Below are 72,089 nucleotides of genomic sequence, written 5' to 3'. Positions count from 1 at the left end.
TCCTTTTGCAACCAACCTAGCTTTTAACTTATCTATACTTCCATCTGCTTTAATTTTGGGTTTAAACAGCCATTTACTACCTATAGGTGTTTTGTTTTTAGGCAGCTCTACTAATTCCAAAGTATTATTTCTAAGAATTGATTCCATCTCCTCATTCATTGCAGCTCTCCATTCCTCAAATTGACTAGCTTCTTTATAATTAGAGGGCTCTATAATGTTCAAAAACTTTGACATCAACGCATAGTTTCTCAACTTCAATGGTAATTGAGTCTTCCTACCTGACCTCCTTCGTAGGGGACTTACCTCAAATTTGTTTTCCTCTGCAATAACTGAGCCTGCTTTTTCATCTTCTTGTTGTTCTTCTTCATTCTCTTCTTTCTGCTCCTGTTCCTGCTCCCTTTCATCCTCGCTGCTTTCCTCCAACAGCAATGGAATGTGCCAATCATCTCCAACATCAGCTTTCCTTTCTTGTACCTGTTCATGAAAGACTACATCTCTACTTGCAAATGTCTTACGAGACTCAGGATTGAATAGTTTGTATGCTTTAAACTCTGTACCATAACCAACAAAGATGCATTTCACTGCCTTAGGGTCTAGTTTCTTTCTATCAGCTTTGGGTACATGTGCAAATGCCTTTGACCCAAAGACTCTTAAATGGTTTACTGCTGGTTTAAATCCATATAAGGCTTCAAAAGGGGTTTTGAAGCCAAGAAACCTAGTAGGACTTCTATTTTTCAAATATACAACAGTATTTATCGCTTCTGCCCAAAAAATATTAGATAGACCTTTACCTTGCAGCATGCTCCTTGCGCATTCCACCAAGGTTCTGTTTTTACGCTCTGCAACACCGTTTTGCTGTGGTGTGTGCGGTATTGTATACTGCTGAACAATCCTGTGAGATTTGCAGTATTTCATGAATTCCTTTAATTTGTATTCTCCTCCTTGATCAGATCGAAGAATTTTAATACTTTTTCCAAACTGTTTTTCCACTGGGGTTTTGAAATCTATAAAACATTGGAAAGTCAGGCTTTTCTTGTTTAAAAAATAAACCCATGAATACCTAGTGCAGTCATCAATAAACAACAAAAAATAGTATGCTCCCCCTAGCGACCATGTCTGCATGGGACCACATACATCAGTGTGCACTAGCTCTAAGATTTCTGTTTGCCTCCTCCTATCATGCATAGAGAACTGTTCTCTGTGCATCTTTCCTAAGGCACAACAATCACAGTTTAACTGAATGTTACGAAAGATGGGGAGACCTTCGACCATACCTTTCTTTTGTAACAACATGAGATCCTGCAGATTCAGATGACCAAACCTCTGATGCCAGAGTTGTTGAGCTGTCGACTCTCCTGCAACCATGGCTTGCTTTGATATACTTTTTGCATCCAATCTGTATAGGCTTCCAACTCGCATGCCTGTTGCAACAATTTCATTCCTGCAATCCTTTATCACACAGTGAGTCTTGAAGAATTCGACATGCATATCTTGATCAGCCATCATGGATACAGATATCAGGTTTTTCTTTATTCCAGGTACATATAAAACATTTGAAAGGTGACTAATATTTCCATTTGGTAACTTAACTGAAATCACCCCATGACCTTTAATCTGATATCCATTATCATCCCCTAGATATATTTTTGATCCATTTATAATTTCTTCAAGACTATCAAAAAATTCCTTATTACTTGTCATGTGAGAGGATGATCCGGAATCGACATACCAGATGTCATCTTCATTTGATACTGAAAGGGCACAGTCGACTGTGAACAGTCGAAATTCATGACTGAAGTCTTCTTCTTCAACAAAATATCCTCTGTGTTTTGGATTTACCTGTCTCCTCCTTGCCTCATCAGCCTGCTTCTTATAATAACAATCTCTCTGTATATGACCCTTCTTTCCACAATAAAATCATTTCTTTTCAGAATGATTTGCAAGCATACCTTTATGACAGTGACGTTTATGTGTTGTTCCTCCTTTCTGGACTGATTGCTGCTGTGACTGCTTCCCTTTAGATAGTCGTCGTTTTGCCATCAGCGCAAGATCATCACTTTGGGGGTTCAGATTCAGGTTCTGCCGTAGCTCTTCCTCTTGCTGCAAGATCGCGGTGAGATCATCAAATGTGGGTGTTTTCTCCCTTGCCGAGACTCCAGTGATGAAGGTTTGGAAATCATCACGCATCCCATTCATTGTAATTGCAACAAGATCTTCATCAGCCACCGCCACTCCAATGGCCCCCAATCCGTCTTTAACATCCTTAATTCATGCGACAAATGCAGTAGCAGATTCCCTTTCGTCCATCCTCATTGAAAATAACTTGCTTTTCAGAGCCAAAACTCTGTTTGCATTCTGGGTCTCATACAGACTTTTGATTTTTGTCCAAATCTCTGCGGACGTTTTACAGTCTCTGATGTGTGCAATGACATTGTCTTTCACAGACATCTTCATCAAGACTTTGGCCTTGTTTTCTCGTTTTTCGCAGTCTTCCTTCTGTGTGGTTGCAGTCGGCTTCTTCTCATTGCCTGTCACTATAGTCCAAGCATTCGCACCTTCGAGCAGAGTCTGGATCTTAAACTTCCAATTCGTGAAGTTAGACCCGTTGAGTTTACCAGATTCATTAAGGTAAGATTCCATCGTATTACTCATTGTGAATCTACTTAACAACAACAAAATACAATACCTGACAGATGGATCTGTCACCTCTGCCACCGATCTACAGTGTCTGGCACTCCCGCTCCAATGAGCAAATTCGGCGTTTTCAACATAGCCGAAACAATGATCTGATCACAATTGATCCGATCCACCTCTCCCGGATTGATCTGCCACTTCGCCGATCCTGCTCTCCCTGCAGATCGCCAAACGAAGTCGAGGTTTCCCGCAGATCTCCTCTGGCGCTTTCCCGATCTGTCTCTCCCGGACGGATCTGTAACTCCGCCGATCTGCACCGTTTGCAAACCGCCAAACGAAGTTCACACTATCACAGATCCCCTTGGCGCAACCCCGAGCGAAAAATCCGCGCTAATTAAAAATCGGTGTAAGTATCTTAATTGGCGCGACTTTCCCGGTAAAATCCCGCGCTAATCGGGTTTTCTGGCGCTTTGGCGCGATTTATCCCTTAAAATCCGCGCTAATCGGGCTTCTGGCGCGACTGTTAGCGCAAAATCCACACTAATCGACCTTTCCACTCAGAAAAAAAAAGTTTCCGAGTCTGAGCCAGGTGTTCTGCAGTCCACCTGCTCAATTGAGCACAGAGCTCTCGTGTACACACAACCACAAAGGCACTTCAAGCCACACAAGCTATTCCAGCCACACAGGCAATTCCACCACACAGGTGACAAAAGATCAGGCTCACTCAAGCTGAGCTCTGATACCAAGATAAAATGTGAACAGAATTGAAAAAAAAGAGATGTAGCTCTCAGGTGTGGCCTGCACCTGGGGACTACACTCACAAAACTTGAGAGATCACTCTCGTCCACTCTATTCACCAATCAATCAAAAATTACATCATTAAGTACAATACTAGGAAATAGGAAGTTGCACCCAAATCCCATAACTATAGGAACTAATCCTAAACTAGGGAGAAAGTTACAACAATGTAACTATTTTCTCCATTAATATCAAAATAATATTAATTATTCTCAACTTTTCTTACAAAGACTAGTGAAACAACAATTAAACATTAAAATCTATTATAGCCAAATCCAATCTCAAATTTATATGTAAATAACTTATTACAACTGTTACGAGCCACAAGTGAGTACTAGCATGATCAATTTTTTTTTTTGTATTTTATGAATTATATGATTTTTATTTTTATTTATTTAACCACAAACGAAAAAATAAAATAATAAACAAAGTACAACCACAAGTGAGTGCTAGCATGATCAATTTTTTTTTTGTATTTTATGAATTATATGATTTTTATTTTTATTTATTTAACCATAAACGAAACAAAAAGAAACAAATAAAATAATAAAAAGTTAAATGACTGAACAAAAACTAAAAGAAAGGAAAGTTGAAATTATAACCACTAAAGCTAAAGGAAGATTAAAAGAATTGGGCCCATAAAACTAAAACCTAAAAATTAAATCTAGAGAAACAGTAAAAGAAAATGTACATTAAAAAGAATATTTAAGGAGCACATGTTTAGTAAAAAAATTTAATAAAGAAAACAAACATGATGATATTATTGAATATATTATTTCCTCCGTCGATTTCTTCTTTGGTAGCCCAAACATGATGTCATTTTTAAATGAAATAATCTTTACGAAATTGGACTGATATTATTTCCATGGCTGGTTTGAATTCCGTGTGCAACAATTATTTATATATTTATTTAAAAATGCTCGTTTTGCTTGGATAAAGAGAAGAGGTTGTATGATGTTTTAACTTTCTTTAACATTGAACAATATCTTCCTGGTATAAAACCCTTTTTATATAATTGAAATCATGCATCTATATAAATGGAGGGTACGTAGAATAAGTTCCATATACGTTGGGTCCATTGTTCCTTTTATCCGATGAACCCAAAGTCGTCCAATGTCGTCCAAAGATTAAAGGCCTTTTCGGCAATAAGTGGTATATGGGTATGCATAGTCCTGTGCCCTTTTGAATATATATATATATATATATATATCAAAATAGTGGGAAAGAAGTTTGAATTGGCCAAGGACTAAGATAGAGACAATATGTTTACACATCAACACATTTTATGACAAGTAACAAATATACAGAAACAAATTGTTAAGGGATTTGATGGTCAATTTATGGACTTTCTTTTAAATAAATAACCTTATAGGTTTTTTTAAAATAATAGTTAAGCTTTACTTCTCCTGTGTATTTTACAACAAGGAGAGGGTGCCAAATTTCTTCTTTATTTTGGACAAAGTTAAGGGAGACTAAGGCATAAATATTCTATGATAAACTCATTTGATGTTTGACTTATGATAGGTCGCGAAGCATGTTCTCTAATAGGAGTATGGAGAAATTTTTCCTCAGAGGAAGGAAGAGGATATTTTATTTTTATTTTCGCGAAGAATACTAAAGCTCATGGTGGGAAAATCAAGTGACATACCTAAGAATGGAGTTGGAGGTAGGAAGACACCCACAATGGGTTGCGAAATTTTTGAAATTGTTGGTATGTGTCAATATTAGAGATTTGAAAGGGAGGTTCGTATAGCGCGAAGGATAACTCAAAAGACTATGGAGATAATGAAATTGAGAAAGAGGAAAAGCTAAGAGGGAAAGGGGAATGAAGAAAGTAGGACAAGGTAGGAAATATCAGGGATAAGGATATAAAGTCATTAGTGCAGTTAAAGACAAATCTCCAGAGGGACCAAACAGGGTAGATCGATGCACTCAAGAAAGAAATAAGAGGGAGGCAAAATATCCAAGGGCGTTATGAGGATTTCCTTCAGAAAAGGACCTCCAGATGGATGAATCAATGTTTGGTCACACGAGCTCTTTTTAAATATGGGTGAGGAAAATATTTAAAAGTTTCTTGCATCTCTTACTCTTACCAAAACACAAGCATGTTCATGACAGATAATGCATGAGTACATCCCTTCTAACCATTGATCCATAAAAAATTGACTTAAGTCCCCCTTTACTTCATAATGACAAAGTTAAAGATTGCAGAGTTGAAATATGACTGAAGCATAAAAAGAACAATGTGAGAAGGAATTTCATAAATAAAATGAAAACTAAAGAAAAATTGAAAGAAGGAAAAGTTAAAAGCGACATTGATACAAAAGTGAAACAAAGATTGAAATCATGGAAAACAAAGCAATTTTTTTAAAAACTTATTTATGTACATGAGGAAATATATGAATGTTGATCCTCATACTTGATGAAATTGTGCACAAAGAAATGTGTCATGAATCAAGAATGTAGACTTCATGACTTTTTGGATGGAAGTTGGGAAAGTGTGATTACCCTGCGAACCAACAAAAGTGTGTGGTTGCGAAAATGGCTTAACGAAAAGCCAAAAATATTGTTGGCCATCATGCATGACGTGCCAACCAACAAGTGTGTGCTAGTAATCACATACCATAACAAGTAAACAAGGGGATTCATAAGCATAATTCCCAAAATTTACATTCATAAAATAATCATTGACAATGTCGGCATTGCAAAACACATTAAGTATTTCAAGTTTATATCTTTCAAATTCAATAAGAATAGTAGCCATGGCATTCGTAGGGTTGAAAACAATGGATTTCTTTTCGAGTTCATCAAGGAAGGTCTCATCATCTATTTTAAGGATGTGAGAGGCTTTCCCAAGACCAAAAGGTGATCCAAGTGGATATTGGTGGCCACCCACCTATTCCACCTAGATCCCCCCCCAGCCAGTTTCATCTGTTTCCTTGTTCATTTCAGCATTTACTATTTTTAGCAGTTTTTCGAGTCCTGAACTTCCAAAGCAGTTTTGAACCCCTAAGTGACTTTTTTTTGGGGTTCGCAGCAAGCCAATAATCATAGGTAGGGGCCTATGACGAAACCTGTAGTACTTAGACAGACCTTTCCAACAAGGTATTGTACACACCAAATAGAGATAATATGACCAAGTTATGACCCTGAGAAGTTGACTACTCAACTAACCCCAATGGGGCCCACAAACTCTTGGTGTTACATCTCCTGGGGTTAGGGTTTTGGTTGTTTAGGGTTTTCTCATGATTTCCAATAATAAATAGACCCTTGAGCCTCATTGTAATACCGTTCAGAGGCATGTAGCTGCCACATCTCTTCTCAAAGATAAGCTATCATCGCCTAAGCTATCTTACTTCCATTTTGTTTGTAAGCATAATTTAGTATTTTTCTATTAATGAATTGAAGTGTTTTTTTACTACATCTTTGTGTTTATGATTATATCTGTAAGTGGTTGCGTTCCTATTTAAGTTTAGATCAATGGTATTAGAGTGGTATGTTCCTTCTCTGTTTTTCTTTGCATGTCCCCAACAAGGTCAAGGTATAAGGAGTTAGGGCTTGATCTGGTTGAACCATTGCAAGATCAACCTTGCAAAACTCAACGAACTCACATGGCAAAAGAAAATAAAGATGAGGGGGCATGAGATCCTTTCAAAATGTTGTTCGAGGAAGCCCTTGAGTGACAGAGGGATGCAATGATGGATAAATTTTCCCAGATCCTTCGACGACTACCCACAGGTGATGCATCTTCATCCAGTAGCCATTCTGGAGGCGCCACTCCTTTTAAGGTACAAGTTAACTTTGACATTCCCATATTCAAAGGCCTGATAGATGCAGACGTTGTAGATAAATGGTTAAATCTATTGGAAAGATATTTTTCAGTTCATGGCTTTTCCAATTAGGAAAAGCACTTCTTAAAGCCGCCCCACACGTCAAGGATTGGTGGGAAACCTTATGTGAACAAAAGGACGAGAGTGAACCCTTGTTTTTTTTTCAGTCGCACCCACTTCGAATTATTTCCAAGAAGCCATCAAGGAATAATATCACCCTATCGGGAGCTATGAAGACAAATACATAAAGTGGACCACGCTATGACAGGGAAGGGACCAAGATCTGCCAGATTTCACAAATGCTTTCCATACCCTTCGCACGAAGTCGGCTATCAAGGATACTGAGTGACATTTGGTGCTCAAGTAAAGAGGTTGTCTACACAAGTAAATCTAGGATGAGATGGAGTTCCTGGACATTTCCTCGCTCAGCATGGCATATCGGTACGCTATCAAAATTGAGTAGAAGTTTAAAGAAAAGAAGCGAGACTTTGGATCTACAAATCCAAAGCAAGGAAAAGGTGCCCCCAAACCACAAAACAAAGGACCAAGCCAAGGTGGCACTACCTAAGATAGCCCGCTAGAGCTATAAGCAAAGAACAACACCCCAAAGATGAAGAAGGACACGGGAAAATGGTGTGAGTTCCATAAGAGCTCCACTCACAATACAAGTGAGTGTCAAGCCAAGCAATCACTCGTGGCCGAACTGAAGGCTTCTAATCAGACACAGGTCCCAACTCTAAATCAGAACTCGATAATGGAACTGACAAAGGGAAGCAAATCATTGATGCGGAGCCCAGTGCCACCATGGACACCACCAAGATCCAGAAGATTGAGCTTCAAAATCTAGAGGAGGGGGAATTCCTCTTCCACTCACAAATGTGGGTGACGGGTTCTCTGTTGCAGTTCATTTTCGACAATGGGAGAAGAAAAAACCTCATTTCAACAGAGGTCGTGAAGCGGTTGGACCTAAAGACTATAGCGCATCCACAGTTGTACACCATGTGGTGGCTTCAATAAGGACGAGATCTTTGTCTCAACCGGTTGTGCCACATTCCCTACAACATTAAGTCCTTCACGGATGAGGTACTATGTGACGTTGCTCCTCTTGAAGTTTGTGATGTATTGTTAGGACAACCAACCTTGTGGAAGCGACATGTTGTATATGAGTCTCGACCTCACTCTGTGATTGTTACTTTGGCTAATAAGTTGTACAGGATACCAGAGGTAGCCCCGCCTACCACCATCTCTTTGATCATTGCAAAGCAATGCAGTAAGATCATTTCCCAGACCAGGAAAATTATTTTCCTTATGATTTGCCCCTAGGGAAAGAAGAAGGTTGTCGCCAAGACTTCCAGGCAAGGTTCCTTTGGGTAGCAACAGTAGGAGGAGTACAGGAATATTTTTGCCTCACCTACAAGGGTACCTTTGCACTTTCAGGTCAAGCACTCCATTGATCTAACCCAGGGCTCACCGCTTCCCAATGAATTGATCTATTAACGCTTTGTTCTGGAGAACGATGAGATCAAGAGGCAGATTCAAGAAATATTGCAGAAAGGGCACGGCCCATCAGGCCAAGATCATCGCCATGTGGGAGCCTAATTGTATTGGTACAAAAGAAGGATGGGACTTGGAGGCTTTCTATTAACTATCGAGCGTTGAACAAGATCATTGTATGGAATAGGTACCCAATCCCGTAGATTGATGACCTTCTCGACCAGATCAAGGGGGTCAAATATTTCAGTAAGATTGACTTGAAGTTAGGTTATCACCAGGTGCCTATGAACCCTTCAATGTGTGGAAGACTACTTTCAAATCCAAGGAGGGCATTTTCGAAGGGTTGGTAATGCCGTTCGGATTGACAAATGCCCCCGCAACCTTCATGAGACTGATGGACGACATCTTGTGACCGTAATCAATGCATTCATGGTGGTGTATTTACATGACATATTGATCTTCAACCAGAGTTGGGAAGAGCACCTCCACCATATTCAACAGGTCCTTCAAACCTTGCGCCAACATAAGTTGTGTGCTAACATGGAGAAATGCATCTTTGGCCTGACCCAGGTTTAATATCTGGGGTACATCATTGATGAGAAGGGTGTACATGTGGACCCATCCAAGATACAAATAATACAGGAATTGCCAACCCTAACCACTCTAACATAGCTTCGCAGCTTTTTGGGTCTTGCCAATTTCTACCATAGTTTCATGTTGGGGTTCTCTCATATCGCTTGGCCTTTAAGTCAAGTCACCAAGGGCAGAGAGAAAGAAAAGTTTTTTTGGCCGAAAATCCAACAACAAGCATTCTTTGAGTTGAAGAATCGCCTTTGTTATGCAACAATGCTCACATTTCCAAACCTGCAACAACCATTTGAGAATGAGACAAATGCCTTCAACTATGCTATTGGTGCAATTCTTACTCAACATGGGCATCCAGTGGCTTACCACAGTGAGACACTTTCAGACATAGTCTGTAAGTACCCCACTTATGACAAAGAAATGTATTCCATTTTTCAAGCCTGTCGTCAATGGAAGCATTACATTCTAGGGAAGGAAATAGTCATCCAAATAGACCACTAACCTCTAAAGTTCATATAAACACAAGGGAAGTTGTAGAATGATTTCCATCAGAAATGGTCCACCTATTTGCAACAGTTCCTTTTGAACATTAAGTATAAGAACAAAAACACCAATAATGTTGTTGATTGCCTCAGCTGACCACCGGTCATGGCGCTGATCACTATGCTCGACTCCTGTGGGCACGATACATCAGGGTGGCTGCATCTTTACAAGGGAGATCAAGAATTAGACAACATATACCGAACACTCCTAGAAGGGAAGAAAGTTCCAAATTTTCACCTTCAAGATGCACTGTTATGCCACCTGGGACACATTTGTGTTCCTTCAAGTGAGCATGCCAAGATGATTTGGGAGGAGCACTACACTCGGGTCGCTGCACATTTCAGAGTAGAGAAAATAGTGGCGATATTGCAAAAATACTTTTATTGGCTGAAACTTTGTCAGGATGTAGGAAGTACATTAGATCTTGCACCGCCTATGTCATTGTCAAACCAACCATCAAGAAGAAACACCTATATACTGCTCTACCTATGCCTACCCACCCTTGGGAGTTTATCTCCATGGATTACATGTCAGACCTTCCTTCTACTAAGCATGGAAATGATTGCATTTTCGTGGTCAATGACAGATTCTCTAAGATGAACAACATAGTGGTCTGCAAGAAGAGCATCACAATAGAGGCCACTACTAAGCTCTTCTTTGAGCGAGTATGGGTACACTTTGGGATCCCACAGTCCATTGTCTCATATCAGGGCATCATATTCTTGAGTTCATTTTGGTCAAGTCTTTGGTCAATGTTGGATATAAAACTTACTAAGTCCACAGATTTCCATCCCCAAACTAATGGCCAAACAGAGGTTGTCAAAAAGATGATCGTACACATTTTGGGAATGTACAACTCGAACCATCCACGCACATGGGATGGAAATATCCCCTATGTCCAACACATCTACAACAAAGCTCTCCAAAACTCAACAGGCCAAAAGCCCTTTCAGGTAGGGCTGGGATTTTAGTCATTATGCCCCATTGATGTGGCCATACCATTTGCAGCCACTCAAGCAATTCGACTCACGTTCAATTCGAAGCTGAAAGGGCTAACAACTTCATTGAGTGCATTCAACACATCCGCCACTAGTTGCATGATATATTGGACATAGCCAATGCTAAGTATAAGCAACGCCATGATCAGCATCGAGTGTCACACAAGTTCCAGGTGGGCGAAAAAGTTTGGCTACATTTGCAGAATGATCACCTTGTCGGACCCCACCACAAGCTTTACCCACTCCGATATGGGCCATATACCTTCGCCAAGGCCATAAGTGACAATGCCTTCGAGCTAAGCATCCCACCGTTTCTTGGTCTGCACCCAATGTTTGATATAGATCGCCTTTGGTCATACTTTCCACCATTGTTGGACACATATGACATTGCGGAACAACTCACACCAACAGAGCTCAAACCAGACTACATGGAACATGCCACAACTGATCAGATCATGGAAACATAGATCAAGAACACTCACCAATAGAGGATATGGCTATATCGAGTTGTCAAAGCAGGCCAACTCCTTCACTAGGGTAAGTGGTTCACCAGGGACTGAGTTCAACAGAAATTTCCTCACCTCATGGAGGCTCTCCATGCAATAGGGACCATTGCTTCCTAAGGGGGGAGGAATGATCCAAGTGGATATTCGTGGCCACCCACCTATTCCGCCTAGACCCCCCAGTTAGTTTCATATGTTTCCTTGTTTATTCAGCATTTACTATTTTTAGAAGTTTTTTGGGTCCTGAACTTCCAGAGCAATTTTGACCCCCTAAACGGAATTTTTTTGGGGTCGAAGAAGCCCATAGCCATAGGAAAGGGCTTGCGATGAAAACTTTAGTACTCATAGATACCTTTCCAACAAGGTATCATACACACCAAACATAGATAATATGACCAAGTTACAACCCCAGGAAGTTGGCTTCCCAACTAACCCCAATGGGGCCCACAAACTCTTGGTGTTACTTCTCCTAGGGTTAGAGTTTTGGTTGTTTAGGGTTTTATCACGTTTTTCGATAATAAATAGGCCCTTGAGCCTCATTGTGACACAATTAACAGGCATGTAGCCGCCACATCGCTCGAGCTATCTTACTTCCATTTTGTTTGTAAGCATAGTTCAGTATTTTTCTATTAATGAATGAATTGTTTTTATGATGCATCTCTATGTTTATGATTATATCTATAATTTTTTGCGTTCCTTTTTAAGTTCAGATCAAAAGGAGAGAGTTATTTTTCAAGTTGATTACAAAATGACTCATACTCGTTCATGTCAAGAGAAGGGTTTTCATATTCAAGACTCTTTTCTTCACAAGGACTTCATCAGGGAGGGGTTCATTCAAGGATGAAGTGTATTTTATAGCATGGAAACACCCTTGGTAATCAGATTTCAACTCATCTTCATCTACATATCATATGTAACACCTCAACTAGGATAAAGAAGGTTGAACCTAACCTTAGGACCAAGGTCTTTATCATATATGGGAGATTAATCCTTTAATGAATCTTCAATCATATCATGAAAGAATTCTTGATGAATAAGGTTAGACTTGTCTTCATTAGGATCATCAAAAATTATGTGGTCATCATCATTGATATCCAAGAAATGAGGGGTGTTCTCAAGATCAGGAGGGGGAACCTCTTCATCAAAACGTGAGAAAAACGATTGGTCATGCAAATCAAGAAGGGTATCCTTATCATAAAGATTCAACACTTATTGATCGAAGTCATCACAGATAACATCATATTTAGGTCAAAGAAGTTCGAGATTGGCTTGAGGTTCGGTTTTCATTGTATACATGAAATTCAAGATTTTCCTAGAAGAAAGAGTCATCAAATGGGAAAATATTACATAAGGTTCTTGAGCCACCCAGGAAAGGATCAAGAGAAACCTCTTTGCAAATAGTAGGAGACGTAGATTCAATATCTACGTACTAGAACCCATAGGAAAATTTTTCAAAATCTGCATGTTGGAACCCATAAGAAGATGAGGTTTCAGAATATGCATATTTGAATCCATAAAAAGCGACAAGATTGTCTCTTTCTAGTTTGTATTGCCTCTTACCCTTGATGAGAATTTGGCAAGTTAAAGGATCACGGGGACTATCACATAAATTACACCATAAACGGGGTTGGGGAGGCTCAAGTGAAGGGGGGAAATCATGGATAAATATGTCAAAGTGGGTTGGCATGAAAATATTAGGGTACTAGTCTTTTGCCTCTCTGAAAAGAGTGAGAGAAAATAAGCAGGAACTAGTATGAAGGTCATGAACACTTGTAGAATGAAAAAAATTAAGAACTTAATGACATGATCATGAGAGGATTCGTTAGGAGAAACAGTGAAATTTGGGAAAATATGCCAAGGAAAACTATCAATCAGAACTAGAAAAGAAGCACGCATACTTAACAAAGTAAAAAACAGATGAGTGAAATTAATCTCGCTCCCCAATATGATCACCAAAATATGTTGATGTCCACAATGGAGTGCTCCATATGCCAACACTTTCAACCTCTTAGTGGCTTGGAGGACGTAATATGAGCAGTCTCCCTATTTCTTTAAGTCGCACAATCAAGGTAGGGTCAACACCAAGACTAATGCAACCCAAACCTGTCACCACTGAGAAGAGAGTTGTCATTCGCAAGGAAGAGTCCTAGAGTACTACCTCTTTTGTAAAATAAAGAACAACTCACTAAGTTAACCCTAACCTTATCCTTAAGCGCATTGTATACAAGGCATCAAACCAGTCATCTTTCCAAGCTTTGGACCTTGGAACATTATAGGGCCTAAGTTGCTATAAATACAATAAGGCAGTGAGCTAGTCCAGCAATATTTATTAGCTCAGAAAGATCAAATGCAAGAAATAAGAGAAAGGAACAATAAAAATGGAAGCCTCACAACTCCATACAATACCCTTACTCACTAATATGGCAGCGTGTAGGTATATAGATATTCAAAATCCTTTGTTTGATGTTGCTGTTGCCTTTTATAAATTATCTTTCGTTAATGAGTAGTATTTATCTTCTTGCATTCACTGTTGGATGGATGCTAGCTACTACATATTTTAATCTTCATTTTGTTGGGCTTGTAATCTTAATGTTTTCCTTCAATACATACTTGAGGGATTTTTATTCATTTAAATATACATATTTTCTTCCCTTCATTCGTTATTTTTATTATTTTTTTTAATCCAACCCAAAAAATATTCCTTTTCACGTTAAATTGATATCCTTTTCAACATACACATTCTTATTCACCTGACAAGTAAATTCTTTTTACTTTGGTACCCTCTTTATTGATCATAGTTAACATGTTCCTTTCTATTTGCATACTATGTTGTGGTATGATTATGATTTTGGCAAGCTTCACAAAGGCAATATATTCCCGTTGAACTTCTTAAGGACTTTTAAGTGAATTTTTTTAACTTCTAAACAAACTTTGACAAGACTTACAACGTTTTGACTTCATGTTGATGATAATATTGAATATATTATTTCCTCCATCGATTTCTTCTTTGGTAGCCTGAACATCAGGTCTAGAAAATGACATCATTTTTAAGTGAAGTAATCTTTACAAAATTGGATTGATATTATTCCCATGGCTGGTTTGAATTCTATATGCAATTTTTTATTTATTCATTTAAAAATGCTCGTCTTGCTTGGATAAATAGAAGAGGTCGTATGTTGTTAAAAATTCCGTTCATAGCTCCACTAATGTACTCACGACTTGTAAGAGCACACTTCATTTTTATATTTACTTAGGATGAACATAAGAAGGCCGAATCATATGATATGAAAATTTAAAGAGAACATGAACATGTTTTGGTATCACAGATAAGGCCATGTTGCATTAGCAATAGAATAATAGGTGTATGACTCCTTCCTTCAACAATGAGAACTTCAATAACGATGGAAAGAAGCTAATAGAATAATAGGTGTATGAATCCTTCTTTCAACAATGCAAACTTTAATAACGATGGAAAGAAGCTTGAATTGGCCAAAGGGTTAAGATAGAGATAATATTTTTACACATTTTTACTTTTAATGACAAGTAATGAACACATAACAACAAATTGTTAAGGGATATGAGGGCAAACTTATGCACTTCATTACAAGGAAAAGACATTTTAGCGGAGGTTTTTGTGAAAGTCTCCATTAAAATAACCCAAACATTCATTTCTAGCAGAGGTGGGCGAGCGAATGTTTTAGTGGATGTTTTTTAAATTGCGCATCTAAAATATACAAACACATCAGTGCTTTACTATCCATACAAGCAATGGCACAACAAATAACATGGTGTAGCATCGAAATTTTATTTTTATAAAAGAAGAAAACACTGCGCTACATAAAATACCACACTAGTGCGTGAATAGTTGATAGCATCGGTTCCCTTCACATAGTAAAATATATTGGTGCATACCAGTAAGGATCACTGCTATAATTTTAAGTTTCAAATATATGTGGTGTTATTTTCCAACGAAGCTGCATTCCAGTATACTTAATAAAATTCCATGGGACATCTTCTAAAGAGCACTAGGTGGTTTTTAAATTCTAAAAAAATGGCGTTTCTATAGTAAAATCACTACACTGGTGTGGTACCTATAGCAAAAACACCCGAGGCATCTCAAGAAAAGAATCACGATATTTTTGAATTAAGAAAAGGTTGGTTCTTTTGGATATATCCCACACCAATGCGTTTGGAAAATGCACCAGAGGAGGGTTAAATAAAAAAACCATCGCAACCGTAATTTTCATTTTTACAATCTATAGTGCGGGAGAGACATAAAGCACGAGTACCACTCTCGCCGCATTCAAGCACCCTGACATCGATGCTTCTCTTGCTCACCATCCTTCCAAACCATGCTCACTATTTGAATTTTCAATTTTTTCAAACCATCCAAATTTTTTTTCTCTCCATTACGTGTCCACAATGTCTCCTCGATGAAAAGATGTCCAGGTAATGTCAATGTTTCTTTGTAATTTAATTTTTTAGTGGATTAGAATTGTAAATTAGGCTAAACTTGTCACTATTTTTCAAATTTTTAATTTTCACGGTGTGGTGCATTCGATACATTTGTCTTGCAACAATAGCAGTGTGCCCTGCAAATTTACGGGCTGCACCACAATTCGGTGTGTGAACATAATGTACCATTGTTGTTGCGGTGCGTTTTTTAAACTAAAACACACCGGGATTGATGCGGCATATTTTAAGTTGGTGTGTCATGTTTGGTGAGTTTATATTTTCTAAATGCACAACAATCTTAATATTTAAAAATATAGACATAGTTCGGTGTATTCGATAACCTGAATGTTCCTTACCAGTGCGAAAAGGTTATATGTGTGCATCGGTGCACAAGTTTTTGCACCGTAATCAAAAGTTAAAATTGTGAACCAACAATGGTGCGTCATACTTATGTGCGCACTGATAGAGGTGTACCTTTAGTTGAATGCACACCAACATCGGTACATGATAATGTTTTGTGTGCATCAGTAATTTTTCTTTTAATTGAAAGTTATGTTTCCATATTTATATGTACATGTTTCGATTAATAAAAATTTTTTATTTTATGTATGAGGCAGATGTATTTTATATGTCAATCATGTAGTAGAGATGTCAGCAGAGGGAATAGTAGCAGGAGTAGGAGCAGTAGGAAGACCCATACAATATGATATGAACATGGACATAGAGATGGAGAGGGATTTATACCCTCTCCATAGTACTACAATGACCCGAGCGCTCTTGAGGAATGTAGGCCTCCTCAAGTACTATGAAGAGGCTACATCCCTAAAGGCCCACTCTGTCCTTTTGGTGCATCTGATCTACTGATGGAATGTCCAAGAGAAGATTTTCCATGTCTATCCTAAGGAATGGTATAGGTCCATTGAGGAAGACATGTACTTTACCACTAGCCTATCTAGGAGAGGGGAGGATTTTCCTAGTTCCTTGATGTCCCCCATGGGGTTGTAGCTGAGAGTCAGCTTATGTACACTCTGAGATATATTGAGCCTCATGTGGTCCATCCATCCGCTTTTTAGGTCCATGGTCAACAACTACAAATTTATTCTTTTTTGTAAAGGAGTGATCCATAAACTGTCATGGATACTCCACTAAACAGTTCTTCACAACATATTTGATAATGATCTATTAAAATACAATATTTTTTTACACTATTACAATTGATTAAAATTTTAGATTTGTAGATTTAATTGTAATTAGTGCATGCATGAAAATCGAAATTATGCAGAAAAGTAGAGAATGAAAAAGTAATCTCACACACACACACATAAGACAAAAGCTATTCTCTTTGGGAATCCCTTTCGTGAGAAAACTGAACTGGAAGGTGAGGTCGCTTCGTTCCCTTTTTCTACATGGAAATATGGTTGCATGTATAAAGAAGTAATTCCTATGGCCCGTGGGTTGCTACAGTGCATATATCTTCTCTATGTGATCTACCTGCTATCTCTCCTAGCTACCTTTTCTTATCTATCGAATAAAATTCTCTTGAAAGAATGGAATTCCTCTTCCTCCAAGTGGCCCAGTTATAACACAGCCTGATAATCGAATAGTGGTTAAGTTTGACTACATCAACTCTTAACTAGAGTTACAATATAGACTCTTCTAGAGTATTTTAATTCAAAAACATGTGGCTTTCCCCTTTCTATGAATAATGGGGGCTGATGCGGCATCCTCCCGAATTATAGGTGTGAAAACTAGAAGGTGAACTTCTGAGTGGCATAACTTTTGTATATGGACTCTGATTGACACACTTCTTACACCGTTGGAAAGATATATGTGTGTAGTGTTAGTTTTGGTATCTTCATCCCTCCATCAGTGATCAAATTTCTATTTTTACATGCATATTAGGTGTCCCATTTGATCAGCTGAATTCCATTAGGTCATGGATCAACTGATGGTAGTGGTTCATTGTGTTATCTCAAAATCAAGCCCTGGAAGGCTGCAAACCAGGAAGACTTCAAGTAACTATTTCAAACCAATCTTTTGACTAAGGCTTAGCCTCCTTAGCCTGAGAGGGCTCTCTCAAAGGGTTATTGATTTTGAATATTAATAAGATGGCTAACTCTTGTGGAATAACATTAACAAATATGAAGGCTGGACAAGCATTAAACTAGTTTCCATTGGGCCTATGGAGTCAACCATAATTCAGTAAACCATGATACTGCCTCTACATAGAAGTCAGGGCATTTAACATTTAGATGTTCAGAACACAACACATATGGAACCACAGCTCATAAATGCACACAGGAAATCAGAGCACAATCAGTGAATTCTGAGTGATTGTACACCTATGCAACTGTAAAAGACATTAAGGAAAAGATAAAATCATACATTCTGAACATAGAAATCTCTCATGAATCCTGAGAAGAAAAGCAGTCAACTTATATTACTGAACTCTGTCTTTACATAAGCCAAAACAGTACTCTGTTTTATAAAATATCCAACCCTCATTACATTTCTGTTTCAGCTATATATAGAATCCTTATTCTAACTAATTCGAGCTTCCTCCTCCAGCATGAGGGGAATTCGATAACTACCTCTAATGACACCTATCAGCTATGCAACTAACTATTAAATACAATAAAGTGCTGACTGGAGTTTTAAAGAGTTCTAAATTAACTATGACTCTAACTCTATTTTCTATGCATAATGACTTTAATTACAATGATCCTCGTTCTTTGACACTTTGCTCCTCTTTAGTTTGGCTGTAATGGATGTTCAACGCTCCATGTTTGATCTTTAATGACACATCCTTTCCAATACCCTGAAATATAGGAAATTGCCTCTGTTTGTCTGTCCTTGGTTTGCCTCAAAATATTCGAATCCAAAGAAGCATGCCTTTATCCTTTAATTACCCAAAATAGATCAGACTGCCACATTCTTGATGTGCTGTCCACCGCTTCATGTACCTGTGTGATGACAAAAACCTTTCAAAAGATTTACCGCTTTGTTGACTATAATTGATCAACTGAATTGTAACATGCAGCTACAGCAGTTTCGTAGCGCGCTACGAAACTGCTGTGTAATTTCAAAAGCACAGTCTTCCTTTCATAACTAAATGATCGCCACTGTTCATGGCTTAAGACTGCTCTTCTCTAATTACAAAATTTGGATGTTTGACCTCATTACAGCTGGCATTTCCATAATGCAAAAACAACAACCATCTTATTCAATCTTACTCTGTCCAAATCACTAATAATCTCTTCACACTTGATAATGTGATGCATAAAATTATCAGCGTATAGCTTTGAAGACTTTGATTCAACAATATGAACGATATCCTCATCAATATAAAAGTCAACATCTGCATTTGATATAATTCCTCCCTCATGATCAATTGCATGAGTCTTATGCTTGTATGTCATAACTTCTGATAAGAACAGCTTCAACTGATGCCTATATGCATCCTGGTTATTTTTTACAAGAGCTTCATCATAGTTTGGTACTGAAGGAGTAATAAATTTAGGACAGGCATATGAAAAAAAATCGTCATACACAGCCTCATCACTTCTCTGCATTCTTGCCATCTTCTCCCCATACTTCCCTTTCAGCTGATTGTTCACATTTTCCTCAACAAGCTTCATTTGTGGACAGATAGAGAGGCATATAGCCAATAGAGCATACATCTGTTCATTTTTCTTCAGAATTTGGTCAAACTGTGGAGACTTTTGATGGAACTGTTTGGTCTTTATTATATACAACAGAACTTGATTGAAGGCCCGTATTGCCTCAACATACCTTCTCAACATAAGGTTGGCGAATCTATAATAATAAATAGTTGTGATATGGCTTCCAATCACTGAATTGTAGACACCTGTCTGGTTAACATCTATAGCTGCCAAGCACTTGAGTCCACTGTAATAATCCCCAAGAAGGCAATGTACACGAAGTAGACCAATAATACTAAAGTATCCCAGAACCTTCAGAACATTGCTTCCTCCTTTGTAGTCATATCCATCAATTGCAGTAAATGTTAAATTACCTTCTTTCTCTTCCTCTAGGATCTGGATGATCTCAGACTTCTCAACAAGAGCTTGTAAATAGTTGAGCACACTATAGACATTCCACACCTCATTCAGATTTTTGTGACAGTGGCAAAAATTTTCTCCAATTCAGAAGGAAACAATACAGACCATAGTTCTCTAGTTTTGAAGCAATAATCCTTAAACACCATATCTGACATGTCCTGATTGTTGATACCATAACCTTGGATTGATCTTTTTTCCTATATCAACAAAATATAAGTGAATATTTGACATCTGTTTAAAAAACATAGTCAGTGCTTCATTGGTTCTAGGAAACAAGTGTGCCCTTGCATTGTTATCAACAAAAAGATGTAGCCGTTGCTCAGTTGAATCTGTCATTGGCAGAGGATTCACTTGAGATATGGGATAGGAAAGCCTATAAGATTCAAGTTCTTTGCCACTGTAAGAATCTACAAATGAAAGAATCCCTGTCTCATCATGTCCTATACCACATTTCCCTATTTTCAGAACAGCTGGACTCTGGTCTATGTACTGGGCCTTAACCAAGAGAAACAGAGGCCAGAGATGCCCATACTCTTGCATTCTTAGCACCTTCTTGAAAGTTTCTTGTCTTTGAAAACTTTAAACGACACCAAATTCTATTCAAGTTGAGCATGTGCAGTGCATGCTTCGAAATAAGTGGTGTACTGTCACTCAGGAGTGCCAAATTTACATGCCAAATACGCCTTAACCAACAAAGTTTGACCTGCAATAAGACCTGTAATCTCCTTATAGAAATGTACAAGTGAATCAAGGTCTTTTAATCCACGATAGCGCACCCTTAATGTCTGGTTCTGTAGAAAGAGAGATGGAAAACTATGAACTCCATTCCTGGAAAGAACACTGGGCATTAGAACAGACTCCTCTACAGCTACATGGTAAATCTTTGGAAATGTTGAAGATAAGTCATCATATAAAGATCGACATAACTTTGAAAATGGACACCATGAAGCATGAAACAGCACCGCCATGTGGGCATCATGATAACGTAGCATATCCAAGGCTCTTTCAAATGATACATCATCAAGCTCACTAAGTCTGGAAGGGTGAAAGACGGGAGTTTGAGATGACTTAAAGTCAGCAGCCATGCATTTTTCCGGCCATACAAAGGCCACTTCAGGCAAAGAAGGGCACCGGCAATATGTCAGTCTGCTATGAAATGAAGCATTCTTTTCAAGCATAGCGTGGTGACCTTTCCCTTCGATATTTTGGTCTGAACTCACTGGCAAACAGTTTCTTGAATGTGCACATCCCAATTGAAATTCAACATCCTTAGCAGAAAGCCCTTTTTTTTTAGTTCTTTTTGTATTTACAGAGTTCATCAACGGAATTCTTTCACTGAGTGAATGATAGTGGATGAGATGACCCTTGGCTGTGGAAGATTCCAATATTGTGTTCTCCAGATCTATACCACCAATAGCCCGATCACATAGTCGAGCCAATAAAAGTCCAACCTCTACCATGCAAAATCCCAGTTGCCTGAAACTATTCCCAAGCTTTTCAAAGTCACCACCGTGAGGTCTTTGTGAAAAAACTACCTCAGCATATTCTCGATCAATTACCTTGGGTTCTGAATTCCCTTCTGGTGGTGAGGCTGGCCTTTTCTTATGATCTATATCACCTTTCGGTGATTCATTTTCACGTGCCAATTTAGAACAAAGATTTCTGAAAGCAACCCCTCAATTTTCGAGCTACTGCAATCTCTGTAATGTGGAGGTGGTACGGCCTCTGTATCTGCTCCAAGCATTGTGCCTTTTCGATCTTTCTGTTCTTCAAGACATTTTGCAAATTAGAAACAAAGGAAAGTGACAAGAGTCCATTCTTCCCAGAAGTCATACTGCCGGATTGATCACAAATCGAAACCAGAATCAGAAGTTTCGGTCTTAGTAGAGAATTTTCAAATTTGGTTTTGGATGGAAATCTCGATTTGAATAGTACAGGCAAAATCAAATTTGAAGGCTACAGAACACGTGTCAAGACCGACATGTAAAACTTTGCACATGTTATCCCCGTAAAATTCTTGCAGAAAATATGACAGCTGGGGTGAGATGTGCTATGGATCAGCATGAATTCCCCATTTCGTAGCGCAGTTAGTGCAAAATTGGTGTTTTCCGCTATGAAATCACCTAAAACATGTTGCGCTGCGAAACTGCTAAAAGGATTTAGGCGCATCAAACTAATGTGAGCGATTTTGAAATTAGAATTCTTAAGTGATAACACATTGTCAATTTCCCTTATGGAATTTACCTACTGGCTTGTTTTCACATGTTAGGTCATTTACTGTCATTTTTCTCTATTTCATTTACAAAAAGTCATTTTTAGAGTTTTAGTCTCACTAGGTCTAGGGTTTGCCACCATGGTCATCCAAAGCTCAATAAAAGGTCAGCAGGCACATGAGGAGGTTTTATAAGTTCATAGAATCATAAATTCACTGATGATATGCTCAATAAATGGTTTTTACCTCAAAACTCTATTTTGAGGTGAAAACATGTTTTTTTATTTTATGTACAGATTTTGTGTAATTTAAAGTGTTTTCTATATGTAACAAGTTCCAGCTGCTACCCTTGGTCATCTAGCCAAATCCAGCCACTGCAAAAAACAAAAGCATCAATGCATTAGTTCAACAATTGATCATGAAAAGTCACACTTCAAAAGAAAAACAAAGTTTTAAAGCAAAAGTCACTATGACATTATTAAAGTGGGTTTGAAATAAGGAAAAATCAAAAGGCATCCATATTTAAAGTGAAAACATGTTAGTTATCTATTTCATTGTGCAAGACATCCTTGAGGAGCTAAAATCGGGATTTGGAGGCAAACTGAGCAAAAGGAGGTGAAAACCATGTTTTCCTAGCAAATCTTCTTGGCGCTGCGCATCAAACTGGCACTATGCATCAGTGGGTTTCAGCTAGTGTAAATTTACAAGGGCGTTGCGCATCAGGAGGGCGTTGCGCATTGGGCCCAGTGTGCTGCGCATCAATCAAGGAAGTGCCAAAACCATTCCAAAGCGCCCAAAACTCTAAAAAATAGTGCATTTCTCTCCTACAAGTAAGTTCTCATTGGTCTTGAGCTGAATTTGGTCTCCTACATGTTTTCTTCATAAGTTTTGCATCTTGAAACTCAAACCCTAGCTTTTATTCATCAATTTCCATTTCATTGTAAAAATTTCACTCCATAACCAAAACCCAACATCTTTTTCCCCTTTTCTATACTCCATTGCCCTAAATTAATCCATTAATTTCATTTCCCATATCACACTCCCCTAAGAAAACTCATTCCCTTCATAAAACCCTAATTTCCCAAAAAATCTCCCTTCATTCCCCAACTCCATTTCACATTTGTAAAATCTCTTCATACTCATCTCCCTTGTCCTCCCCCATTATCATTTTCCACGATATTATCATCACATCAATTCCCTAAGACAAGCACCAAGCACCATGACAAGAAGCGGTGAGTCAAGTTATGAAGAAGAAACAGTAAGTGAAAGCTCAAGAGAAAGAAATGTACAGCCTAGGAGACCTCACAAGGGTGGAAAAATTATTAGAGAGGAACCTATTAGCATGACTGAACTCCTTGCTTGCCCCCTTGCTACGACTTGTTTCAGATATCATTCTTGCTTTGAGTTTTGTAAGATGGTTGAGAGGGTTAAATACCATCATGAGTTAGCAAGGAAATTTGTCATAAACATGGAGAATAATGTGGTGCACCTTGCTGGGATCAATTTCACTCTTTCACCAGCTATTATTGTAGAAGCCACTAGAATACCAGATGTAGGGGAAAAGTGGAACAAAAGGCAGAATATCAGCAAGCAACATTATGAACCATATATTAAGGCCAAATATCATGGTAAACTGAGCAAGGTGTTTCCTTTCAAGTTCTTGGAGGACCGGTATGTGCCACTTATGAAACTTATCATCAAATACTTCACATGTGAGGATAGGTTCTCCAGACTTTATGCCTACCATATCAGATTACTTATGCACTTCACCAAGGTCAGAATGATGAGTATTCCATATTTCATATGCAAAAACATAGAGAGGATGACTGTGATTGCAAAAAGAAAACCATACCCACAGCAGCTCAACAGTATTTATCACTTTGCTGTCATCAAAATTATTGTTTTGCATTAGCTCACTCAGTTGGGAGTGTCATGGGAAACTTTCATTGCCCATGAAATGTTCAAGGGGCCTCAAATTTTTGTAGATCCTCAAGAGGAAGGTGAACCTTCCGGGCAACAAAAAGAGCCTGAAAGAAAAACTAAAGAGGCTCATATTTTTGTGTTTGTAATTTATGAGAAAGGAACCAGGAGGCTTTTTGCAGCTACCAAACGAGTACTATCTCCACCAGGGGTGGAAGGGGTCTCGTTTTCTTCACTGGATTACAGGCAAATGCTATCTTCACTTGGGGTGAAAGGGGCTTTACCTTATTTTTCAGCTGAACAGGTACAGGACATAGACAAAGGAAAGAAAAGGGTGCATGATGAAGGCCCTACTGAAGGGCAAGACAAGGATTTTGTTTTGGTTGAGGAAGATGACACTGATTTGGGCTCTCAAAGCTCAAGACTCAAGGATATGATCATCAAAGAGAAGGAGGCTAAAATCCAAGCCTTATCACTTGACCTTGAGAGGGCCAAATGGATCATTATCTTTCTTGAGCAAGAGAGCAAGCAACTAGAGGACAAACAAGTAATTATGGAATTGCAAACAATTAGAGAAAACCAGCAAGTGGCAAAAAGAAGAAAAATCAAGATGACATCTCTTGAGCAAGAAATTAAGGCTGACCGAGAATCATGGTTGGAAAGAGTGAATATCCCCCTTGAAACGTTGCTTGATAAGGCTAATAAGGAGAATAAAATTTTGTGCCACATGGCTTATCATTACTTAGCTCGGAATAAAATTTGCAAGACAAGGATAAATGGCCTAAAAGCTAAGTTAAAGAGAGCCTTGAGAGCCAAAAAGGAACAAGACAAACTTAAAATTTTGGCTGAAGCTTCCTTGGCTCAGCAAAGCAATTAGTAAGCTTTCCTCTTGCCAAATTTGAAGCAATTTTGAGAAAATTTTGTCATTTCACAATTTTTAAATGCAAAACACAGGAATTTTCAGCTGATGCACAGCGCCACCGGCGCTGCGCATTGAGTTGGCTAGGAATTTTGCAAAATGGCTTACATTTTTGGATTCCTCATGGAAAAATAATGAAACCCAGAAAGTTTCATAAGTTTTGGAGGAGATCTGGGTCACCTAAAGGGCAAAAAACACCTAAAAAATGCCCTCTCTGCCACTTTTTGGACCCACAGGAACCAGTCTTGGGAGAAATGATTTTTGAAGGGGCAAATGGACTCCAAATCCAAAAATTCTAGTTTTCCTAGAAAGTAGACAGGCAGAGCTTTCCAACAAGCTATCTTGGGCCTGATTTGGTGAAGTGGAAGGCCTCCAAACTCAGCCTTGAAGTGGCGCTGCGCATCAGGCTCAGGGCGCTGCGCATCAGGCAAAATTTTGCCAATTTTGCCTAAAAACTCAGAATTTCGCCTAGTTTGCTGTCAGTTTGAATTTTTCTTCTCTCTTTGGTAAATTGATGATGTAATATGATGTACTATGATGTAAAAATGATGAAAAATGACTTGAGGAGGTAGATACATCAGTTAGAGTTGGTTTGAGGATGAATGAATCAGTTTCCATAGTTTTAGAGGCAAGTTGTTCCACTGCCTATTTTTCAGTTCCTAGTTTAGATCTTGTTGAAATAGCTCCTTGACTCATGGATTCGACCCCTGATGGCTAGCATAGGTGGTTTGATACCTATATCTTATAATTTCTTAGTCATTTGTCAAGGTTGGACTCTTGTGGATGCATTGAGCACTATTGTAAATCACTTCTACAGTTTGGCAAGGAAATGAACCAGGGTTTTGCAGCATTTTGTGGGATTCTTGTGGTAATGTGTATTAGCATTGTTTTCTCCTCTGTAATTTAGTTTTCTCTTATGTGTATATGTGCCATCATCTATATTTTCTACATAACTAAATGAATCAAGATTAATAGGTGGAATCCATTGATGTTCAGTGCTCTGCCTTGGGGTTTCATTTAGTTTTAAATGTTTTCTATTGTTTGAAGAGGACTCATGAAACTTGCATGCCCTCTCCAACTCCTCACTAGTCTTTAGACTCACCATCACATTCATTTCAAAGTGCTAAAATATTTCCCTACCTCGCCCCACAGAAACCTCTGCAAATCTGAGTTGATTTCCTGGACCCAAAGCTACCTTCCTCATTTGATCTAGCAACCAACCATTAAAATCAATCAAATTCCTCTGAGAATATACCTAGCCTAAAATTAGTATTCATATCAGTCATCTCAAGCCTTACTTGCCATATTTTCTTTGAGAGTGACAAGGAGAGAGCCCTCTCCTGACCTGGTAGGGCTAGCTACTAGGTTAAGCATGGTTTGATGTTACCCTAGACCTGCCTTTCTCAGGCTGAGGTAGATTTAGGCTACAACATAGTGGTGACCATACTGGGGAAGAACTGAAAACTATTACCCCGTACATTAAATGATTCTAAACTTTGGATGATAGGTTTATAATTCAGTAGGCTGAAATGATTGTAATGTCCATTTGAAATTTTGGGAACAATTCAACAGATTGGCTTCCAAACAATACACCAGGGCCAATCCTGATCCTGATCCTCCTTCCATGTATGAAAACCCAAATCTTATTCCAAGAATTCTCAGGCAAGAAAGTTCTGTGATACCGGTTTTCAGATATCATTCATGCCTCGTCGTTTTTCAATATCTCAAAGATCTCCCATTTGATGAACATTTTGATCTATCTTTGTTTGAAACTAAATCTGAAAGCGCAGTTGGTGATATTGTTCTAAACCCGTAATTTGTCCAATATCTTGAAACTGAAAGAGCGAATAGATTGATTTATGCTTATATTTTGAATCTTCAAACTTCTATTGTGGCTACCAATATTCCCGAGTTCTTAGAATCTGCATCTGCTACTCTGGGTTCATCTGTTGTTTTGTCAAAATTCCTACTGAACCTCCTTTTATCCCCACCCTTCCTATGCAACCCACCATATCTGATCAGAGATCTGTTGTCTCTTCTCCCCCTTCAACACCTCAAACATCTATTATTTCTTCACCTCCTTCGACACCTCATACACCCATCACATCGACTGCCATTGTTATTACAAATCCTCCATCTTCTCCAAGGCTAGTTTCCAATCCACCTCGAGCAATGGCTTCCAGATATGCACCTCTCGTTTTGCCACAGAACTTGGATGCTATGCCTGTTGATTACCAAAGTAAAATACCATTTTTTGATGCTACCCAAGGTATCACAGCGCAACAGCATGTTGATAGGATGAGCGACTTCTTTGATCTTCATGAGATAGATGAAGAGAATGTGACTATGAGATTATTTGTGCAAAGTTTTGGAGGCGAAGTGCGAAAGTGGTTCAGAGCACTGCTCGCGGGGACTATCAATACATTGACGGTTCTTCATAGACAATTTCTGGATCATTGGGAGGTAAAGAAAAATCCACTCCAAATTCTTTTCAAGTATGAAAACATAAAGAGGAATGTTGGTGAAAGTGTCCAGGATTACTGTGTAAGATTCAATACTATTTATAATGCTATTCCAGCTGATATCAAGCCACCAATGGGGCTGGCTTTGATAAAATTTCCCGATGGCTTTGATCCCGACATGGCATATCAATTGAGAGAAAGAGACCCTACTACATTGGAGGATATGCAGAAAATTGCAGTGAGTGTGGAGGCAAATCTGCTAGCTAAGAGAGCTAGGACAAAGACCGAGAAGAAGGTGACCATAAAGGAAGAAGCTTCTTCCTCAGATCATTTGCTTCGTAAAATTGAGAAAATTTTTGATAGATTAACCATTGCAGATAAGCCTGAGACACAGATCAGAAATCCAAATTTCGCGGTCAGCAGCAGCCAAAGTTCAGGATTAAATAGCGAGAGCAAAGAGTGTAAGATCAATCAGCACAGCAGCAAGTCAAAACACCATTACAGCAGAACTATGTGCATGGCCCGGATCAGATGATGAGAAGAATCCAATAAGAGAGGAGAATCACTTTTTTACACTAGATGGTTTGCCAATTTATATCACGAAGAATGAGGAATATTCAGAAAGCCCGGCTGTACAGAAAGATGAGGATTTTATACTAGCAAATGAAACAGTCCTAGAAGAAGAATCAGATGAATATCAGAGGGGATATATGAATGCACTCAAAGCGCAACAAAGACAATATTCACTCAGGAGTAGAGATGTACCAATCAACCGAATTCAAAAGCGGAAGGAAGCAGCAACACCAAATAATGATTCTCCAAATGTTCAGAAAAAAGGAAAGGAGCCAGTAGATCCTACTTCTAGCAAAGTACAATCTGCAAATGAAAAGTCAAATCAGCCAAGTGCAACAAAGGAAAAGTCTAAAAAGAAGGACGCCCCGGTCAAAGAGGTAGAGAAAACTAGAGCCTTTAGCTTAGAGAATGAGATTGCTAAGTTAAAAGTGTCGATACCTTTGACTGAATTAATGAAGAATAACAATTATAAAAGTCAAGTGTCAAAGATTTTGAATGTAGATCCCCTGTCTAATATGGTTATCCCCTGTCTGATATGGTTAATGTGGAAGATGACCAACCCGAGCTTATTTTTGGACCAGCATTAGAAGGCCAATCTGAGGATAGTGATGTAGCCCCGTCTTACATCAGCCTTAGATTGCATGATTTTGTCTTGCACAATGCCATGTTTGATTTAGGATCATCTCACAACCTGATGCCAAAGGCAATTATGGAAAAATTGGGTTTGGACATCACTCGCAAGTATCATGATCTTTATTCCTTTGATTCCGGTCGAGTCAGATGTATTGGTCTCATTAAGGATTTGGTTGTGACTTTAGATTAGATTCCAGCAAAGAATGTTCTCATGGATGTAGTTGTGGCTGACATTCTCCCTAGATTTGGCATGCTTTTATCTAGGTCGTTGGGTGCAAAACTCAAAAGCAAATTGCAGTTAGATTTCTCCTATGCCACTATTCTCGTGTTTGGTCAGTTGAGAAAATTATATAGGGAGAAAAAGATGAAGTATATGATCACGAGCAAGGAGAAACCTTTGAATCATCCGATTAATTATGTACATACAGATTTAGAATCTTTTGTTCTTTATTCTGACAGTGGTTTTAATGATGTAAATAGTAAACTAGTTGAAGTGGAAGATATTCCAGAGATAACAGAAAATTTCAAAGCAGTACTTGATCAAGAGAGACAAAGGCTTGAAAGTACCGCTAAACAGTCTACATTCCACCAGTCGCAGAAAATTGATGTACAACAGCCAAAGGTAGAATAGCAGGTAGAATTCTAGCACTTGGAGGAAGAAGCCGGTTTGTGGAGTATGGATTTTGATGGAGTAGTAGGTAAGGATGGTGCAGGAATTGGTATTTGAATACACAGCCCTGTTTTCCTACCAAATAAAGTCTTGAGTAATATAAGAGTTTTTTCATATAAATTGGCTTTTGATTTTTCCAATAACGAAGCCGAATATGAGGCACTGATTACGGGCTTGAAAATCCTTAAGAAGTTGAATGCAAAGAGAATTTTAGTTTATGGCGACTCTGAATTAGTAATCAAACAAGTCAAGGGTGAATACCAAGCCAAACATCCTCGAATGCGAACTTACTGTAATGCGGTTCCAGATATTTTGAGGTTGTTTCCAGACCATACTTTGACATGTGTCCCTCGTACACAAAATGTTATTGCAGATTCCCTTGCTACAACTGCAAGTAACTTAAAGATTCCAATGAATTCAAACAATAAGTTTGAAATTCATGTGAAGCATCGCCCAGCTATCCCTGATAATCTAAGATATTGGCAGGTGTTTCAGGATGACAAATAAATTGAAGATTTTCTGCAAAATAAAGGCAAATATAAAGACACTTCTACAGATGGTGAGGAAGATGATGGTGAACCAAAAATAGAGGTAAATTAGATGGAAGTCTTACAGTTGAAGGACAATGTCATCCATAAAGGCCTTATACCTTTAGAGGAATTATTTAATCAAGATGATGTAGCCCGAAAACCAAGCTTAGTGCTGACCGAGAAGGGAGTTGAAGATGTAAATATCAGAACATCAGAAAATCCAAAGATGTTGAAGTTGTCAAAGGCATTACCTCCTCAAATAAAAGCAAAATACATTAGTTTATTGTCTTCATTTTCTGATGTATTTGCATGGGAATATATATATTTGAAGGAGTACGACAAAAGTATAATTCAGCATATCATTCCAATCAAGCCAAACCAAAAGCCATTTCACCAGAAGTTGAGAAGAATAAATCCGAAGTTGTTGCCATCAATAGAAAAGAGGTGAATCGATTGTACAAGGTTGGTATAATCGTTCCGATAAGATTTTCAGATTGGATCTCCAATTTGGTACCTGTGTGGAAGAAGATAGGTGAGATTAGATTGTGCATAGATTTTAGAAATTTGAATAAATTGTCATTAAAAGATAATTACCCGTTGCCGAAAATGGACCACATTCTCTAAAGAGTAGTTGGGGAATCTCGTATGTTGCTGCTCGATGGGTATTCTGGCTACAATCAAATTTTGGTTCATGAAGATGACAGGGACAAGACAGCATTCATCACTCCATGGGTAACATTCCTCTATGCCAAGATGCCATTCGGTTTAAAGAATGCTGGTGCAACATTCTAGCGGGCCATGGACATTGCCTTCGCAAATGAAAAATATGTGTTTTTAATAGTGTATCTTGATGATTTGATTGTCTTTTCAAATTCAGATGAGGAGCATCTTTACCATCTGAAAATTGTTTTTCAGTGTTGCAAAAAATATGGAATATCACTTAATCCCAAAAAGAGCTTGTTTTCCATGGACGAGGGGAAGCTTCTCAGTCACATAATCTCAAAAGAAGGAATCTGCATCGATCCTGCTAGAGTGGAAGCTATTCAAAAAATTGATTTTCCTCGTAGTAAGAAAGAGATCCAAGCATTTAACGGTAAGATGAACTTCTTACGTTGTTTTGTGCCTAATATCACTCAACACTTGAGGGAAATTACAAATATGTTGAAGAAGGATAGTGTGGTCAAGTGGACCAAAGAAGCCATGAAGTCTTTTAACTTGGTAAAGTTGGCTCTTTCCTTAGCTCCGATTTTAATTAGTTGTTAGAAAATTATATATTACGGAGCAATGGAACACATAAAATATTGCAGAAATATAAACATAGAAAACACACAAAACAAGAGAGACACAGATATACGTGGTTCACCTAGTTTGGTCTACGTCCACCCCTAACAGCCAGTCCCTCCTTTCTATTATCCAACAAAATGAAGAGACACAACCTACAACAAATCCATTGTAATATCCTCTGTTTTCTCTCACAGTCTCACCTCTCTGTTTCTCGCTCACAGAATACACATCTATCACACAGCCTCAAATACAATACCCTCATACAAAGAGAGGGGTTGCCTTCTAGGGAAAAAAAACCCTAAACTAAACATAATTTCTACCGTCAGATCATCTGCCTAATGAACGGCCCAGATTGACTAGAAATTACTATACTTTTACAAGGCAATTTTACAGCTGTTTTTAGCTTCGGGGGTGCTGCCCCCGAAACCCCCCGCCAGGGGGGGGCTCCCAAAGGTCGCAGCTACCCCCCCGGACCCCCCTGCAGCGAATATTTTACGGGCGGCGTTGCCGCCCCCATTTCGAACTGGGGTCCAATGTGGCGATACCTTTGAATATAGAAGATAATCAGGCTCCACACCCAACAATCTCCCACTTGGAGACTGATTGTAGCAACTCCACCGCTACTCCATTTGCTGGACAATGACTCCTCTTTGGACCTGGCTGTTTCTCATCTTCATCGTCATCCTTGAAGACCAATTGAAACTGAGCATATTCTCAGTTTCTCCCTGGTTACAACTTTTGTTAGCATATCTGCAGGATTCTGGCTAGTGTGTATCTTTTCCAGCTTCAACTCTCCATCTTCCAACACTGATCGTATGAAATGGTACTTGAGCTGTATGTGTTTAGTCCTGGAATGAAATGCTGAGTTCTTTGCAAGATGAATGGCACTTTGGCTATCACTGTATAACGTGCCCTTATCATGCTCCTTACCCAATTCACCCATAAACCTTTGTAACCAAATCATTTCTTTACTAGCCTCTGTAGCAGCAACATATTCTGCTTCTGTTGTTGAAAGTGTAACAACACTTTGGATTTTTGAAACCCAACTGACAGCTGTTCCTCCAACAGTAAATACATATCCTGTAGTGCTCCTCCTGTTATCTCTGTCACCTGCCATATTTGCATTAACATATCCTTGTAGGGAGATGTTTGAACCACCAAAGCATAATGCTTGATTTGTGGTACCTTTCAAATATCTGAGAATCCATTTCACTGCCATCCAATGTTCCTTTCCTGGATTATTCATGTACCTGCTTACAACTCCCACTGCATGTGCAATATCAGGCCTTGTGCAGACCATTGCATACATTAAGCTTCCAACTGCTGATGCATATGGAACTTTAGACATATAATCCATGTCTTCTTGGGTCTTTGGGCACATTTCCTTGCTAAGTTTGAAATGGCTAGCAAAAGGTGTATTAACTGGTTTTGCATTGTGCATGTTAAATCTTTTCAACACCTTTTGTATGTACTCATTCTGAGACAATCTTAATTTACAATTTTTCCTGTCTCTAGTTATTCTTATACCAAGGATTTGTTTTGCAGCTCCCAAATCCTTCATTGCAAATGAATTTGCCAATTTTCTTTTGAGCACATTTATTTCATGCATGTTAGATACTGCAACAAGCATGTCATCTACATACAATAACAATATAATATAACTGCCATCATTTTGCTTTTTCAAATAAACACAATGATCAGAGTGACATCTAGTATAACCTTGTTCAGACATAAACTTGTCAATTTTTAGATATCACTGCCTTGGAGCCTGTTTTAAGCCATACAAGCTCTTCTTCAACCTGCACACTAGTTTCTCCTTCCCTTTCACCTCATATCCTTGTGGCTGCTGCATATATATCTCTTCCTCCAAATCCCCATGGAGAAAGGTTGTCTTTACATCTAACTGCTCAAGATGCAAATCTTTAGCTGCTACAAGACTTAAATAGTTCTGATTGAAGTCATTTTAACAACAGGAGAAAATATTTCATCAAAATCAATACCTTTCTTCTGTGCAAACCCCTTCACTACAAGTCTAGCTTTGTACCTCTGTTTTCCTCCATCTTCTTCCTTCAGCCTATAAACCCATTTATTCTTCAATGTAGTTTTTCCTGCAGGCAACCTGACTAAATCCCAAGTCTGGTTATGCATTAAGGAGTCCATCTCTTCTTCCATGGCTACCTCCCACTTCTTCCTGCTTTCAACTTGCATTGCTTCTTCATAACATTCGGGTTCACCGGAATCAGTCAACAATAAATAATATAATGAAGGAGAGTATCGTTCAGGGGGTCTAATTATCCTGGTAGATCTTCTAACACAACTTTCAGGTGTTTTGGGTGCCTGTTGTTGTTGTGGTGGTTGCTTTTGTTGTGGTTGTTGATTATTATTATTTTCAGGCACCTTTACTTTTTCAGTGATTTCATCAAGAACTGCATATTCCTTGTTTTCCTTTTCTTGTTTCTTTTCCTGCAACTGATTCTTATACAAGACCTTTTCATTGAATATTACATCTCTGCTCCTAATGATTTTGTGATTTTCATATTCATATAAGCGATAACCAAAATCATTAACACCATATCCAATAAAGGTAAATTTCTTTGACTTTGCCTCAAGCTTTGTTCTATTTTCTTTATCAATATGGACAAAGGCCTCACAACCAAAAGGCTTTAAAATAGAGTAGTTTACCTTTTTACCTGTCCATGCTTCCTCTGGAACACCACCATCCAAGGAACTTGAAGGCCCTCTGTTTATCAGATAAACAACAGTATCTACAGCATCTGCCCAAAACTGTAAAGGCAATCCTGCATGCAATCTCATGCACCTTGCACGCTCCATGATTGTTCTGTTCATCCTTTCTGACATACCATTTTCTTGTGGTGTTCTTGGAACTGTCTTCTCTCTACAAATTCCATGTTCTGAACAGTACCTATCAAACTCTTGGCTGCAATATTCACCTCCATTGTCTGATCTAAGACACTTCAATTTCTTTCCTGTCTCAATCTCAACCAAAGCTTTCCATTTCTTGAAAGTATCAAATACATCAGATTTATTCTTAATACAATAAATCCAAGTTTTTCTAGTTGCATCATCAATAAAAGTAACATAATAACGAGAGCCGCCGAGAGATGATACCTGAGCAGGTCCCCATACATCTGTATGCACAAGCTCTAATTTTTCATTCTTCTTTTCTTTCCCAACTCTGAGAAATCTGACTCTCTTCTGTTTTCCATAAATGCAATTCTCACAGAAGTCCAAATCAACATTCTTCAAACCTGGAAACAAATTCCTTGATCCCCTTTTCACTCATGTGTCTGAGCCTATGATGCCATAATGCTGCATCTGCTCCTTTGGAAGTTAAACCATTAACAAAGTTTGAAATACCATTGCATAAATACAATGTACCAACCTTTTCGCCTTTTGCTATTACCAGGGCTCCTTTGGTGACCTTCCAAGCTTTATCTGTGAAAGTTGTCATGCAATCTTCACCGCCTAACTGCCCTGTTGAAATCAGATTTTTCTTTAGATCTGGAACATGCCTTACCTCCTTTAATAGCCATTGGTTTCCATTATGCTGTTTTACAAGAACCTTACCCATTCCAACGATTTTACAGGGTTTATCATCACCCAGACGAACTTGTCTAAAATCTCCTTGAACATAGTCATGAAAGTATTTCTTATCAGGTGTGGCATGGAATGAAGCCCCTGAATCTACCACCCAGGAATCAATAATATTTTTGAAAGAAAGAATCAAAGCATCTTGTAACACCTCACCTGTCACATTTGCTTCATGATTGTTTTCTTGCTGTGCATCTCCTTCTTTTCCCTTTCGAGATCTACAGTCTTTCTTTAGGTGTCCTTTCTTTCCACATTTCCAGCACACTATCCCCGATCTGGACTTGGATCTGCCTTTCCTTGATTTACTGTGATATCCTGAGCTCTTTCCTCTTTCCATTTTTCTTCCTCTAGACTCTGCACTCAAAGCATTTCCTGATGTCTCATCGGAGCTTTTCCGTCGCATTTCCTCGCTAAGGATAGCACCGACAACATCATCAAACTTTAAAGTACTAGATCCAAAAACGGAGTTACTAATGGCCATTACCAAACCATTCCAACTTTCTGGTAATGAGCACAAGAATAACAGAGCTCTAACTTCATCATCAAAGTTTACCCCTACAGAACTTAACTGACTTGTAACTGTATTAAAATCATTTAAATGGTTTGCAACAGATCCACCTTCCGACATATTCATATTAAATAACCGTTTCATAAGAAATACCTTGTTTGAGGCCGAGGGTTTTTCATATAGTTTCGACAACGTCTGCATCAAACCCTATGTCGTGGTTTCCTTCGAAATGTTGAAGGCGACTGATGCAGCAAGGCACAACCGTATTGTTCCGAGTGCCTTTCTATCAAGAAGGTTCCATTCTTCGTCTTTCATACCCGTCGGCATCTTTGTTTTTCCGCCCAATGGTAGGTATAGATCTTTCTGATACAGATAATCTTCCATCTGCATCTTCCACAACGAGAAGTTTTGGCCGTTAAATTTCTCGACCCTAAACTTACCATCTTCCGCCATTGCTCCCACTCGAACCAGGAACCCTTCTTTCCTGCGAGTTTATCAGCCAAATAGACCTTCGGCTCTGATACCAGTTGTTAGAAAATTATATATTATGGAGCAATGGAACACATAAAATATTGCAGAAATACAAACACAGAAAACACACAAAACAAGAGAGACACAGATATACGTGGTTCACCCAGTTTGGGCTACATCCACCCCTAACAACCCGTCCTTCCTTTCTATTATCCAGCAAAATGAAGAGACACAACCTACAGCAAATCCGCTGTAATATCCTCTGTTTTCTCTCACAATCTCACCTCTCTGTTTCTCGCTCACAGAATACACATCTATCACACAGCCTCAAATACAATACCCTCATACAAAGGGAGGGGTTTCCTTCTAGGGCAAAAAAACCCTAAACTAAACATAAGTTCTACCGTCAGATCATCCGCCTAATGAACGGCCCAGATTGACTATTACTATACTTTTACAAGGAAATTTTATAGCTGTTTTTAGCTTCGGGGGTGCCCCCTGGACCCCCCCTGCAACGAATATTTTACAGGCGGCGTTGCCGCCCCCATTTCGAACTGGGGTCCAATGTGGAGATACCTTTGAATATAGAAGATAATCAAGCTCCACACCCAACATCAGTCTGGATGATTCATAGGATTTCATATTATTTTCATTCGCTTTTGAACATACTATGGCAGCAGTTCTAATGCAGAAAAGAGATCTACTTGAAAAGCCAATTGCCTTTTTCAGTAGGACAATAAGAGATGCAGCCTTAAAATATAACATTATTGAGAAGCAAGCTCTTGCCTTGGTGAAAGCTTTGAAAGATTTCTAGGTATATATTCTGCACTCTCATATTCTTGCTTATGTCCCTAACGCAGCAGTCAAAGATGTTTTGGTACAAATAGATCCGGAAGGGAGGTGAGGAAAATGGATCGCAGCATTGCTAGAATATGACTTGGAGATAAAGCCAACAAAGCTAATCAAGGGGCAGGGTCTAGCAAAGTTGATGGTGGAGTCTAATTTACATGCATTGGACATAAACCTGATTGCAGCCATGTCTGAAGAAGATGAAGATAGTTCGTTGATTCAGGTATCTGAAATTTTTCTTCATTCTCCTTGGTATTCAGATATTGTATATGTACTCGAGCACCTTTCACTGCCACTGGGGATGGCTAAAAATAAAGGTAGAACTCTGAAACTAAAGGCTGCTAGATTTTGTATTTTGAACAATGCACTTTATTGAAAAGATCCCGGAGGCATTTTGCTGAATTGTTTGGTTGAAGAGGAAGCAAAACAGGTCATGAATGATTGTCATAAGGGAGACTATGGGGGTCACTTATTTTGGAAGACGACGGCTAACAAAATTTTGAGAGCAAAGTACTATTAGCCTACCCTCTTTGCTGATGTTCATAAAACTATCACAAGCTATCATGAATGCCAGATTTTTCAGGGAAGGAGAAATTTGTAGCCTCTATCTCTCAATCCAGTCGAAGTTAGTGCACCATTTTAGCAATGGGGCCTAGATTTTATTGGGGAGATTCATCCCACATCTTCAGCTCAGCACAAGTGGATCTTAACAACGACAGATTATTTCAAAAAGTGGATTGAGGCGATCCCCACTCGGTAGGCTATAGACTTGGTAATAATTCAGTTTCTTGAAAATAATATTTTGTCACATTTTGGCTGTCTTAACAAACTAATTACAGATAACGCAGCTGCTTTCAAGTCCAAAAATATGATTGACTTTTGTAGCAAATACAAAATTACCTTGGGACATTCTACTGCATATTATCTGCAAGGTAACGGATTGGCTGAATCTTCAAACAAATCATTGGTCAACATCATTAAAAAGCTACTGGAAACCAATAAGAAGAGCTAGCATAAAAAATTGGTTAATGCACTATGGGCAGATAGAGTAAGTCAAAAGAAATCAATCAGCATGTCTCCGTTCGAGATTGTATATGGTATTGACATGGTGTTCCCGACATCTCTCGTAGTCCTAGTTGTTAAACTTCTGCAGGAAGTTGGCAGCGAGGAAGATCATTTTCAACGGAGAATAAGCCAAATGATTCATTTATAGCAGACGAGACAGGAAGTTTTTCAGAATACCTTCAGGCTGCAAGAGAGAATTAAGATGATTTATGATCGGAGGAAAAGGCAGACAAATTTCAGATTGAAGACATAGTGCTAAAGTGGGATGCTAGAAACAAGGATAAAGGCAAGCACGACAAGTTCGAGAACCTGTGGAAGGGACCATATATAATTTCTGCATATCAAGGTCAAAATGCTTTTCTACTCAAAGAAATGAGCGGGGAAGATTATCCAGGAGGGCCGGTAAATGGTCGGCTTCTGAAATGGTATTATCTTTGAGAATTTTTCTGATGTCACAGTTTATCATTGTACATACCATTTTATTTCTTTCATTACAAAGTTTGTATTGTCATCATTCATTTAGTTTGAGGCCCAAAGTGAAAGCTATGAAGCTGAATGTTTGGCTTCAATCTTTAGTTATTTAGTGTCAGTTGTTTGAGTCATAATTGAGTCAATTTTGAGTCAAGGTATTTGTTTTAATGTTCTGAAGTTATTGACTCCATATTGCCCAATGGATGAAGGCAGTTATTTGCTTTTCCAGAGATCTATGGTTCTTGGCACCTCCCAAGAGCTACCAACCCCATTGGAGCCAATGTTAGTGTCTATATCTTCATCCCTCCATCAATGACGAAATTTCTCTTTTTACATGCATATTAGGTGTCCCATTTGATCAGCTACATTCCATTAGGTCATGGATCAACTGATGGTAGTGGTTCATTGTCAATTTCCCTCATGGAATTTACCTTCTGGCTTGTTTTCACATGTTTTAGGTCATTTACTATCATTTTGCTCCATTTGATTTACAAAAGTCAGTTTTAGGGTTTTAGTCTCACTAGGTCTAGGGTTTGCCACCATGGTCATCCAAAGCTCAATAAAAGGTCGGCAGGCACATGAGGAGGTTTTATAAGTTCATAGAATCATTAAATTCACTGATGATATGCTCAATAAATGGTTTTTACCTCAAAACTCTGTTTTGAGGTGAAAACAGGTTTTTTTATTTTATGTACAAATTTTGTGTAATTTAAAGTGTTTTCTATATGTAACAAGTTCCAGCTGCTTGCCTAGGTCATCTAGCCAAATCCAGCCACTACAAAAAGCAAAAGAATTAATGCATCAATTCAACAATTGATCATGAAAAGTCACACTTCAAAAGAAAAACAAAGTTTTAAAGAAAAAGTGACTATGACATTATTAAAGTCGGTTTGAAATAAGAAAAAATCAAAAGGCATCCATATTTAAAGTGAAAACATGTTAGTTATCTATTTCATTGTGTAATACATCCTTAAGGAGCTAAAATCGCGATTTGGAGGTAAACTGAGCAAAAGGAGGTCAAAACCCTGTTTTCCTAGAAAATCTACCTGGCGCTGCGCATCAGACGCAGTGCGTTGCGCATCAGCAGGTTTTAGCCAGTGTAAATTTACAAGGGCGCTGTGCATCAGGAAGGCACTGTGCATTGGGCCCATTGCACTGCACATCAGTCAAGGAAGTGCCAAAACCATTCCAAATCACCCAAAACTCTAAAAAATGCTGCATTTCTCTCCTACAAGTAAGTTCTCATTGGTCTTGAGCTGAATTTTGTCTCCTACATGTTTTCTTCATAAGTTTTTAATCTTGAAACTCAAACCCTAGCTTGTCTTCATCAATTTCCATTTCATTGTAAAACTTTCACTCCATAACCAAAACCCAACATCTTTTTCCCCTTTTCTATACTCCATTGCCCTAAATTAATCCATTAATTTCATTTTCCATATCCCACTCCCCTAAGAAAACTCACTCCCTTCATTCCCCAACTCCATTTCACATTTGTAAAATCTCTTCATACTCATCTCCCTTGTCCTCCCCCATTATCATTTTCCACCATATTATCATCACATCACTTCCCTAAGACAAGCACCAAGCACCATGACAAGAAGCAGTGAGTCAAATTATGAAGAAGAAACACTAAGTGACAGCTCAAGAGAAAGAAATGTACAGCCTAGGAGACCGCACAAGGGTGGAAAAATTATTAGAGAGGAACCTATTAGCATGACAGAACTCCTTGCTTGCCCCCTTGCTACCACTTGTTTTAAATATCAGTCTTGCTTTGAGTTTTGTGAGATGGTTTAGAGGGTTAAATACCATCATGAGTTAGCAAGGCAATTTGTCATGAATAATGTGGTGCACCTTGCTGGGATCAATTTCACTCTTTCACTAGCTATTATTGTAGAAGCCACTAGAATGCTAGATGTAGGGGAAAGGTGGAACAAAAGGCAGAATACCAGAAAGAAGCATTATGAACCATACATTAAGGCCTAATATCATGGTAAACTGAGCAGGGTGTTTCCTTTCAAGTTCTTGGAGGACCGGTATGTGCCACTTATGAAACTTATCATCAAATACTTCACATGTGAGGGTAGGGTCTCCAAACTTTATGCCTACCATATCAAATTACTTATGCACTTCACCAGGGTCAGAATGATGAGTATTCCATTTTTCATATTCAAAAACATAGAGAGGATGACTGTGATTGCAAAAATAAAACCATACCCATAGCAGCTCAATAGTATTTATCACTTTGTTGTCATCAAAATTATTGTTTTGCATCAGCTCACTTAGTTGGGAGTATCATGGGAAACCTTCATTGCCCATGAAATCTTCAAGGGGCCTCAAATTTTTGCAGATCCTCAAGAGGAAGGTGAACCTTCCGGGCAACAAAAAGAGCCTGAAAGCAAAACTGAAGAGGCTCATATTCCTATGTTTGTAACTTATGAGAAAGGCACCAGGAGGCTTTTTGCAGCTGCCAAATGAGTACTATCTCCACCAGGGGTGGAAGGGGTCTCGTTTTCTTCATCAGATCACAAGGAAATGTTATCTTCACCTGGGGTGAAAGGGGCTTTGCCTTCTTCTTCAACTGAACAGGTACAAGACAAAGACAAAGGAAAGCAAAAAGTGCATGATGAAGGCCCTACTGAAGGGCAAGACAAAGATTTTGTTTTGGTTGAGGAAGATGACACTGATTTGGGTTCTCAAAGCTCAAGACTCAAGGATGTGATCATCAAAGAGAAGGAGGTTGAAATCCAAGCCTTATCACTTGACCTAGAGAGGGCCAAATGGATCATTAACTTTCTTGAGCAAGAGAACAAGAAACTGGAGGACAAACAAGCAATTATGGAGCTACAAACAATTAGAGAAAACCGGCAAGTGGCAAAAAGAAGGAAAATCAAGATGACATCACTTGAGCAAGAAATTGAGGCTGACCGAGAATCATGGTTGGAAAGAGTGAATATCCACCTTGAGAAGATGATTGATAAGGCTAACAAGGAGAAGAAAATGTTGCACCACATGGCTTATCATTACTTAGCTCGGAATAGAATTTGCAAGACAAGGATAAATGGCCTAAAAGCTAAGTTAAAGAGAGCCTTAAGAGACAAAAAGGAACAAGACAAACATAGAATTTTGGCTGAAGCTTCATTGGATCAACAAAGAAATTAGTAAGCTTACCTCTTGCCAAATTTGAAGCAATTTTGAGAAAAGTTTGTCATTTCACAATTTTTAAATGCAAAACAAAGGAATTTACAGGTGATGCGCAGCGCCACCGGTGCTGTGCATTGAGTTGGCTAGGGATTTTTCAGAAAGGCTTAGGTTTTTGGATTCCTCATGGAAAAATAATGAAACCCAGAAAGTTTCATAAGTTTTGGAGGAGATCTAGGTCACTTAAAGGGCAAAAAACACCTAAAAAATGCCCTCTCTGCCACTTTTTGGACTTACAGGAACCAATCTTGGGAAAAATGATTTTTGAAGGGGCAAATGGACTCCAAATCCAAAAATTCTAGTTTTCCTAGAAAGTAGACAGACAGAGCTTTCAAACAAGCTATCTTGGGCCTGATTTAGTGAAGCGGAAGGTCTTCAAACTTAGCCTTGAATTGGCACTGCACATCAAGCTCAAGGCGTTGCGCATCAGGAAAAATTTTGCCAATTTTGCCTAAAAACTCAGGATTTCACCTAGTTTGTTGTTAGTTTGACTTTTTCTTCTCTCTTTGGTAAATTGATGATGTAATATGATGTACTATGATGTAAAAATGATGAAAAATGACTTGAGGGGGTATATACATCAGTTAGAGTTGGTTTGAGGATGAATGAATCGGTTTCCATAGTTTTGGAGGCAAGCTGTTCAGCTGCCTATTTTTCAATTCCTAGTTTAGATCTTGTTGAAACAACTCCTTGAATCATGGATTTGACCCTTGATGGATAGAATAGGTGGTTTGATGCCTATATCTTGTTCTTTCTTAGTCATTTGTCAAGGTTGGACTCTTGTGGATGCATTGAGCACTATTGTAAATCACTTCTACAATTTGGCAAGGAAATGAACCAGGGTTTTGCAACATTTTGTAGGATTCTTGTGGTAATGTGTATTAGCATTGTTTTCTCCTCTATAGTTTAGTTTTCTCTTATGTGTATATGTGCCATCATATATCTTTTCTACATAACTAAATGAATCAAGATTAATAGGTGGAATCCATTGATGTTCAGTGCTCTGCCTTGGGGTTTCATTTAGTTTTAAATGTTTTTTTTTGTTTGAAGAGGACTCATGAAACTTGCATGCCCTCTCCAACTCCTCACCAGTCTTTAGACTCACCATCACATTCATTTCAAAGTGCTAAAACACTTTCCTACCTCGCCCCACAGAAACCTCTGCAAATCTGAGTTGATTTCCCGGACCCAAAGCTGCCTTCCTCATCTGATCCAGCAACCAACCATTAAAATCAATTAGATTCCTCTGAGCATATACCTAGCCTAAAATCAGCATTCGTATCAGTCATCTCAAGCCTTATTTGCCATATTTTCTTTGAGATTGACAAGGAGAGAGCCCTCTCTCGACCTGGTAGGGCTAGCTACCAGGTTAAGCGTGGTTTGATGTTACCCTAGACCTGCCTTTCTCAGCCTGAGGTAGATTTAGGCTATAACATGTAGAATAACATGAAAAGGTGCAACACTATAGCGACACATTTTTATCCCCAAAAAACATCATTTGATACCTCAAAACACTCCCATATGGTTTCAGACCCTGTTTCGCCAAACTCGGTCCCACTAGTAAAAACTGTCCCATGAGATGATTCCTCCACTTTTTCCACTATGAATGCATTAAGATGGATGACAAATAATATAATGATCCAATAAGGATCAAGGAGGTTAGGTTCCTCTCGTTATTATTCACCACCATTTCACACTCTAGTAGTGGTGGGTAGTGAATTAGTTTCCCCCTTTTGTATTGCGTTGATTCTTTGATTCAGGTGCGACGTTGCATTAGATTGTCTGCCATTTTTTTGAGGCAGTTTTACATGGATTTATATGGATTTCATACAATGAGACATTGGAGGGAGACCTTCCCTTTTTCTTTCAATCTTTTTATTTTTTATTTTTTGAGAGGTTTCCAAATATGAGGCCTACATTTTTCCATCACCCTCCTAGTCCAATCACTGACGTCTAGATGTGCATGTGGGGGAATATGATGCCGAAGAGGGACCTACCAAAGTTTTTGACCTATATTTCTCGCGAGGAAATAGTGCTATTGGCTAGTGAGGATGAACATGCATTTGTCAATTTTGTGTTTTTGTAGGTGAGGATTTATTGGAGAGGGTGTCCCAACATATTATTCACAACGGTTGAGCCCCCAAATGATAGATGTAATATTAGTTTTTTCTTTAAATTAATAAACTAGTTTCATTTTCTTGTTTTAATGAATTAGAATCAAATTTATTCTAGCACATTATTTAATGAAATTGTCTAATTATTTACATGTACTTTATATTTTATAGATATCAACACATTCAATGGGGATGTGCCTCCTCCCCCACCAGATGTTGGAAGAGACGAGGTGTTGGGTGAGACCCAAGAGGGTGAGGCGCATCCTCAAGGGGGTGTGAGCATCTGGGGTCGTAGGCCTAGTCTACGAGTTCGAATGGAATACTATGATAGATTGGCCAGGGTTTTGTTTAATGCGAAAATCCATCTTGTGAGGCCTCGAGATATCACTGCAAATCCTAGTTTTATGGGTATGTAGAGGGACCCTCTGCACGAGACGATGTCTCTTATGCAATATATCATCAGATCTAGTAGGGTACTGATAACGAGGAGGGATGCAAGGCGACATCACGTTGTGACTGGTACATCAAATGAGGGTGGTGATGATGATGAGGGTGGCGATCATGATGCTTCTTGTAGTAGCACTCTACCGGATCAAGGTGATTAGGGTGTCAGTGATCCATTTAGTATTACACCTCCTCAGTTACTCGATGATGATATTCTACAAGATGCATTGAGGGAACAAACGTATTTGACCATCCATTGTCTTCTACTGATACAGACCAACCACCTTCTTCTCCACCTCAGTTGATTTCAACAGACATTGATCATGTAATAGTTGACCATCCATCGTCTTCTACTATAGACCAACTTGGCACTACATCTGTTTTATCGAATATTTGATTGCACTTATTTGACTTGTTTATATATATATATGGTCTGTTTTTTTGGTTCATGTTTATGTAATTAATTTATATTTGGTGTTGATGTGTATATTGTTAAGTCATGTTAGATATGTTCATTTAACGTGCTTGCAGATAGATGTGTATGTGATAGCAGTTATTTGACATGATATTTATATTAATTTGAGGATGTGTGCGGTGACGATGTTAGAATAGAATGTTTGTGTTTTGTTAGATGTGATCACAATGATGATGCCCTATTAGATTATTAGAATTTTGTGCTAGCTAATGATGTTTATATGTGCTAGACGTGTGTATAATTAGATGATGGTAGTGAATTTGAATGTGTATCTTAAACGATGTTTATGATTGTTAAATGGTTATCAACATGATATTTATTTTTATGAAATAAAATTTATTATAGATTATGTATTGGTGAACTTATACCAAACTTTTATATATGAAATTTCATGCAAAATGACTTATTGTAAAAAACTGCAAAGATATTTTTGTAAATTACAAAATTTAGTATGGTTGAAACTATGATTGTAAAATTAGACTATATGGGTTTAGGCTGGTATAATATATATGTAATTGACATTGAAATATTTTATTTATAATTCACGTTCTCCACATTAAAATGTTAAAATATGTCCCCTCATAATATTTTCCTATATTTATATATTTAATTATTTTTATTATTAATATTTTGTAAAATATTACATATCAAATCCATATTAAACATTGAAAAATTTACAAATATCCCTCATACATTGAATTAGAAACCAACTGTTAATAGAATAAGAATTCTTTCAATCTTTCTCACTAAAGTGAAAATATAAGAAAAATTTCGATTTAAATTACTTTACTTTTCTCTATATCGAGTAACTATAAAATTATGTTATTTAATATAGACATTGAAATATTTTGCATAAAATATTTTTTGTTATAAATATATTTTTGTTTTTAATATCATATGTAAATGGAACATAGAATGAATTACACATAATGTAATACCAATAATACTATTTCTTGTCATGTGAAAAAATTACATTTCTTCCTTGTAGTAAACAATAAATTATGTTTTTTTACTCATTACATTTATTCTTCATAACAAAGCTAAATTATTATTTTTTACTTTCACTTACTTTATATCTCTATATAAATTTATATAAGATTAAGGTGTAAATTGTAGTGTATGATTGATATTAATTTATTTTGTTATTACAATTTTTTAATTTGTTAATTAAAATTGTTATTTTACTATTCTTAAATGTAACATTATATGACAACATCTCTCCCATGCTTAGTTGTAGAGCGCTTTTCAGTGCAATTAATTTAGATTTAATATAACTTCAAAAAAAAAAATTTATAAAATTTAATTTATTGCTAAAGTTATGATATTTTCAAGCAATTTAAGTTTAATATTAATTGCAACTCTTACAAATTTAAATTAAAATCTTCTCTCTCTAAATATGAGATTAAAGAAATGTAACATGATAAGACTTCATATGAAATTACTTGTCGTTGGAGATTTCCTCTATTGGAAGTTCTCCCTTAAAGAGGCAAGTGAATTTTTTTCTAGGAATAAAGATATAACAATTTGATGTTAGTTTGGTTCTTTATTTGCTACTATACTAGTTAAATTTAACTCTTTTTAATAATAAATATGAGTTAAATAAAACATAAATGATAATAAATTATATTTAAACTTTTGACAAATAATAAATTTCATTATTTCTTAATGAGAAACTCAAAAAATATTATTTTTTCCACTTACTTATCACGAGATAGTCACTAAAATTCATGTTTTTCACATTTCTCCTAGCTTATATTACATCATGTTCACAATGATAATGACATATCTACTTTAAATAGTTTAGTTATAAATACATAAAAAATATATATTTATTTCACATAATCTAAATAGGATACAAAAATGCATCACCAAGCCTAATTGAAAGTCAAACAAATGACTCTTAAACACCATCACAAATTCAGTGTTCTTGATATGTTCCTATTTGAGAAGGGTTGCGACCTTGAATCCTTAATACCATAGATAATGTACACAATCAGAAATACTTAGTTTTAAGTACTGTAAAAATATTTCCATTGCAAAAAAATGTGTAAAAATATTTGAGAATCTTACCAATTATATTATAAAATGTCAATAAGACGAATAAAATAATAATATAATCAGCGAAATAATGACAACAAAAACATAGAATAATAGTATAAATGATTAAATAACAAGTACATATCACTCTCCATTGTCATCTCCCTTATTATCTTCATCACTTGGCATGATAACGTTGTTGTTCTCAAAAATATGTTTTGATCTAGGGTTGTGCCTTAATACGAACCACCAATCCCTATCTAACACATATGGGTAAAAAAACACCTAGTTGCAGTGTTTTCGGAAAACATAAGGCTCCCTAGCTTCATACCACATTTTTCTAGAGTTGATAGATATCATCCCACTATCGTGATCTTCCTTTACATTATTTTGATCAAAAGTGTCCCACCACTTGCACCTAAAAATAACACATTGGAACGAAGAGAAGTCCACTTGAATGATCTCTTGTATCTTTCCAACGTAACCTAATGTCCTCTGGATTAGGTTTTGATCATGGTGGCTAGAATGTCTAGTGTAGAGTCTCATGACTGTTTTGTTTTTAACACCATTTCCATCCATCTTTCCTCCTTTTATTATTGCTATCAACTCAAATAAACAGTAAACTATAGATTTTGACATGGTAAGGTACTTAGATGTCTTATTTTTCATATTTATTAATGTGCCTTATTATTAAGTTAAAATATTGTAATAGCTACATAATTAACATGATTCTGCAGCTATTTCATGATTCTGCAACTATCTCCATGGTTTTCGGATTCCAGTACACAAGCAAAGAAGCACATGGGCAAATGGGGATTGATCGCCTCATGGATCTCCTCCTATTCACTCGAGCCAAATCATCAAGGAAATCACCTAGTGATGCAGTCAAAGAAGTAGGTCAATACATGGATAAAAAGAGCATCAAGAGTTCAAATATTTCATGACTCTCTGATTTGCTTCCCAAATAGGAAATTGTCAAGAAACGTTATTTCTCCATTATAAGATTAGTCAGTTTAGGATTTTTTTAAGCTTTTAATGCATAAAAGTCTCAATCTGTTGAGCACAAATTCTATATATATATAACTTTGTAAACAGAAAGCCAGGACACATTGTAATCTTTAATTGACAGTTTGAAGTTCCATAACTCTATTCTTTTTAATTGAAGAAGTGATCTCATCAATCTCATGTGTAGTTATTTATTGAATTAAATTCTTAAAACTTGTTGTTTTGGAGAGGGCCCCCACAGACAGTCAGGGTTTTTAGCTCAGTTCATTTCATTTTCGTTATTTCCAGAATTGCATTATCACAACCTCAATTTCTTTGTAGTCATTTGTTTACAGTCTTTTGTTTGTTGTCTATCAATTTCAAATCATTTGTATGATTTCTAAAATAGAACTATGTACATAATCCTCTTCTTTTCATAGCAAATATGTTTGATTAGATCGCATTCCTTCTGTTTTTGTTTTGTTATTTCAAGTAGAATTGTTAATTGCAATGTGTGTAGATCTTAACATAGATTGCTTTATAAATTTATTCTTGAATAGGAGTGACTCTTTCTAGAGAATAAATAATTGCCTTTCTAGAACATAAGTATTTTAGTCATAGATTCTAGAATAACATTTTTTTTAGTTCTTTTCAAAAACAAAATTTATCTTAAGGAAGTTTTCATAGAATTTACAAAGTAGTTTTTCTTTTTCATCACCTTGCATAGTAATTATTTTGAAACTAACAATAGTTAGTTAAATAGGATCATGATATCTTGTCTTACTTCCCTTTTCAACAGTTGATTGTAGGAATTTAATTGTAAATCTTCAATTTCATTAGGAACATAGGAATAAAGAAAATCCTTAAAAGAAACACAATCATAATCTTAATAAACTAAAAAATTCTTCTAGCATATAGTGCACTTTTGCTTCACAAGTTTACCAACTCCAGTTGATAATTTATATAAGCAATTTAAGAAAAATAATTTGAGAAACATTTTGGCACCATTGTTGGGGAAGTGTAAATGGAAGTCATGATTTCTTTATATATATATATATATATATATATATATATACAAACAATAAAAAAAACATGATATGCGTAGGGAAAGAACTCTAGGTGTAGATTTGTAGGTAGAGGAAAGAGCTTAATTCCAACAACATCACTTACCCCACCACAACCTCATAGTGCCACACCTCCCACACAAACTCAAATTCCATCCATAGCAGGCCAACATAAATTTCCTGAGGTATTAAGATCCGAAATCCAACTTAGAGATTCACCAACTTCATCAACAAAAGCCATAATAGAAGAAGCTCCCATATCCCCAACAACAGGAATAATTTTTCTATCTTCAATTGGAGAACAACTTTGTTGGGAACGAGTTCCCCTAGAGTCACTTTTGGGGTTAAAAGCCCAATTTTTGGGGAAGAAAACCCAAATTTTGTCTGAAAAAATGTAAAGTTTCCACATTTTTATGGTCATGGACCACGAAGATGAAAAGAGTCACTAAGGGTTTTCCACCCTTCTTTTGTGTAAGACATGTTGGCTTTAGAGATCTACCCATGGTTCGCAAACCATGGGATTGTATAAAAAGAAGTCCTAGAAGAGTCTCTTAGTAGTGAAGTAAAGCTCATAGACATCTTGAGTCATTGATGGGTCTATAAGAGCTAAGAACAAGAGTCCTAGCGTAGGAAAGAGGCTCCGCAGCTGTGTGCACAGAGGCCTAGGGTAGAAGTCCGCAGCTGAGTGCATAGACCCTTGTAGCTATATGCGCAGGGTAGTCAGAGTCTATACTGGAGATCTGAATCATTAATAAAGAGAAGTATTCTGGAATTACCTGTGTATTTTACTTCTGTTATGCGATTACGTTATGTTGAACACTAGGTTTATGTTTTAATGCTATTCTAATGCACGAATCTACATGTTTCCATTTGTTATATGAATTTAAGTAAAGATATATATTTATGCGAATATAATCATAATGCATGTTAAAGTTGTCCAACACTTATGATAATTCGGGTAAATATAACAGAAGAGTAGTCACTGAGGCACGTAAGTGCCTGAACTACCTGGTTAGGGTACACGAAGGACGATCATAGACCTTCGTGGAGGTTTAAAGGGCGAATAAGAGAAATACTTTGATAAGCCCTAAAGGGCTTATTGCTCTGCTCAGAGGAAGAGTTAGGGCATATAATCGACATCACAACCATTCCAGGGTGAGGAAACTTGGTTTCTGCATCCCTCCATATTGCTTCGGGTGATACTTTAGTCCGCGCTCTGCGGATTGATGCCGAAAGGGCCAGTAGTGTAGGGATTTTCTTGGCTACCAAATGCTGAACCTGGGTCAAGGCCTATCAAGCCAACAAATGGTTCCATTTCCAGGACCGGGATCTGCATAAACGAGATGTGTGATGTCACATCATTGGAATCCGACTAAGAAAGAAATCAAAGACTGGTTGGATAAAAGGATCCACGAATTCACACACAAGAAAGCAGGAATCCATGATTGACAAAAGAACAGTGGTTGGACATATATCTATACATAGAGATACATGAAATCTTCTTATGTTCCTTCCTAATTGAATTATATGAGTGGATCACGAAGTTGGCAGACGGCCAAGGGAGGTGGAGGCTTGACGGTCCGATTGTATGGACCCTGGAGTTAGTACAGAGATTGGAAGCCTCTAAAGATAAGATCACTTGTGTCGTCGATCATTGTCTTGATCGTATTCTAGGAGGACTTGTGACAGAATTCACAGTCGATACTTCAGTCAGTTACAACGAAGCAAAGTGACGCTTCTTCAAAGGGCCGCGAGGTAAGTACTTAAGGTCTTTAAATACTTTGATTAAAATGTTATTGTGTGAAAAGTGGTTTATGCATTTGCCTTGATGTTTGGGGCTATGCGAAGTGGAAGGAATTTTAGGAATGGAGGGAAAACAAACCCTGAATATAGCCCATTGATTGAACCTCCTTTGAGTGACGATGAGGAAGTAGCACAGGCATCTCCGCAGAGCGCTTTTTCGGTTGATAAAACAAGGATTCCCACAGATACAACATCCGCCCACACCGCCTCCATCTTCACCTCCACCACTTACACCCTCGCCCACACCACCATCACCTCCACCACCATTTAGTATGGCGAATTCAGTAAAGCTTCCCATGTTCAAGGGCCTGGGAAATGAGGATTCAGACTAATTTTGGTTCATCGCGAAGGCTGTATGGGAAGCTCAGGGTATCATAGATGATCAAATGATTAAGGCAGCATTGGTTAGTGCTTTGTAGGAACATGTTCTAACATGGTACATTAAGTACTACATTGATAACCCAATGTCTGCGTTGGCAGACATCTAAACTGCATTGAATAAGGAATTCAACAAACCTAAGTCTAAAGCATAATCAATCATTGGATTAAATGAAATCACGATGAGGCTTGGTGAGACACCATGGGAGCTAGATCAGAGATTGAAATGCAAGATCCGTGAAGTTAACATGAATCTGACATATGGGCAACACCGCAAATGGTTTCTGGCTGCACTCCAGCCTCATCTAAGGGTTGTGCTATCACAACAGAAGATTGGGATCCAGGCAGAAGCTGTGGAGATTGTGATGAGATTGCATGAAACATTGATGCAAGATGATAATCTAGGGGTTCAACAGATTCACGTGTAGTTGCAGGCCCTTTCCCTAGAGATGTAGAGTCTGAACAATGATAGAACAGTTGGGCCAGAGGTGCGCGAAGAAGTCTGGTGCCTAAAGTGAAAAAACCAAGGGCAAGACAAAGATCATTGTCCAGTTTTTGCAAACTATGTTGCAACAAGGGGAACAATGCCTTTGAGACTGGAAGCTGAAACAAGGCCAAGTATAGCACCCGCACTATGGTGTGCTATCTATCAGGTAGTTGGAAAACATGTGACAGACAATTGCCATTTTTTGCAGAAATTCGTAAAGACATCGCAACATCTCTTCTACAGCTTCTATCAATTAGTGGGTAATGATGAGTTAAATTTCTATACTTACAAATTAATGATGGACATGACACATGCATACATGGTGCAGGTAAAAACAAGGCCTCCGAACCAAGGTGCTGGTGATCTAACAAGTTTGAAGGAATTGTACATTTAACATGACTAGAGGTGTAAGTATTCCCATACATCCACATGTGTTGCACATTCTCTTAATTTCTTCCAACAAGGAGGGATCTGAATTCTCACTTAAATTTTCTTTATTCCCAAATTATCTCCTTAGTTACCTATTTGGTTCCTCATTTTTTGAACCATCTTATTACATAGGAAAACCTTATTACACGAATCTTCACAACAAGACACTTAATTTCCTACAAGATATCCTAAATACTGCTATATTTGATACTAGATTTATTTGAAACCTGATTACTGGAGAGTAGAGCCTTTTTCAATATTGAGCATATCATTGCATTATTTAGTACATTAGTTAGTCTCTGAATTGGAGCTTCAAATTCAGTCTTTGTTTTATATGCCAATGGAGAAAGAAAAAATGATACTGTCTTTGTGATTCATTATTAACCCATCATTCCTATATCTGCATGCTTGGACGCTAGTTGCCCAATCAAGATTTAATATGAACCGACTCTCAAGTGGTACTTCTCTAGGCAAGAGGTTTAGCTTGGTGGAAAATTGTATCAAGTTGTGGTGTATGTCTATATGTGCTCTTGTTTTGACTATTTTGAATTTTCTTTTCTTTGTTGATAGACCTTGTTGTTTTTCTTTGTGTACCTTATTTTTACTTTATTTATACTATGTTTGATTTTCACACGATTGGGAAGATTTGTGACACTAAAAGATGATTAAATGGTAAGATAATATTCTTCACATTCTATGGATTATTACTTTTCTTTTGGTATTCCTATTATAGCATTTGGTGAGAATTTTATGGTTGTGCCTTTGAAGAGGCAAAGTTCTGATCTGCATATGTTAAGTCTCTAAACTTATGGAATTGATAATCTGTGTAGTTGAAGAGGAAAATAAAAGTGTAGACATTATGTGTGTACTTATATCATTGTTTCATAGTTCCATGCATTACAAAAATCCACAAATAGCTAGTTGCTCTTCAGACAAGAAATATCATGATTTTGCCTTCTTGAGTAGTCTATCATGAACAACTTTGTAAAATAATAATACATTGTGTCACATGTTTATTTTTTAGTTTAACTCTTAGTTTCATTGTGAGTAGACATTCTTGGGCACCTCGCCAAGCTTTCCAGTCACTGTCTGTGCAATATCTTCTCAAAATATATAAAAATTGTTTAGAAACTACATCAAAATCTAGATCATATTAGATTGGTTGCTTGTAGAATATTCATAATTATGCTTGTATTTGTATCAAACAGAGTGCTTTGTTCTTCATTCATTTTAGTTATTCGACAGATAGTTGATGGAAAGTAAAAAATTTAACGTTGAATGGTTAACAAATTTCGTTTGGATATATTTGTGTGCATCAACAATTTGATTGAAAATTTACTAATAAAATTGTGATTATTGAAGCATTGAATTTTTTAGATATGCAGATCCCTTGTAATTCTAACACTCGTTTCAAGGAATAACAGTTGCATGATTTTGATAATTGTTCAACTATATTAACTTGCACTAGATTGTGTCCTGTATAAGTGACACTACTCTTCTTCCATATGTTATCCACTTAGGACATTTTCTTTGTAATATTTGGTGCATTTGCTAATTATATGTCATTTATAAGTTATAATTGTCTTCAGAGTTTCACTTCTAATTGAGTATTCAAATGAGCATATTGATTCTCTTATACATAACTATTTTTCCCTCCACCCATTTTTCATAACTTCCATAACCATTAGGTAGGGACCTACAACTTCGATAAAACTTTGCTTGTTTAGTAAAATATTGCTAAGACTTTAATTTATTGAAAGTTGTAGAATTTACAATTTATGAAGTTTCAATGTCTAATTTTTAAAAGTCTAATTCTTTAAAGGGTGATAGCTCAATGGAAGAGAACTTGCTTTATAACCAGGAGGTTGGTGGTTCGATTCCATCATGCCCTAACATCCATATGGAACGTCGATGATCAATTTTTGGTGACAGAGGCTCTTTGACCATCACCAATGAGCTTTGGTGACATTTTTCAACTCTCACCAAAATATGAAATGGTGATGGTCAATGAACGCCACCATATATACGTATCAATAGTGACAACCCTCAAAGGTACATAATCATAAATCGTTGTTGGTGATATGAAATGGTGACGGTCACTGTCCATCATTATAGTCATTATTCGTGATAGACCTTGAATGTCACCACAACACATATACTTTTGGCAATGCGTCTTTTGGTGACAATCAATGAACGTCACCATATATATGCACCAATAGTGACGGCCATGAAAGATCCATCATAATAAATCATTGTTGTTCATAGGAAATGTTGACGGTCACTATTCGTCATTATAATCAATATTCGTGGCAGACCTTGAATGTCACCATAACACATATTTTTGGCGACACCACCTTTGGTGACATTCAGTTTTTGGTGACAAAGACTATGGTCCATCACCATTGATCATATAAAATGGTGACGATTGCTATCCGTCATTATAAAATAGTATTGGTGATGGAATTTGAATGTCACTACAACACCTATAATTTTGGCGATGCTACCTTTGCTGACATTCAGTTTTTGGTGACGGAGGCTATGGTCCGTCACCATTGCTCATATGAAATGGTGATGGTCACTATCTGTCATTATAAATCATTATTGGTGACGGACTTTGAATGTCACCACAACACCTATACTTTTGGTGATGCCACCTTTGGTGACGTTCAGTTTTTGGTGACGAAGGCTCTTTTGACTGTCACCAATGAGCTTATGGTGACATTTTTCTCCCGCCACCAATTTCCTTTTTTTTATAGAGGGCAAGAAGTGTATAGAAAAATGTTGGTACTCCAACAAAATTGGACACCTCAAGAAACACTGTTGGAAATGAAAGGAGTCTGAAAACCCAAATAAGGAAGAAAATCAAGTTGAGTTAGGTATGATTAATGAACTTTTATTTGTTGAATTGAGTATGGTAGATGAAGCTTTACTTGTTTCTAATGTCTCTCAGAATTATGAAAATTTGTTGTTAGATTTTGGTGCTTCTCGTCACATGAATCCGCATGGAAGTTGGTTCACTTCATATGAAGCTCTGAATGGTAGTTTTGTGTTTATGGGTAATAATGTATCTTGTCAGGATATTGGGATGGGAAATATCAAAATTAAAATGTATAATGATACAATTAGATCATTAACTGATGTTAGATGTGTACCTAAAATAGATTTCTTTGGGAGTGTTGGACTCGGAAGGTTATAAATTTATAGGTCAAAATGGAGTGTTGAAAGTTTCAAAAGGCACTCAAGTTGTTATGAAGAAACATAAGATCATAAACCTTTACAAACTCAAAGGAAGTACTCAGGTCAGTGAGGCAACGACTGTATCTGAGAAGAAAGAAGAAGGTATTCACCTATGGCATTAGTGACTAGGTCATATGAGCGAGAAGGGCCTTCAGGTACTAATGAATCGTAAGTAGCTTCCTGATTTGAAATCCTTGAGGTTGGATTTTTGTAAACATTGTGTGTATGGAAAAAAATGTAAACATAAATTTATAACTAGAAATAATAATAATAAAGAAATTTTGGACTATATTCATTTGGATATTTGGGAACCATATCCTATTATATCTTATGAAGGTGTGTTATACTTCTTAACATTTATTGATGATTTGTCCAGAAAGTTTGCGTCTATATGTTGAAACTAAAATATGAGGCATTTTAGGTTTTTAAACAATTTAAAGCTATGGTGGAAAAGAAAAAAAGCAAATCAATTAAATGTTTAAGAACTGACAATGGCAGTGAATTTACTTCCCTAGAATTTGAACAATAATGTAAAGATGAAGGTATTGTTAGACATAAAACTATTGTTTATACTCCTTAGCAAAATGGCATTGTTGAATGTATGAATCAGACTCTTATGGAAAGAACTAGAAGCATGATCAATAGTGCTAACCTACAAAAGGAGTTGTGGGCAGAAGCAGTATCAACTGCTTATTATTTAGTTAACATATCACCTTTAGTTGCCATTAATTGTAAAATTCCTAAAGAATTTTGGTTGGGTCAGTCTTGTTATTATTCACATTTAAGGATTTTTGGTTTTGATTCCTATGCTCTTATTCCAAACAATCAATGTTCAAAGTTAGACCCAAAAGCAAAATTTTATGTCTTTGTTGGGTATGAATATGCAGTGAAAGGATACAGGTTGTGGGATCCTTATTCACGGAATATAATCATTAGTAGAGATGTAACATTTGATGAATCTTCTCTTCTAAAATCAGATGTTGAAAAAGTTGAACAGGAACAGGTATTTCCAAATCAACACAATTAGTTGGAGGCTAAACATTTTTTAGAAAGTCGAAAGGAAGAAGAGATTTCTGAATAAAAATGTGAAGAAGATGCAAACGAAATTGTTGAAGTTCCAAAACCAGTTCAACAACCAGTCACTCTAAGAAGGTCTAAAAGGGTAATAAAAACACCAAAAAGGCATGAATATTCTAATTCATCTATTGCATTGATTACTGAAGATGGGGAACCTTCTTGTTATTAGGAAGCAGTAGATGATGCAGACAGCGAAAAATGGAAAAGGGTTATGGAAGAGGAAATGGATTCCTTAGACAAGAAAAAAACCTGGGATCTTGTAGAATTTCCTGAAGGGAGAAGTGTTGTCGGATGCAAATGGATCTTCAAGTTCAAGTGAAATGTTGATGGAAGTATCGAAAAGTATAAGGTGAGGCTGGTAGAAAAAGGGTATTCTTAGGTTAAAGGTATTGATTTCCATGACAATTTTTCACGAGTTGTAAAACTTGTTTCTATTCATACTGTGTTGGAACTAACTGCATTACTTGACCTTGAGTTAGAATAGTTAGATGTTAAAACATATTTTCTACATGGTGATTTGAATGAAGAGATTTATATGGAACAACCAGAAGGTTTTGTACAAGGTTGCAGTAGAAGATTAGTTTGCAAGCTCATGAAATCATTGTATGCCCTGAGGCAGTGTCCTAGGTGATGGTACAAGAAGTTTGACTCCTTCATGGTGAGCCAAAACTTTACTAGAAGTGAGTGTGATCATTGTGTATACTTTAAGAGTTTCAATGTCATATTCATCATCATGGTCTTGTACGTTGACGATATGCTTATTGCGAGAAAAAGCATGGAAGAGATCAAGAAGTTAAAGGCTCAACTCTCTAAGACATTTAATATGAAGGATCTTAGAGCAGAAAAACATATCTTGGGCATGGATATACACAAAGACAGGAAAAATGGAAAGCTTTGGTTATCATAGCATAAGTATGTGGAAATATTACTTGAAAATTTTGGTATGAACAATGTGAAACCTGTTAATGTTCCATTAGATTCCCATTTTAAGCTTTCTTTAGTTTTGAGTCCAAGAATTTATGAAGAAAATAAGTATATGTCTCTTGTACCATACACAAATGCAGTAGGCAACTTCATGTATGCTATGGTATCTACAAGGCCTAACATTTCACTTGTAGTTGGATTTGTTAGCAAGTTCATGGAAAATACAAGAGAAGAACATTGGCAAGCAGTGAAATGGATGCTTTAGTATTTGAGAGGCACAAGTGACCATTGTATCATGTTTAATGGTAGTGAAGGTTCAATCCGTGGATATGTAGATGCTGATTATGCGGGTGATTTGGAAAAGAGGAGGTCTACTACAGGATGTCTTTAGTCTTGCAAGTGGAGAAATTAGTTGGATGTCAGAGCTTCAAGAAATAGTTGATTTGTCCACTACTGAAGCTGAGTATATAGGTGCTTTAGATGCCAATAAAGAAGCAATCTAATGAAAGGTTTACTTGATGAGATTGGAAGGACATAGGAGAAATTGAGTGTATTCTATGATAGTCAGAATGCTATTAATTTAGCTACAAATCTAGCTTATCACAACAAGAAAAAACATATTGATGTTAGGTACCATTTTGTGAGATGTGATCGATGGCGGAAACCCATCTCTCAAGAAGTTCCATACACAGGAGAATCATGCAAACATATTCATGAAGCCATTTACAGTAGAGAAATTGTGATGGTTTTTGGCTTATCTTGGCTTGCAGAAGAGATGATGAATAAGCATGGGCAAGGGATTAGGAAAATTGTTGTCAAGGTGGAGATTGTTGAAAGAATGACAACAATTATGTAATTGTGGGTAAATTTAGTTTTTACCATTCAATGAGTTTTATAATAGGAAGAAGTTATGTAACGAAGTAGCCCATATTAATTGGGATTTCCTGAGAGGCTTGTAACCATGGAGAATCATTCTTGATTAATAATATTTCCAATCCCTTGCCCCATGGAGGTTTCCTTGACACATTGTCAGGGTTTTACCACATAAATTTTTGTATTCTTGTGAGCGATTCAGTCGGTTTTATGTAATTTTTATTGCTTGTGAATAATTAATAAATACCAACATTTATTTATGCCAATATAATATTTTTTCTTGTTTTCAACTAGTTGCGGAATTAGAGACGTAAAATGGCAAACGCAATAGAAATGCTAGGATTTTTGTTGCTAAAGTATCAGACTTTTCATCATTTTTGCATCCTTAAAATGCTTGAGTCTTTGTTGCGATTATTAATAGATCAGTTTATGCCTCTTCCAAAGGCAACATGGGTTTTGTGAAATTCCTTTTCCAAACTAAAATCGAATGAAAAAAATTCAATGAAATCAATAGCTCTGATTTAGACTAGTCGTCCACTCACACCCTCATCTTTCTTGGACGGCTAGAATCCCAAATACGTAGACCCTAGGACACACTTGTGGAAAACCACAGACTACATGGATTGACTGAATACAAAGGCACTCGCAAGCATCATGTATGTTTCCTTCAAAAGCGTCGAAGTTCTCATAAAAGAACCCATGCATGAGATAGCACTTGGGCATTAATCAAGGTTCTTCTATTTGAATGATTAAACATTTATAAAGTGCTTTTTTTATAAGTATATAATTAAGTATTATATGGTGAATCTCGACTGTAATAAGATTTTTGTGTAGTTTTTGTTTATATTCGGTTTTTTTTTTTAAATGACCACCAACTCCGTGAGTATTAATATGCAAGATACCATAACTATTAATTCTTGTAGGTAGAAATGTACTGATGTGATCTAATAACAAATCTGGATATCATCTTGGGGTTAAATTTCTGATGAAATTATTGACGATTTACCTCAATATTTTGAAAAAAAAATAATAGACCCGATAAATACACCACTCGATAAATTTCAATGCATGTTAAATTAAATTCATAATGCTTGCTATTATGAATTTAATTTAACATGCATTGAAAGTTATTGATTAGTGTATTCAATTCGAATGTTAATTCAATCGGAAAAAGAAATAGTAGGTTCCTATACTTACAACTATGACATATTAACATGCATTATAGTAAATTGATATCATTTCTTGTAGGAATTTCTATTTGGATCCCCGGTGGATGGGGTGTTGTTGGCTTCTAATTTTTTTCAAAACGAACGGAGGAGATTTGATGACATGAGAATATTCTTCGTCTAAATAGCCCTTCGACGACATGATCTCTACTCTTGCAAGTTACAAAACAATAAACTAAAACGATTTGATCCGTGGTTGGTCGCCCCTGCAATTCACCGTTGTTTCATTTCAATCCGCTTGGATCTCACCTCCCCATCTTCCATGAACACTCCATATTGTTTTTGACACAGGCTATGTTGGCAACACACCAGTCTTGAATGAGCCGAAACAGAGCATGATGGGAAATAAGTGATAAATCGTGGAGTTTCTGCATGGTAATAAGTTTCCTAAAGAGGAGTCTCGTACAATTGTATTGAATGTCATTAAGAAATTTGACGAGTTCAATGGTGGTGATCATTGTCTTTATAATCTATGTCGAAGCGATTTAATTAGCCTGTTAAAATACCTTCCCCAGATGGCCATGCATATTACGATTTTAGCCCCCTACGAGGTTATAGATTTTTTGTGCCAGATGGATACGACATCCGCATCTTTGGGTGGCCTAAAACTCATCTCCACAAGTTCGAGGCAGCTAAATATCTTGAAACCAAGAACCCAAATGAGGATAAAAATACTCTCGGGGGACTAACTGGAAATGAGAGGAGGTTTGTCATGTTCAATGGTGGAGTTGGAAGGGAACAACTAGCATGGCTTGATAGCATACTCCAAGATGCAACTGCTTGTAAACATCAAGTCATCATTTGTTTTCATTTCCCTTTCGATCTTGTTGCAGCATCTCCTGAATCATTATTGTGAGATTACGATGAGGTGATGCATGTTATTCATAAATATAATTGTGTTAAGGCTTGCCTAGCAGGCCATGCCCACAAAGGTGGATATGTTATCGATTCTTATGGAATTGATCATAGGATTATGGAAGTTGTGCTTGAGTTCCCTCCAGGATCAGATGCATTGGGCTATATTGGCTATATTGATGTTTACTGTTGTAACATAAATGGTTTTGATAAGTTAGATATTTATGAACGGGTATAAAAATAAAATAAAAAATAGAATAAAAGAATGAAAATATAATTTTTTTTTGAAAAAAATAATGAAAATAAAATAAGTGTATAAGTGATCAATCTCAAATGGCACTAGAATAATTACTGTTTGAATTATATAGTATAATTATGATCAAACATATTTAAATTTATGTTTTTAGATTAGGAAATAATTCAATCAAACTGTCAAATATTGGTTGAAATTAGTAGATAGGATAGATTAGAGAAAAAGTGACCAAACCATTTAAACTTCGTCAATTGCATTTTATGCACTAGAATAGGGTTAGAAGTAACCTTAGAAAATAAAAAGAGTGCCTGTTAGATCAAATGCACCCTTTGGATATATTAATCATGCTTTAGAGAGATTAATCGTGTTCAAATAATGAACTAATCATGTCATTTAAACATGATTATCAGTTTGTAATAAGCATTAAGAATTGGGTTGTATTATAAAGTCGGGAGACAGAATGATGTTTTGTCATCTTGTGATATCACAAAGGCACCTTTCAACGACCATATGATTTTCCCTGCTTGGATCAACGGTAGGGAAACAACTTCGCACCCCTCATCCCATTTCCTGTTAACATCAGGGGGGGAGAGGGGGAGGTTCCAAAAAGTGGTATTTCCTTTCCCTACCCAACGTAACGTGGCGCTTTCTCATGACTTCACACCCCCCTCGTTGAAAACCATATACCACTACTCCCCCCCCTCCTGAAATCTGCTTATCTCTTCTTTTCTCTTGCCAAGCGTTACCATGTCACCTCCCGCATTTTACCTACCACTAAATACACTACGCCACTTGTCATTCCTCCATTTTCTCACCACCTATTTCCATTTCCATCTACCCATTATACATGTATCTATTGCAAATTTCCCGTTGCCCACTAATTCATCTAAATCTCGTTCTGTAACAGTTCTAACTGCAACTTTAATTGATCTAAGTCTTATAAAATCCACCTTGTCTCATCCCGAATGACTCTCCTAGCTACGATGTTACTATTTTTTTATTGCAAGTATTGATTTCATCTCTTGCAACCCCTACTATTTCCATAACCTATCAATCCCAGCAAATTCAGAGCCTAATACCATTGACAGATTCATCGCTCATCCAGGTACCTCTTCAAGCCGAAGCTCTATTATCTTTTTCCTTCTCAAACTCCTTAAACATGGCACCAAAGGGAAAGGGCTAATCATCTAGTAGCAAATCAAAGAGTGAGGATAACCTTAAAATCTCTGCTACCTTGGACCTCGACCATATGCCATTGGCAGACCAATATTACAATATTGTCGATATTGAGTGTGACTTTGACATGTTCAAGTTACATCATTGGTTGAAGAAAAAATACCTAGACCAGTAAAATGAAATTAACCTTTGGGAAGCCCTCTTACCCATGTTCATATTCCCACAAAAACACTATTTCCTTGATCTTGTCATGTGGTTTCAAGCCAGATACAATCCACTACAAAGAACCATTTTGGCCCGAAATGGAGACATTATTATCTCAATTGCACATGAAACAATAAACCAATTGTTGCTTATTCCTAAAAATGACTCCCTCAGCCACTTTTCCGTAGTTGTCCTTATGGATTTGTATCATAAGCTCACCTTTCCTTAGAGAGCCCAGATTTTCGATATTTTCCTTCCAGAAGATTCTCAGCTTCCCAAGAAAAATCTCCCTTATCTAGCTTCTATGTTCCTAGAGAAATCCAAACAGATCATTGATTTATTTTCTTGCCTTTTAGGGTATCAATCAGACCAGTGGGTAGATGAGCCTATTCTAGGCTTTCTATCTATTTTCTATAATGAACATAAGCCAACATTCATGTTTAATTTTAGTCAATTTTTGGTTGATAATATGCATGAACAAATGATGAATATTAATACAAAAGGTGTTTAAATATGCATTTGTATTAGTCTATATGTTTCTTTTTCAGCAAGAAAATAAGTTTCCAATAACTTTACATAAACAAGATGATCAAGGAATCAACCAATCAGTGATACAATGGACTTCATTAGTCAGGAAAAACTCAACAGAGTTTAAATTTGTAGGCTTCATAGATAGCTTTTTCCATACAATTGCAGGGATTCTTCGCAGTCAGAGTGATCCAAGGATCAGTTTAGAGATTAAAAAGGTTTTGCACTTGAGTGAGCAGACAAAAACCAGGGACTGGTATCTATACAAGAATTATACAGGGATAAGGGTATATGGATGCAAGTTGGCTCCCTACAAGTTTCCTAAATATGTTCCAATGAGGATTTTATCTCTGGAATACATAAGGTAGATGATCAATATGGATGAAATCCATTTTGTATCAAGTAAAATAAAATGACAATTTAAGATCAAGACCCAAGTGGCACCATTCATATGTAATACCAGAATAGTAGGAGATGACGCAGATGAATCCTCAAGCAATTCAGTTTTCAGCCTAGTTTCACCTGGTCATATGACTCATTCAGCATAATTTCTAATTTAAGGGTGGAACTCAAAACCACACCTTATAATCATACCCCCGGACCAGAGATCGAGAAGTTCATGAATCAAGACTAGTGGGAGGAAAATACATTACAAGAAGAAGAAGAGAGGATCCTATCTACAGCCACCTTCCATGGTGGAGTACCTCAAGATAAACAAGGAAAAAGGAAAATGGAAGAACCTTCATCTTTAGCATGTACATGAATAAGTGCCTAAGAATTCATCATTCAACAGAAAAAGTAGAGGACACATCTCAAAGATGTCAGCATTCAGAATGAGGAAGAACGAGAAACTATTTTTATGATTGGTTTACAGGTTCCCACAGGGTCAAAGGAGCTCTTCCTTGATACCCCATCCTCCTCGGCCTCACAGAATCCTTCAGAAAAATCATAGTCAACGAAATTGGGTGAACATTATGATCCCAACGTCTTCAGTAAGTTTCTGGAAATTAAGCAGAAAAATGAAACACTCAAATCCAACACCTATGCTCAGTTTTGGAAGAAGACATCTACATCCCAACTTAGGTTGTTTACAACATTTGATAGTGAGAAAGGAAGGATGAAAACGGAATTATCATAGGCTCAAGTACCATCTGCAAAAACCCCTTCAGACTATAAGAAGACTAGCTTCTCATTTGATGCAAAGCAAATACATCCCATTGATCAAATGAATATGCATAGATAGTATGGAGAAATGACTTTCTCCACCATGATAAATATTATTATAGCACTTTGAAAGTTAAAGACATCTCTCACCAATGTCCAGACACAATTAAAATTGGAGAAAATTTCTTCATTAGCAAAGGACACTAAAATCAAAACATTGGAAGATTTGGTGATCAAGATGGGTTATGATCCCAGTGATGTCAAAGCAATGGAGGATATCCTCAAGAAAAAGAATGCAGACATAGCAGCACTCAGGAAACAGTTGAAGTTACCTTCTACAGAGGATCCACAAACAAAAGAGATAGAAGAAAGTGAGCAACATAAAGAAGACATGGTCAAATTTATCATGGAGAAAAATTTGCAGAGAAAGGAAATGGAGGAACAAATAGAGAAGCTACTTAAGGAAAAAGAAAAGGTTGCACAATTGACTATAGATCCAGTAACAACCATACCAATTATAGTTGCAGGGACAACAAGGGATTCGACATCAGCACCAGATGATTTGAATAAATTTATGCAAGACCTATCTCTTCAGAGACAAGAAAATGATAAGCTCCAACAAAAACTAAAGAATCTAGAAGCAAGAAATATAAAAAAATGATACCCTCTTGGTGGAAGAGATGCAGAAATATCACCAACTTGCCAAGAATATTGATCAATTAGAAAATCAGTCATTGGTGGCTCACACCTTGGCCCAATCAAGGAAAGAATTTGGGTGGATATAAATCATTCCATAATTGAGATTTGGCCATCCATTCAGATTATGTTTTAACAAGAAGAGTTAATTGACAGGTGCAAAACAACCATTGAACAAGTCAGAACAACACTAGGACAATAACCAGCTAAGGCTACATCCATGATCAAAGTGTTGAACTCAAAGACAAGATTAGAGTTAGAGAAGATCCAGATTGTAGATGGGCATAGACCATCCTAGAAATCAAGAAGCTATTGCAAAAAAGGAATTTAATGACTCGCTTGGAAACTAAATGTCAAACTTTGGAAAATGTTGTCCAGAGATTTCATACTAAATTTAATTTTCTGAATCAAAGAGGATTGCGAGGGTTAGTAGCACCCAATGGCAGATTGGAAGATTACTTTGAGAAACTTTACACTATTGCAACAAGTAAATCCAAGTTTGCAGGTATCAAAGGACATGTCACAGGAAAATCTTTCATATAAGCCTTGGAGTTTGATTTAACTATCAAACATGAAATCAAGCACATTTTCATCAAAAAGCCAACTTTTGAAAAATACACTGAACTAGATGAAGTTTATAGAAAGCTAATAAATCTTTCTATACCCAATGATGAAAGGTGGGATCAGTTGTGTGATACTATCGAGTAGATTTTTTATCTCCAATAGACAGACAACAAGACAACTCATTTTGGGGCCAAGTCATCAACAATTTCCTCGAAGATAGTGCCAACAACCTCAACAATTTAAGCATTCCTACATTTTTATACTATTTTTGTAAATCAGTTAGATGTTTCTAGAATCCAAATATTTTGTATAAATAAGTTGCAATTGGATGTATTAAGGGTTGAACCCCTGGATGAGTTTTCTAAAGAAGAATTGTATTAAACTAAAATGGCGTCATCATAATGAAAGGATTCTGTATTTGCTTCAAACATCTTGTCACTTTTTGAGTTTTTCTTATGTTTTCACTTCATTTTGTTGTTCTACATGTATTTCAGTTTTTATGAAGAAAATTGGGTAAGAGAAAACTGCATATCATTCTATCTTAAATCCCCTGTGAAGTTATAACGTATTTTAGAGATTTGTTTATTGGACTATTTGTCTTTATAATGTCCTCTACATTTATAAATCATCAATCATCTTCATAAGATTAAATATATTGTGTTGGGCTATAAACATTGTTTACTTGCATTCTTTCTTATGATTAACTAAAAATTCCATTTGAATATATGGGAAATCATAGCCTCTTACATCTTTGCCTTTCCACACACTTTTAAATCAAATTATTATTCAGAGGTAAAGAATCAACCCTTTCTAAATATTTATTATTAATAATGTTTAAGCACCTACCTTAATCTTCTCATAACATTGATCATCCAAAAAACCTTTTAAAAAAAACAAAACATTTTTAGATGCTCTAGGATAATTACTTAACCTATAATTATCTCAGAGGACAACATCTACCATGATCGACTTTTACTAATTGGAATTGGCCGCATGGCAAGAAATAAAATGATATTGGACTTGGAAAAAATATCAACCTAGACAACTAGTTAGACAATCTCAAGTATCTATTAATTTCCCATGCCAGAGATATAGAACAGGTATATATAATATAGGCATCCGTATTCCCAATCCTTTATTTAGTGATAAGGACTCAATGAATTTTTTCTATTTTCTTCCATGCATGTAAGGATAGACTATGACAAATTATCTTTGTTATATTGAGGTCAACTACACCATTTCATATCTGGATATGCTAAACCTGTCACTACTACATGTAGGGGGGTTTTAAGACAATATTTGAGTCAATTGTCTTAACTTAAGACAAAAAGAAACTTGTGTATTGTCTTAAATATTGTCTCTAAGCGGGTGTCTCAAAATATAATGTCTCAAAAATTTGTCTCTATAAAGATAATATAGAACACATATTATTATTGTCTCTATAAAGACAAGAATTATTGTCTATTAAGAGACAATTTGATTTGTCTCTCTAGAGACAATTTCTTTTGTCTCTCTAGAGACAACTTCATTTGTGTCTCTTTAGAGACAATTACATTTTTGTCTTTTTAGAGACAATAGATGAGATTAAAAACGTATTGTCTCTATAGAGACAATATGTCCATAATTCAAACTATTGTCTCTCTAGAGACAATATAAAAAATTATTTAAAAATAAATAAATAAAATCATTTTGAATGTTCTTTCAAAGTAGTTTCACATTCAAAGTTCACAAATAGTACTCGTGTATGAGAGAAACCACCACAGAAATTCCTATCTGATAGAAACCAGCGCATATGGGTTATTAATATTACCTTTGTTTAGCAAGAGGGCCTGATTCAATTCATTAGTAAATTTACACCCAAGTTTTACTTTGTGTTCCAACAAAACCTGGCACCCCTGTAAATCTGTAGGTTTACTCTGCCTATTAAATAATAACAAGCTCTATGTGTGGAGGGCTTAGTCCAGTATTCACATTTCCACACCAGTAATTACTAACATCACAATGCAACATTCCATGCCTGACGTGGTTTTCTTCCAATAGACATGAAGACAAGCAACACTTCAGAAAATATTGCTTGAGCATTAAACATGTCAAACCAACAGGAGATAAAATGTGATGCTTAAGCAATAAAACGGCATAGAACTATTTACTTCAAAGCCAAAGTTACCTAGCATTGGCATGAATATAAGTGATAAATATATAAAAGTGAGGATTGACAATTGATGTTGGAACATTCCTATAAAATCTAAATCATGCCAACATTAATACAGAGTAGAAAATGCTTTCCTCCAAGACCACGTGAGCTTAACATGGCCACCCATATATAAATGCAATGTCCAACCATCATATTTAATTACTGTCAAATTTTCAACGACGTGCCATCTTATAAATCTTTAATATCTACTTCAAATGGGAGTCAGAAGTTTGGATTTAAGATGCTACCTTAGCTTTGATAAGCATTCCATCTCCCAGTTTTACTATAGTTAAAGAAGAATCTGTAGGCTGTTGAATGGAAACGACTTTAGATTTAGACAATGCAAATATTTATGCAGAAATCAATTGAGAGCCAAATTAATGAAATGGCGATACCTTTATGTGTTCGATAGACAACATACCCACAAGAATACCCACGCAGGCTTGATAGCCAGAGTTATCAACTATGTAAACCAATTTCGGAGTTAAAATAAATCCTCAGACATAGCTAGAATTTTCAGAGAAAGTTTTAACAAGCCATAATATATTACATGAAACAATCATCGCAACTATCATTCCCCCCAACAGTACACAACGAAAGGCACTTGAGCATTCTTGAAATATTTGAAGAGTACAAAGAGTTCTTGTGCAAAATGTGCAAGAGTATATAACGGAAAAAAATGTCTTAGCATATAAAAATAGCTCTATAATGGAGTTGAACTAAGATAGTTTAGCCAACTCCACCAATGAAAACATCTGCACAGTACCCAAATCACATATAGAGAGATGCGATAATGCTATTCTAAGCCCCAAATACAAATCAGGATTAAATGTCGGAACTCAAGAGCAAACTCCAATGATACAAAACTAATTGAATCCGCCAATCCCTAAATATGCAAAATCATCTTAACAAAGCTATTCAAAAGCATCATCATCATCATCTAGAAGGGGTTGGGCCGCAGCTGCTACAAGTTCTGCCTCGTAGCTGACAACATAAAAGATTGTAAGCCAAAGTTTCAATCTTTTAGAAATGGAACAAATTATTTCAATAAAAGTTAACAAAAAATAATAAGAAAATAGCATTCTACTTACTGCACTAGTTGACAGGACAACTCAAATATTATGGCAGTGGTTTCAGAAGTGATATTAGAAGATTCTACAAAAAAATTGAAATAAAGGCAAACTTTTGAAGATAATTATCACCATGTCTTCTTCAATTACCGCTCGTCCATATCAGGTCCATAATGTCTTTCAATTTCACCAATTGATCTGAAATCAATTCCCTTCCCTTCATTTGCATTAAAAACATCCTTTCAAGGCAATAAGCCCAAACTTCTTAGAAGTTTTATGCATCCATTGTACCCTTGTCCATACTGAGATGCATCTTGCACTACAGAAGCATCTGACAATGGTAGACATCTTAATAACCACTACTGTGTCTTGAACTTTGTAGTGAAATTCTTCCCGCTCAATGAGGATATTGAATTCAGGTACTAAAAATTCATTTAGATCCAATTGCCTAAAGGCTTTCCTATTTGATTTTATATTGCTTCTATGTGCTGAAATTATGTCCAATAAACTTTTAATTGAACTCCATGAAATTACTAAGGGTACTTATTTATGCCATTTTTTCATGGTTGTTAACTCTCTATAGATGCCTTTTACAGCATCCCTGAAGCCCTTTTCCAACATTGATACAGCCTACCCAACCTCTGTTTCTCACTGTTATTTCCTATTACAAATCACCCAGCCTCTGTTTCTCATTGGTTAAGGTCTGTTACAAACTGCTTAACCTTTCTTTCTCCCTACCTGAGACTGTTCTAGGTTATCTGTTTAGCTTCTATTTATTGCTAATCAAGGTCGATGACAAACTTCTCAAGCTTGTCATTGAAGAGCCTGAATGCATAGTACATACCCATGTTGCTTGAGTGTTTGCAATTAACACCAGGTGCCTGTGGTCCTGTACAACCCTACTCATGCTTGTTGAGAGTTTCCTATTGTTTCCCAAGGCTTTTACATTCCTTCCGACACCTCTTAAAGAGTTCCCAAACATTTTTTTCCCTATTTGTGAAATGTATGCAATTATTTTTCTTGTATATGACTTGTTACAGCCCTACCCACAACTTCGTATCGCTGCAATGAACAACCACCTCAAGAAGCCTGCATGTTGTTAATGTGATGTACACAAGCCCGAGGAAGTGTGTTTATTGTAGTACCTAAGCCCTGGTGTCGTGATTGGTGTTGTTGTGGCAATTATACAGCTCTTACTACACTTCTATAGTGATTTGTGGCTGAATAAATACTAATTTTTCCTAGAAAAATAGTAATAGTAATTTTATGTTGACCCATCAAATATTAAATCACAGCGTTAACTGACAACTAAAAATTCAAAACTAACTACAAACCAACTTCGGGATGTGATGTCTTCATATTAGTGTTTGCTTGACCCTTCATTGTTGTACACATGCCAACCAATCCTTTGGTCATGCTACCCTTTCTCCAATATGTTATAAATGCATAAAACAATCATAGAAAACTAAAAGCACCAACAATGAAATAGGGAATACCTAAAGACAAGACAATTACCATTTTAAAAAATCATTATATCTATCCAAATCAATGTGTCTCTTCATATTGCCAAGTGACACTTCATATTCCTCTAACCTAAGCCTAATCAAAAGCAACTTAAACTAATCTAACTCATTACATAACAACAAAGCTAAGTCACATGGTTTGGGTTCAAGTATGGGTTTGGCAATGATTAGGTTCAGTTCGAATTCGAATTTTTGATGAGGTTCGCAATTAGATTCATCTATATATATATATATATATATATATATATATATATATATATATATATATATATATATATATATATATATATATATATATATATATATATAAGTTTAAAATGAAATATAGGATAAAATACTAAGGTATCAACATCAATAAACATAAAAAATGCTCTCACGAACATGGAAATTGCAAGGATAGATTACAAGCTTGAGTTGTGACATGACGTTATGAGTTTTAATCTATGGAATTGGTCAATGATCATGAGGTTCAATGAGGTCCGCCAAACCTCAAAAAAAAAAAAATTAAAGTTTGCCAAACCTAAAAAAAAATTAAGGTTCACCAAAATTCAAACCCCAAGGTTGAAGTTCAACGAATCTTGTGATATAGCAGCAAAGTACCATTGTGGTACCACGTACTTTATAAATGTGCATCACTAAAGTACACCCTAAAGGCTATATGATCATCATGAAAACTTTATCATCTGTACTGAAAAGAATTAGTCTAACCTTTCTTGTTCCACAAAATTCTTTCACCTTAAGGTTAATATAATTATAATTTCACACAACCCTAGTTGATTTATGCATGCCATTATGTAAAAAATGCAACAAGTTTGATCTCTCCTAAAGGTGTTAACCAAAATCCTGCTAATAAATGTGAATAGACAACTTTATAAAAGTTAAAATGGCACTATAGGTAAGGCCATGTTCTTGTGCACAAGAAGTTGAAAGTCAGAAAATGTATGCTTCGAGTAGCACACTTCATTAGAAAATGCCCAAAGAAATGAGTGGTAGCATGAATTTTGTTGAACATAGCATCACAAGGAACTTTATATCCAATATACCATCCAGAAAAATATTGATATGCAAATCAATAGATGGTTGGTTCAGTTCTATTCATGATCATTATGAATTGTGATTGCTAAGGTTGGTCATCTAAGCATTCTAATTAGTATCATGAAGATGACATACGGGACTCTGAATTTGATTTGAGGATGGGGAGAAATGTTCCAAGGGCCTTTCTAATATATACCCTTTAATTTTGTGCTATAATTGTCAAATCATCATCGAATTATTCATTTGACGGGTGCAATCATGCAATGACCAGTAAAGTTTTCAAATTAGCATAAATTGTTGAAAGAGGGAGAAATATGATGGCGCGTAGTGCCTATCCTTTTGCGTCCTTCTTTGGCTCGGATTTGCTCCTCCCAATCTATCTGTGTATCCATCTCTATCTACCTATCCATCCATACATCCATTCAACTATATGCATGTCTGGATATACATACGTAAGCTTGTAGATCTATGTTTTATAGTGTGTGCTCTCCTAAAATTTGGGATATGCGTGCACATTGCATTTATAGGGTGTACCTTGGGAAGTATGTATCCATTTTGGCTTTTTCTCCATCTCATTTGCAAGGAGAAAAGATATATCGAATTGGTTAACATTAAATAACAAGGACTTGACAATTACTGTACAATAAATAAACCATGCTCATCCTGATTCAGGAACAAAATAAATTCCCTGGTCCATTAAATCAGAGAAACATACACCAGAGAAAATTCAGGAAAACAAAAATATTCGATAACACAAAAAATTACAAGCTACATAGGCAGCATCCTCAAAACTATCAGCACTCTAGTTGCACCTCTGCTTCAGTTAGGTATTTCTGAGCTTTCTTCCTATGATAAAATATTGGGCAGTCATGACTGCAATAAGGATAGGACATCAATGTAAGTATAAAAGAGATAGTAATTGTAAAAAAAAAAAAAAACATCCTATTAATTAAAAACAAATACATGATCACACAAATGTTACAAAATACATCCATAATGTAAATTTAAATCATGTTATGAAAATGTAATACTTGAAATATAGCATTCAAAAACCTTGTGCAAAGAACATCTTGGTGCAGAGAGCCTTGGCACCATTGACATTGTGTCGATAGTTTACCAAAGAGCATTTCTAATTCCCTCACTGACATTGATCAAATATTAGTGTCATATGATAGAAAATCTAGGTGAGAACAATAGACACAAGGCCTACTTTAAATTCTCCAAATAAAGAGTAATGGTATTAGAATACCAGCTTTCCATTTGCAACTGTTTTCTGATACAATTCTGCTTCTCTTCCTTTGCAATGTGAACAAAGTGTCTGATCTTATTTGCTGCAATGGCAACATGAAATCAGGTAACATCATGAATTTCAGTATGAAGCAACCTAACCAGATATTCTTATTATAATAAAGCTAGACAGTTTCTTACAAGGAGAGCATGCATGGAATCATGCAACCTCATAGATTTTTCCACATCAAAAAGATGAACCCTAGTAGCTTTCTAAAGCGCCAAACTGAAATAATAGTTACTCTCAATTGTGCACTACTATAAGAAAGGAAACCACATGCAAGACACCCTCTACTTGTATTAACTAAATACGTGATAGGTGTTTTACAACCAATACAACTGAGTTGTTGCTTGGCAAATTTCATAATTCCACTATTTGAAGGAGTTGATATGGAAACTGCTCGTGTGTGACTACCATGAAGAAGCTCCTTGCTTGCATTCTTCAAAATGGGCTCAAATATTCTCAACAGAGGCTACAGAGCAAAAACAGGCACTAATAAAAAACACTTAGCTGGAAAGAATTATTATCTATCAAGATATATTTGAAACACTGGTGAAATTTTCAAAAAGAGCATAAACTGCAAGTGATGATGCTTTGGTCTTTCACCTTGCTCAATTGATTCTCCAAATAATATTTTGGATCAATAGGGATGTTATTCTCTAGTACATAAATTGGATCCTCAGATTTC

General features: G+C 36.8%; 2 pseudogenes; one reads left to right on the top strand and one right to left on the bottom strand.

Annotated features, from left to right (window-relative positions):
• Window positions 1–19,019: 19,019 nt before the first annotated feature.
• LOC149161995 (uncharacterized) lies at window positions 19,020–20,462 on the bottom strand (annotated as a pseudogene).
• A 30,318-nt stretch (window positions 20,463–50,780) lies between these two features.
• LOC149161994 (manganese-dependent ADP-ribose/CDP-alcohol diphosphatase-like) lies at window positions 50,781–65,332 on the top strand (annotated as a pseudogene).
• The last annotated feature ends 6,757 nt before the right edge of the window (window positions 65,333–72,089 follow it).

This window comes from Pinus tabuliformis, chromosome 5_2 (assembly GCF_031772625.1).
Source record: "Pinus tabuliformis cultivar Carrire ecotype Pingquan chromosome 5_2, CPIR1, whole genome shotgun sequence".
NCBI classification, from domain to species: domain Eukaryota; kingdom Viridiplantae; phylum Streptophyta; class Pinopsida; order Pinales; family Pinaceae; genus Pinus; species Pinus tabuliformis.
This window is presented reverse-complemented; position numbering and strand designations above follow the sequence as displayed.